The sequence below is a fragment of the Diadema antillarum genome, unplaced genomic scaffold (assembly GCF_040938485.1).
Source record: "Diadema antillarum isolate AM-2024a unplaced genomic scaffold, OU_Dant_1.0 scf00000135, whole genome shotgun sequence".
NCBI lineage: Eukaryota > Metazoa > Echinodermata > Echinoidea > Diadematoida > Diadematidae > Diadema > Diadema antillarum.
The window spans coordinates 2,275,572-2,347,660 of NW_027271024.1; the positions used below are offsets into that span (position 1 = coordinate 2,275,572).

The following is a 72,089-nucleotide window of genomic DNA, read 5'->3' on the forward strand; positions in this document are numbered from 1 at the left end:
ACTCTAAAAAGAATTAGTTTTTCCCATAAATTTAGTTAAGTCAGTATACTAGTCACTATGTCAACCAATTCCCATGCAATGAAAATGGTATCTGGGCAGGTTGGTGAGGAAAAGGTCTAATAGCTCTTTATCCATATTATTGTTTAAAAGTTTGATTTTGATTGTCTTCCAGATGTTCTATCAATGAATCACTCAATTTTAATTTCCTCAAAGATAAGGTGATGATAGATTGCAAGGGTAGTTTAACAGGAAGGAGAGAAAGTAAAGATAGTAAAACAAGCAATATGACAGGTGAGCCAAAATATTATATATATATATATATATATATAGATATATACATGTGTGTGTGTGTGTGTGTGTATGCAAATATATACATATTGAATAGAAACCAAGTTCATGTTGCCATTACCATCAAATTATTTCAGCACACAAACTTTCGAGCTATTCGCCCTTTCTCAAGTGCTCTTGATTCACAAGAACACCTGAGAAAGGGTAAATCGCTCGAAAATTTGTGTGCCGAAATAAACTTTTGGTATTGTGGATATATATATATATATATATATATATATATGAAGAACTTGCTTCGAAATGGCGCTAAATCCATCATTTTTCAATGGATTTAGCGCCTTTTGGTTGCAAGCTCTTCATATATATATAAATGTATATTTTCTTTTGTCTTAGAGTCATCATGGTAAGCAAGGTCCTCATCGCTTTCATGGCCCTCGTGGTCGTCGCTTCAGCCCTCGAGTTCGCCGAGGGAGATGAGTACGCCGCCGACATGGAGTTCATGAAGAGGGACCCGGTCATGCAGGAGTTCTACCTCGCCGAGAAGAGGGGCCAGAGCATGAGGAAGTACAAGCGTAAGTATCACTTGAATTTGTCTGCTTTTCTAAAACCTGCCTCTACATTTCTTTAAGATGTGATATTATTGTTATGCATATTGAAGAGTTTAAATAAAAAAAGATATATATATATATATATATATATATATATATATATATGTATTATATATCCATTTGATTAATTTGAGATATGTGATATTGAAACTGCTGAAAAGCAAACAAAATAATCAAAATGTATTCGAATGTTCTGGTAGATTACACGTCATATATTTTCAAAGAGTGCTTTTAATATGATCATATATAATTGGTTGATGAAAATCATTGTTGACCATCGTTAAGTAACTTCATAACGTAACCTTTTGTTTGGATATTCCCATTAGGACAGATTTCAATGTATGAATTTTGATTCTTCATTTATTTATTCATATGTGCGTAATAGTGTTCTCTTAAACACATTCGTACAGTACTTTTGCAATCTCTCCATGCAAGCTTTTTTTTTATGATACAAAGTTTTGTTTAAAAAAAGGTCAAAACTGACAGAATGACAGATTGTATGTATACATTGGAAAGAAAAAAAAATAAAAGTAAGATTAAAGAAATTAGTAACATGAGACGACCACATTATGACCATATCTTATGATATGGTGAGGTGTTTTTTTTTCGATCCTGGCTCACACTCATTTACTTTTTTTTCCCGTTAATTTGCTCGCAGCGTGTGCCACCCAGCTGAACGAGGACCAGACCTGCTGGTGCAGTCGACGAGGTGGCAAGTTCGCCTTCTGCTCAGGTAAGCTGTTGTTAGATAATAATTTCCTTGTCTGCCTGTCTGTGTACATGTGGATGTGTGTGTTATGGTTTAGCAGAATGGACGTCTGTTTCTTTTAGTTGCTTTTGAAACCGATTGTTCAGATAGGATTTTACTTAATAATTACGTAATGTTGATATATCTCTTTAAGCCTTTTCTTGTCACTAAACAAGCGTAAGCTATATTGTTCTTTTACTCATCGTTCTTTATTTTATCATCTGTTATCTTTATTTTTCATTTCAGGAGCTGCCGGAGGAGAGGGAATCTAAACCGGAACTCCGCCATGACCTCTTCAATGACCCCTGACCCGAGTCACTCTCGTAAAGAGCCAGGACAAGTTCAATGACCACGCGAATGTCTAGACTCTGAAGTATATAGACGCTGCGATCATCAAGTGTTAGATTTTTGTCCCCTTGATTTTCGCCCCAGATTATGCTATGAATTAGAAGCAATAAATCTTATATAAAACTAAAAGGCTAGGTTGCTCAGTGTCGTTTAGGCTTGGGTCTCGAGGTCTGTCGATGTTTTGCAATTATGAAAGAAGAGTGTAATATGAAGAAGGCGTTTTGATGTTTTGCAATAGTAGAAATGAAGAGTGGTAATAGGAGTATAAGAGAGATGAGAACGAACAAGCAGAGTTGTAATCATCTATCTGTCTTACTTTCTTAATCTCCATAAATACAAACACATGCACACACATACAATCGCACATAGTGTGTACATAAATATACATAATACATACAATATATATTTAATTATATTTGTATATATATATATATATATATATATATGCATACATAAATATATATCTCATACATACATACATTACACATATGCACATTTAAAACTTTTTCTCTAAATCACAAAGTTGCAAAAGCATGTTAGGATCAAACCTCTGTCGTGCAAACTTTAACGAACGGAATAATGATATATAATGAGGGACACCATTTCTGCATTATCATTGTACATGTACAAATTGTTGATAATATGCCCTATAACACATAGTTGTTGTTTTTTTACAATCTTCAACAAAAGTGTACACAAGGTACAATAGATAATACAGAAAGGCTATAGCTTTAGCGTAGCTTGATATGCTTGCAGCTCTTATACATAAATCATATAATAAACACAGAGAGAAAAAAAAATATACGGGAGTGTGACTTACGTAGAGAAATATATACGATAGAAGAAAGAAAAAGAGGACAAAAAATAGTTTGCCTGGTTCAGCAAAGGTTTGCCTATTGTTCACATAAAATGATAATCAGCTTACACAGTATTTATGAATATGTTATCAACAGGTTCATGGGAGTATAGGGGGTATGGTGCCCACACATCCAATGTGGAGGTAAAAAGTAAGGAGAAGGACGCTTTCATGATAATCATTGATTGGAGTATTAAAAAAGAAAACAAAAAAATGACACTCCTGATCATTTATTTTATAGAAATGGCGATACACACAAGCAATCCTCGATATTCTTTGAGAACATCGGTAAAATCAATTTGCCAGTCTCAGTGTCGTTTGTTTGTTTGTTTGTTTGTTTGTTTGTTTGTTTGTTTTTTTTTGGGGGGGGGGGGGCTAGGAATAAAATGTTATCGAGAATTCCCCCTTTTTTCGAATAGGCTATGATGACTTTATCCAAACCCCGAGAATTTATTCTTTTCCTTCTGGAGGAAAAATAACACGTATAGAATTGATTGTTAGATATATTTACATTATGTACATACAATTAAACATCATTAATCATTATTTAAAGATGGATTCATCTTTGTGAGGAAAGCAAACATGAAAGTAATGGACTCCGAGATACACCGAATATATACAACCTGAACCAATATTTATCATAATAACATGCATTTCACTCAAGCAAACTTAAACTATGGAATAAATCAGAAACGGTTTGGGTTTTTTTTTCAGAGGTGTGACGGTTTTGTCAAGGCCCCATGGAATCAAGGGAATAAACAGAAATGAGAAAAAAAAAAAGGAAGAGAAGATGAAAAAGTAGGTGAAATAAAAACAGACAAACCAAGCACAAATTCAAGACTCCTCCACTCCCAAAACACACGCACACACATACCAGGAAATAAAAATAGAAGGTCGCTTAATCGTGTTGATAATGATGACATTTTGCCACAGGTCTGTGAAGAATGTGCACATATATTAACGTTATGATTATGTGATGCTTGAAGGGCCTATGATTTCTATCATCAGTGGATGTATAACATGCCAAACACCAGCTACAATAACAACAAAGAGAATATCTTGGACATATCTAATGAAATTCATGACAAACAGAGCATGTAGCGTTGGAGCCCCCCAGTGGGAATGTGATGGAACATACTTCAGAACTTACTGTGATATCGATATTGTGTTTCGGATGTCTCCTGCTGGTCCATACACCTCACACACACATGAGGAAAACACATATTCACACCATGATGTCTCCCTTCAGATGACAGAACGAATCATAAAAGTTTTCAAGACAGAACCGTTTTTTCTTTATTACAGACTAAAAGTATAAAAAGGAGATCACAATACGGCATGACAACAGAACTCGAAAACACCTTTCAGCTTTACACATCCACTACTGGCTCACTCACCAACCACGTAAGTTCGATCATCACTCACGAGTGTTAAAACCCCGCTTGTAATAATTTGCAACCTAAAATACATACATATAGGCTTCTTAAATGTGCCTTAATTCATAATTCAATCGATCAGCTTGACCGGTTATTCACTATTCATAATATGTTCGCATAATGTGTTTTTCCTTCTTTCTTTGTAAATTAGGGCAGCAGTTTGTAAATTCTCTCTTTTCTTTAGATAAATTAAAAAAAAGATGCAGAAGGATGTTTGTGAAAGAAAATGCAATATCATGTCATTTCCGTTAATGCAAACTAAGACATAGTTATTTCATGTGATTTCTATACAATATTATATCCTCGGCAGTTACACTCAAACCAGCAGACCTCTCTTTCTCACTCTCAGTCTCTCTAGATATACATAACTTGATCATATTCGATATATTCGTGCCATCATTTACTTATTCGCATGAATATTCATAGACTCTGCAAGAGACAACTTTCATTTGTAGAACACTGTCTTATTTAAGTTTGCAGGTTAATCATTTGGATCGATTAGTGACGTCATTATATTGAACAGTAAGAGCAAAAAGATTTTTCCTCTCTTCACTATAATATGCATATTAAGACATTATCTTTAAGTCATTCACTTAGCTTCATTCAAGGTCATAGATATTTTCTAATGTTTAAAATATCATTTCTATACCTCTTAAACAACAATTTCCTTGTTTGTTTCAAATATATAAAACAGCTGTATCGAAACTTCTTTTTTTTTCAGAAAAGTAAGGCTTACTCCTTCATTCATTATACATTGCAGCCGTGTCATCATGGTGTCCAAGGTTGTGATGGTCTTTGCGACCCTCGTGGTCGTCGCGTCGGCTCTCAATTTCGCCGAGGAAGACAACTTCGCCGCCGACATGGAATTCATGAAGAGGGACCCGATCATGCAAGAGTTCTACCTCGCCGAGAAGAGGGGCGAGAACACGAAGAAGTACAAGCGTGAGTAGGAATTAGATGCGAAGAACGGTGCAGTGACTAGCAAATAACTGTCATTTTGCCATTCACCGTCAGTATTAGTGAGCCAGATAAGGTCCTATTCATTTTGTTATACAGGACATTGACGATGTTTAATCTAAGAAGGTACATACCACACTTCAATTTTAGTTACGGTTTTATTTGTAGTCAAACAATCAATAAGAAAATGATTATCAATGAGGGGAAGAGAAGGGGGAGAAATTCAGGCAGCATGTCCATGCTTGATTTAATATTTGAAGAGTTTTATCGCAAAATGACCCACGCGCCATTTTCAAGCATTTAATAGTAAGTCCATCATCAGATAGAACAATATTAAACCTTTCTTGTGTTGCGTCACTTGTGACGTAACAAGGAATATTCTATAAGTTATGACCAAAAATATTCTGATTTTTTAATCATTTTCTTTGTTTTTCTTTAGCAGCTTTAATCACAAATGTATCAACTTAATGAAAATGGATTTAGCTCGTTTTGCGATAAAACTCTTTATTTCATAAGCCGGGCTCTGAGTTTAATTTATTTATGTTCCCTTTATTTGAGGCATTTCATCATGTGTCACACATACCTTTGTCATTAGTAGTTATATGAAGAAAAAATGATAAGAAAATACTGAATACTTTTAATCATAACGTCTAGAATATCCCTTGTAATGTCACAAGTGAGGTATTACTGGAAAGGTTTGAGTTTGCTCTATCTGATGATGGACTTACTTTGAAAGGTTTAAAATTGGCGTTTAGCTCATTTTGCAATATTTTTTTTTCATTATATGAACTTTAAGTTAACTTCATTTGAATACTTTTCAATTTTTGTTGTTTCAAACAGTTATCTATCTGATTTTCTCGACAGCTTGTGCGACCCAAGTCAATGCAGACCAGACCTGCTGGTGCACCCGTCGAGGAAATAGATTCGTATTCTGCACAGGTGAGGGGGATAGCACGTTAACTCAACGAATTCAATAATTTTAGATTGATCTGGCATTATTATTATTTTTTGTTTTGGTGACGGAAATAACCTCGGCATTCAGATACATTTCAAATTTTATGATATTGGAAAATATTTTAGAAAATACGACTGTGGATACGCAGAAAACTTTCATTTCTTCATAATTGAGAGTCTATTTTTTGACCAGAAAGCAAAGATTTCGAAAAGTAACACGTTTGCACAATGAAGCATGACAAATTTGAAATAATAGGACTGTATCATTGAGAATCTGCTAAATTTTCTAGCTGAAGATATCACTGGCGGATTCACCGATTGTACTGTTATCTCAGTATTTACGGTTGACGTCTTGATTTCATTCTATTTTCATCTTTATTTCATTTTAATCGAGTACACGTAAGGTGTATATACCACAAGTTATTTTGTCTTGACCTTTGTGTGTGTGTGTGTGTGTGTGTTTGTGCGATACATTCTCTTGCATGAGATTCGGTTCTCAACTTTGTTATGATTGTGAAGGCCTTCATTTGAATCATCATTATACGTGCGCTTTTTTTTTTCTTAACGTTATTTTCTATTCTTTTTTTGTCCAATACTTCTTAATTTTCAAATAATTTGCAGAAGTTGGCACTGGAGAGGGAATATAAACAGAAATGTCGACGAATTCTCCAATCATCGAACCTCTGCTACCAGGATCACGATTTCGACAAAAGAAATGCATGCATAAAGACTACAGAAGTGACATGATGATATCACTTCACTTAACAGCAGCTGGCGTTGAGTATTTTTCTCTCTTATTCACATGATTATTACTGTGAGGTGAAACCAGTAAAAGAATACCTCGCGATAATAGCACAACTATTTACATGGTGACTGTATTCATTATTTTGATTGTCCGCGCTTTAACGGACATTGTAACGTAAGTACGAGAAGCAAACCAGAAAATGAGTGTAACATGCGTTGTCTCGGTGAGTTTGAGAGAGGAGAGTGAACTATCGATAGAAATATGCTGCTTGAAGGAAAGAATGGAGGCAAAAAAAAAAATCACACCTAACGAAGATCAAACCTTTTCATGTCTTGGAAGTCACATATCCAAATGGTCGACCTCTTGATAGGCGGAGATGGTAATTACTCTAAGAATACTCAGAGCCACATGCCGCTAGCAAGGTCTTCTGCTCACACGCCGATTCTCGCTTGATTCACTCAGCCGTAGGCACGGGGGAGTTTCTCAACTGATCTCTGCCATGAACGGCTGGGGATTCCGCTGGGCTAGCCAGCTATGTCGACAGCGCCTGTCTAGGGAGAGGCAGTCAAATGTTGAATCTCGAGAGGCCGGGTGTGATCGCCGCAATGCGGCCTAACGACACCGTCTCACCAGCCCCATTTGGCACGTGAGGTTTACTTGAATTTTGTTTGGTGTTCTCTTCAATAATTGTGCCATTCATTATCAGCGAGTAACATCTTTCTCCTTTACGTGGATACCCTTTTCTGTACATTGGAAATTAACACCTGCAGTTTGGTACGTGTTATGCACCAAGGCAGCTGCTGGTTTAAGTGTCCTTTCCTTTTAAAATGAGGACTGTATGGTGGAGGTAACGTTTACTTCACTGGCCTAGGTATGGGTGTGGCTCCTTTGCACCAAGGGTACATAGCAAGTCTAAAAGTTATGAATTGTTTAAGTTTCAGTGCCTCCATAACTTGATGAGAAGACTACAGCAGTTCGTGACGTTTTTCCATAGCAACGATATAACGAAAAAGAGAATTCAGAATTCAACATATTCATTTTCCAAACATAATGAAAGAGCACTCGGCCTATACCTCTTTCAGAAAGCAGGGGGAATAACATTACCTTTTAAATGTATCAGTTTCAAGTGAAGGAAAATTATACTTTTCACTAAAAAAGAAATTTTGTTTACTTTTCTTCTACTTTTTTTCTTCTAATCATTGTCCTGCAGAGACGTCACAAACTGTTATAGTCTTCTCATCCAGCCGATGCGATGGCGGCACTGAAACTTAATTCATAACTTTGCAACCCATTGTCCTATTGTCATCAAACTACACAGATGTATTCTATACTGATACTGCTGCATTCACTCAATCCACATTCGTATTTGGTACTATGTAGGTGTGTTCTTTCCTCCCCCCCCCCCCCCTCTCTCTCTTTCTCTCTCTCCCTCTCTTGTCGAAATGTTTGATACCGATCGTTGTCGTACATTAAAGGGTGGGTGTGTACAGTTCTGGTTGAGGTGAAGATTGAGTTTTTAACCTTTTGTGAGATATTCAGAAACCACTCTATGAGATGTCAAAGAGATCCAAATGAAAGGCGTGGCCTGTCGCCTTTTATTGTCATCACTTTTTTTATATTTTAGCCGTTTGTAAAAACCAATTTACATCAAATAAACGTTGAATCCTGATGAAAATTACATGTTCTTTCATATTTCATAAGAGGTTTCTCATTATCTTACTTAGGAATGTTCAAAACATGAATCCCAGCCTCAACCAATACTGGGTACAGTCCCTATAAAGGGAAATTTTGCACTGACTATTGCCTGATATATCGGTGTCTCGTGTTATTAAAGGGGAGTTGTTCCCAAATATATTTAGGTAACATTCTCCTTTAACGTAGGACACCGATACGTAACCAAAACATTTCGGCAAGAGAGAGAGAGAGAGGGATAGAAAGAAAACACACACACACACACACACACACACACACACACACCGAGAGAGAGAGAGAGAGAGAGAGAGAGAGAGAGAGAGAGGATGGGGTAAGGAATGAAACGCTGGAAGATGATCAGAGGATGTATTAATATGTTGATAGAGAACAGTGAGAATGACTGACGTAGTATTTTGTTTGAAATGCATTTACGGATATGGTTACAAGTTTGACAATATGAACTGTATGATGCAACATTTAAACAGCATCTTTAACACTCACGTGTTCATTGTTCGACCGTCATAAATGTTTTTTTTTTCCTTCTATCAGCGAACAATAGACATAAGATACTTTTCGCTATACCTGATTTCACTCCGAACGCAAAGCTATATCATATTCTGCCAAAACATCGTCGAAAAAAGGATCCGTAAAAACTGCCACATTGAAGATTTGGATATCTAGATGATGTCTGTTGGTACATGACTGTGTGGCATTTGTATTGATTTGTCTGTTTGTATGTCTCTCGCACTCTTTATCATTGGCGGTGCACTTAAATTGTTTGTTTGTTTGTTTGTTCATTTCCATCTGAGAGATGGTTGGATAGCCCATATTCAGGTACGTTAAGCTGGTCTTCCATGGGGTCCAGTTGGATGTGAGGTGGGACCTTTCACCAGGTTAAACACCCTACTCTTTGCTATGAATGAATAAAGAGAGATCTTTTACGTGAATGAGTTGTTACTGTCTCATACACGGGACCTCCATTTTACGTCCTAACCGAGGGACGAAAATTAATCTTCCTTGTCTCCCTCTCAATCCTGCGTTCCCTCTTTTCTCCTTCATCTTGAGCTAATCTCAATCTCACTTTATTACATTTTTCTCTTTATATAATATCTTCTCTCCCTCTCACTCTCTTTTTTTCTCCTGTTATGAATATGCATATATGCAAATTATTGCATTATGAGTAACCCACGTGGTAAGAATTTTCGAGAGATCGCATATATCACGTTCGAGGAATAGAGGTAGATCTTACCATTCCCTCCTAAAATGGTTGGTGGTGATGTGACATTTACAACTCTTCAGAGTTACAGTACTTATGCGTGTGTGGTTGATTGTCATAATGTCCTTCTTGAGGTCGCAACATTCTCTTGAACGCCTTATTTCTAAAGACCGATAGAACAAGCTCGACAAATCAAAAATTGGGCATCGTTCTACTCGAGACAGCAGTTTATTGATCTAAAATGCCGTAAGCGAATCATATTCGAGCAAAAACATAGAATTACAAGTGGCAGCTGCCGTCATTGCCTTTCCGTGTAATTCTTCAAGTCTGTGTTGCATAATGGTCTTTCACGTAATCGAGGTCTGGATGTGTGTTTGGTGGTCTGAAGTCGACTGCTTACATGCCCTGTCCACCGGCAGCTCCTAGATATTCAGAAGACACGTACAGGAAAAAAGAATATATAAAGCAAAACATAAAAAAAAGCTGCGCTGTGCCTCATCAACATACTTCACAACAACATGAGATTCCAATGCCTTTTTTTTTTGCAATAAAATGCCTTTTAACAAGCTAACAAAAACAAAGTAGAAGAACATCCAGCACAAATCTTCATATTCAATTTGAAATGAATTTCAGTCAATAAAAAGGATGAAACAAATAGATTTTCCAAAGTAGTCCAACATAAAGAAGAAATATGATATCTGTTGTCCAAAGGTCAAAATAATAAGGACATTATCATTGAAATATTGCCTTCCAAATAAATCTTAGCCCAGTTAGGATGAGATGATGAAGCAATATAGAAAGAAGGAGGAAGAGAAGGAAGAAAAAGAAATATAAGTAGAGGGAAAAGAAGAAACATAAGAAGAAGGTGAAGAAGAGATTACGGTCGTGTTCACTCGTATTATGTGACAACTAAGAATTCACATACATTTTGTATATACATTGCATACCAATGGTATTCGAGGAATTAATTATTGCGTCAGAGGGGGCTCATTGTTATTGCTAGTTTTTGCGGGGGTTGGATATTTTTTAGGATACATTCATTTAAATTGTTTCAATTGGTAAACTGAAATGTAATAGCATAATCAAATAAAAACTATCTTTATAAAGGCCTACTTGTCGCTCTTAGTCAACTGTCTTTGAAATTTTGTTGAGGTGACTGACTTGGTTTTGGCCTGAAGATTTAAAGGATGTTCGACGCAATCTCTTGTGAAAAGTTCTGAAACGAAGTGATGTAATTTATTGTATTTCAATTTGTACGCATGCTCACTAAGTATCAGAAGACGAACTAAATAAGTTAAGAAAAGAGTGAATAAGCAAAATTTGCTATGCACTAAGTTGTATTGGCTACTTCTATAGAAGTTTAAATCCAGTTCTTACTTTCTATTTACAGATTGTAATCTTAAGCCTCTTTTAAGGATCTTGAGAAATTTGAAGATCTCGTAACAAATTCTCAACAACTCTATCGTCATTGGTTGTGATATTCCTGTTGTGTCGATTTTTAAGGCATGTGGCCTTGGCGTAACCATCTAAGATGAGTTTAGTTTGAAAACACACCTTAATATTATGTAAACCAGCAGCTCTGTGTTTATAAAACTATAATAAAGAAACTGGAGAATGCGTCTATTTTAGTCATTTTGATAATGATAATGATTTGCTTATTAAATTCTGGAATCTCAGCTCACAGCAGGAGTCGAACGGAAACGAAATTCAGCCGCAAGGCTTCTAACTTGCAAAAGGCAATCGGATCACAAAACTCCTAACCTTTATATTCTTCATTGGATGCCGATAAAGGCCATTATGAAGATTTGACAATTGTATTCTTGATTGGAAATGCCCCACCTATAACATCTATCTACATATGCCTGCATGATGTCTTCGATTCCACCGTAATGATGAAATCTAAGGGATAATAATTTCAGTTTAGGCAGTTCGAAATTGTGTACAGCATACAAGAATACATACATTCAAATCATGAAGATCAAGAAGCCTTTAGAGTTTTTAGGCGATGGGATCAGTGTGAGCCCAAGGAAAAAAAAAAACTAAAACCAAAAAACCCAACATTCAAACCATAAAGGTCATCGCCCTTTCTAAACCTAGAATTGTCAGGTCTGGTGAGGTTAACCTATAATTGCCACACACGTCAAAAATGTGATCATCACTAAGTCTTCTTTACAGCCAAATCCTACCCTATCAAAACAACAAAATGGGGTCATAGCACTTTGAGGAGATGTGTCATCCTCTTTTAGCTAGAAATGGAAAAGAAAAAAAAAGTTTTAGGGAGGAGGGGGTTAAGCAAAAAGTCCAAGGATTTCAGATGGTTTCTTTACAGCCAAGCGTAAAAGTTACAAATGGAGCAGGACGGAAGGGCGTCACATAACTATGAGCGCATTCATTCCGGAAGACTTTTTATTCTCACTTCAACGTTACATTCCCCTAAGACTGCTTATTAAACATGGGCGTTCGTTGAAACATAAACAGTGACAGATTGTCCGACGAACATCATCATTTCTACTGAGGTTAGGATGAAATCCATGACCAATAGAGCCTTAAGAGTAGCTAAGCAACGCACAGCTTGGCCAGATGGAACTCTTAAATTTTGCAATGTTTTGTGGTTTTTTCTTAGAAAAAAAGAGTGCCGACAGGGAAAAGTTAATTTACTTTTTAGGGATTGGCGAGCAAATGCCTGGTATTAACAACGCATATGGTCTTTCTTCTTTCCTTCTTTCTCTTTATGTCACGTGACGTGGTTATGAGACATGTTCGTTACATCAAGTGGGATTACCTCTGATCGAGAAATATATAAAAGGCAATCGTTTGAAGGGTAGCGACCACCAGACGGCATCCAGAGATCCTCCATAGTCGACCTTTCTACACTTCACACTCAGGCAACTACCTAACGTGAGTATCACCATTTTATTGTCCGCTAGATGTAAACTTTGCCGTTATATCCCCCATAAATGTAACTACAACGTTAAATGTAATATAGACTTTAAATGTAGGCCTCGTTTATTGACCAAGTCAAACCTAAATTTAGTACATTTTATTTCAACCCTAAATGTGATAATCGGAGAAAAAACACTGATACGTTTTAACTCTAGATGCAATTACGATCCTATTATAATGTAAAGAATTAACCCTAAATGGAATTATTAGTTAGTATAGGGTCGACATTAGATTTAGAGGTGATGCAGCCATCACCAAATGTGCAATGCTAGTACGATCTTGTCATTTTTTTTAGGAGTGTCCCGTGGCTCTTTGTCCACACTGTTATCATTATTATTATTAATATTATTATCATTATTATTATTATTATTATAATTGATATAATTGTCATTATTATCATTATTATTATTACTATCATTATTATCATTATTGTTATTATTCACTCTGACAGCCTACCAAAGACTTGATCAACCAGTCTTTCCATTTAGGTGTTCTTAAGATAACATTAAAGGGACTGTACAGTTCTGGTTGAGGTGAGGATTTGGTTTTTAACGTTTTGCGAGATATTCAGAAACCACTCTATGAGATGTCAAAGAGCATGTAATTCTAAGGGGCATCAAAAGTTTATTTGATGAAAATCGGTTTTGAAATGGCTGAGATATCCAAAAACAAGGTGAAACAAAGAGATCCTAATAAAAGGCGTGGCCTGTCGCCTTTCATTATTATTACTTTGTTGGATATCTCAGCCATTTGAAAACCAACTCCATTAAATAAACGTTGAATCCTTCTTGAAACCACATGCTCTTTCATATTTCATGAGGTTTCTCATCATCTCACTTAATAGGAATGTTATAAACCTGAATCCCCACCTGAACCAGTACTGTACAGTCCCTTTAAGCCTAATTTACAGGAGTTGTAAGATTCAAGTAAAGAAAAAAAAATAATTTGAATCTTTACCCCAAGTATCGTTTCAAAAATCTTTTGTCGCAGAGTCAACATGGTCTGCAAGGTCCTCATCGCTTTCATGGCCCTCGTGGTCGTCGCTTTTGCCTTCGAGATGGAGGTCGATGACGAATTCGCCGCCGACATGGAGTTCATGAAGAGGGACCCAGTCATGCAGGACTTCTACCTCGCCGAGAAGAGGGGCAAGAGCATGAGGAAGTACAAGCGTAAGTAACATGAATCCTGCATGACTAGGGTTAGATGCGCCTGCAGCACTTTCATGAATAACAAATCCCCCCCCCCTCGCTCAGGCGGTCAATGATACACATAAAGTTATGCTCCAGGTTCTTTTTAGAATTTTGGGATTCCTTTCGGATGGGAACAGGCTTTGAAAGGGAGTCCAGCAAAAATTACCCTCTATCGAGGTATCTGGAAGGGAAGCCAGCAAAGCAGCATGACGTATGTACAGTGCATATGGCTAAATGTCCTGCGAAAAGAATCCCAGCCCGCTGTGCCTGGCAGCAAAACATACACATCAATCAGAGAGGTGCGTCTCCCTGCATCAATATATGAGGGAAATTCGGGACATCTGGCAGACACCAAGAAGTCCAACTATATTTCGGTGGTGTTTTTTTTTTTTCGAGGGTTTTCAAATTAATCCTATTCGGAACCCTATTTCAGGATAATTTGGGAAAGATTTGATAACTATGCATGGTTAAGGAATATTATTCATGGAAAAAATACTGAAACAGTCTTTTCGATTCCTCTGACTTTCAGGTCTTAAAGGTCGTGTTAACCTTTGGGAGCAGTGATTTAAATGTTCAAGATATCACTTTTGATGCATATGTGTAGGTCAGTTGTATCACAAAACATGGTACCATAAATTATAAAATGTTTGCAATAAAGCCTAAAATACAAGGAGATATCACTATATTTCTCATTAAATCATACTGTGGACGACTTAGCCAGGAAATATTTGTTATTATAACTGTTGTTCACATTTTGTATATTTAACAATACTTAACATTGATTATACTTGCTCAAATTTTTACATTTTTTGTTTCTATCCCTAACTCACATTTTAGAACTACTTTCAAGCGCTGATGCTGGGTTTTTTGTTTCATCTGCAAATGATAAATTGTGCCTTTAATATGATTAATATATAGAAAAAAGGGGAGAGATTAGCTATGACCTTGTCGAATATCGTACGGATTTGTCTGAAGCTATCTGTACATTGTTCATGAAAATACCAAATGTAAGATAGTTGCAATGAAGAAAATGAGTTGAATCCCCCTTTCCAGGTCTTATTCATTTATTTTGTTTCTTTATTCTTCATTTTATTTCTGGACGATGTGACAAAGTGGATAAGACTATTGACTCTCAATCGGAGGACCCGAGTTCGATTCCCTCAAAGTGCCTACGTCCTTGGACAAGTTAATTTTACCCGCCATGTCCCTCTCGACCCAGGTGCATGAATGGATACCTGGTAATGCTAGGGTAATAATAATGGCAGGGCCCTCTGGTAGAGCAGTGACAACACTGATGAGGCTACCCTGGATAAATAGGACCTTATAACACTACATATTATATTCCTCCACTCTGTTCGCAGCGTGTGCTACCCAGATAAACTCAGACCAGACTTGCTGGTGCACCCGACGAGGAGGCCAGTTCGCCTTCTGCACAGGTGAGCTTTTCTTATAGTTTGTTTGTCTGTCTGTTTCGGTGCGTCCGTGAGAGAAGAGAGAGAGAGAGAGATGGAGAGAGAGAGAGAGAGAGAGAGAGAGATCCCTCTCTCTCTCTCTCTCTCTGTGTGTGTGTATGTGTTTAGTGTAACTTTGCTCTTGTGTTTTGCTTAATGTCTGTATCAATCAATGTCTTTTTTTTTTTGGGCTTTAGCCTTTCCCACTTTGCATAAGTCAAGTAAGTAATACGTTGTATCGCTCTTTCCTTCAGCTTAAAGAAAAAGTTTCTTCATTTTTATTATATATATATCACTATATATTACATATTGTTTACTATAATTACATATTATATTGCGATTCTTCATTGCAGGAGCTGCCGGAGGAGAGGGCATCTAAAAAGGAACTCCGTCACGACCCCTTCAATGACCCCTGACCCGAATTACTCCCGGAAAAAGCCAGGACACGTTCAACGACCAAGAGAATGTCATGTAGATTCTGATGTAGCAGCTGCTATAATCACTTGTTAGTTTCTATGATTTTTGACCCAGATTTTGCCATGGCCTAGAATAAATACGAATATTTTAAAAAACGGTTGCGTCGCATAGCGTTGTTTAGACTTGGTCTTGTCGTCTGTCTATGTTGGCAAATAATTCTAAGAATGGTGAGAGAATTGTTGGTATGATGAAGGTGTTTTGCTGTACTAGAAATGGAAAATGTTAGTAGGAGTATAAGATAAACAAGAACGAACAAAAAGAGGTGTACATATCTATATCTCTCTCTTTAGATCCACAAGCACTCACTCACACATTGACAATATGATATATATATATACACACGTATATATAAATATACAGTATGATATGTGCATTTAGTGTCTGTAAAACACAGAGTAACAAAAGTAGTATCAGGAACTGGCAGGATTATGATGATAGATAGTGACACCAGTTACGCAGGACACTACGCATTATTGGAATAAGATTATTCGAAAAGAAAATTCATATACATTGTAGTAGGTGTCAAAAAACCCCACCATTTTCTACCTTTGATCTGTAATAGTTACGAAACTATACATACCACTGTCATTGATATGAGTTATAGCTGAATAGTGTATAATTTAGTTGAAGGTGATTCGAATATGAAAGCATGAATCATTTTTTATTAAATCCATGATTAATTCTAAAGTTAAGTTCCAGATTTTGGTCGAATTTGAACTCTCTGTACAAAATCAAACTTTACACAAGAACCAATGATGTGTATGAGAATGTGTGCTTACAATGACCCTTAACAATAGACATGAATACCACGAATACCACCTTTTCAGAGCTCTGCTGACTAGGCTTATGGTCTCTTGCTCAGACGCGCATGGATGCTTTATTAATAATTCATGATGGATTGCCCAGGGCATCTACTGCTAGTCTGAATTCATGGTAAGGGGTAAAATGCATGCACATGAAAAAAGTAAGCACATGTTTTCATGTGCTTTTAAACACTACATTTCAGGATTAATAAAAGACTAGCTGTGATAGTGTAATAGAGCATTCAAACCCTTGCCATTGTTTAAGACCATTGTCTGGGTGTTAACCACACACTCCCATACACACTAATTAACCCCTGTGCAAAGTGAAAGTTTTGTACAGAGGGTTGAAAATAGAGCAAAATCTGAAACCTTACTTCAATAAAAATAAATCTTGAGTTTATTGAAACTGATTTATGCTCCTTTTTAAAATTACCTTCGACAAAATTGTACACTTTATCAGTTATTGCTCATACCAATGCCAGTGTTTTTTGATATATAGCTTTTGACATATTAAGGATCAAAGTGGGAAATGTTTTAAGATATACATAATATGATATATGATATATAAACATGTGTTATGACATTCAATGTAGCAAACCACTCTTTAACTACAGGATCGGGTTTGATAAATCATCATGTTATATATCATGCTAAACACAAGGCAAGGCTTATGATATCAAAATACAAAGTTAAACTGATTTTAAATGACAGGTTTTTTTTAGCAACACCACAATTGGTACAGGTATTTTTTTCAATTTAATTTTCAATGAATTTATACTGTATCTCAAAACAATAGGTAATGCACTATACATTATTCTAATATGAAATATCATATTTTCATCACATTTAACATATCAATTCGTTTGATCGCTATCAATGGAAATTGTAGTGTAAATGAAATAAATAAACCAGGAAATACATAATGTATTACAAGTTGTACTGTTACTCGTACAGAAATGAAAAGTCTGTAAGGCAAAGGGCTGAGGGGTAAGAGTGATTTAATGATATAGTAACGTTGCTTGACGGCTAGGACAATGAAACTGCTTTATTAGTTTGATCAAGAACATGCTTTGTGTATCGATAGGTATCGTCGAGTGTAAAAGACAGTACAATATTAACAAATTTACTTTTGATTTACGATCCCCCACTTTGGTTCTTGCAACTGCAAGTGTTGCAAGTGATGTTATAGGTACATGTATTATTGTTCGGATTATTTTTGAACATAAAAATGGACAAACTATTATTATATAGCAATAGTTGTAATAATTATTGTAGCTCAGTTATGTTTGTTTCATACATTTTTGAACAGACAGTGGATATGAATTCAATTCAAATCAATCAATTAATCAATCAATCAATCAATCAATTAATCAAAATTACAAATCACTAATCCCAATCATTTATCAGTAATAACTAATTAGTAAAAAAGACAAACTCACAACAATAAGCTCTCGTCCTTACTTTTCCGTGACTTATTCACGGAACATTTCTAATTCCATTTCTACGTTTTTAGGTAGTTTTAATGCTTTATTCTCATAGTATAAACACACAGCAACATCCAAACGCCATTACTAGAGAAACCAATCATAGATAAATTCATAATTGGCATAAATAACATAAATAGATTAAAAAAAGGAGATGTGATACATTTTTGTAAATCTTTTAATATTTAGAATATAACAATCTTACCAACATCCAAAAAATGCTTAGAGATTCCATCGAGGTATAATATAATACTTTGAACATGAGGTGTTGAGCATGATTACGAATATAAATGTAAATGTAACATTTTGTGTGTGTGCATTTAATTATCTAACATTACACATTCCCATTTGACTAAATAAATTTATTGATTCCACTTTAATGTTGAGAACAATGGGGTGATAATTTCAATCTCTTACCGTTCAAAATTGTGTTCAGCATACAACAATAATACACACTGTCTGAAAACTATAAAGTCCTTGGTCTTTTAAAACCTAGAGTTGTCAAGGTGATGATTGCTAACTGTTTGCCGCACAAGCAACCGGACGTTCATCAATGTCAAAATGCCAAATTTAGGTCATGTCCCTTTGAGAAAGTAAGACTTTAGCTTTTAGTGGAATATGGAAACGGGAAAGATTTTCAGGAAGGAAGGGAAGGGGAATAGGTTAAAGCATAAACTCCAAAGGATTTTAAATGATGTATTTACCGAAAATCTGGAGGAGTGGAAGTTATAACTGGGGCATGACGGACGTTCAACACCTGTGAGTAGATTCTTGAAGACTGACTCTTTATTCTCACCTTAACGTAACAGATCGATGACTCAAACAAACAGGAACAGATTGCTCGTCAAAAGGACATCATCACTTCGATTACGTGGGATATGAAATACATGACCAACGGAGCCTCAAACGCATCTCGGCTAAGCGAGAATTGGCCAGATGGAAGGGTTCCATTTTGCTTTGAATATGTGACTTTGTTTGCTTCTACACATGAAGAAAAAAGAACAGGGAAAAGTTAATTTACTTAATAGGGAAGCAGGAAGAAACGTCACGTCAAATAACAACGTATGTAGTCTTTTCTGCCCCCTCCCTCCCCCCTCACACAAACACACAAAATCTCTCTTTTTCTATCGCTTGGTATCATTTTATGGGATTAACTCTGATCGAGAAATATATAAAAGGCAGTCGTTTGACGGGTAAAGATCATCAGACGCCAGCAAGAGATCCTCAACAGTCGACCTTCCAACACATCCATCACAACTACGTGAGTATCACCGTCGTATTGTCAGCACCCTAGCTTTAACTTTTCCGTTGTATAACTTCTACACGTAGTAACAGCATCACATTTAATATGATTCATTTTAAGCCTTAATGTGATATCAACCCTTAATAGAATTATTCTAACGCTATTATGTAAGCTCATAATAATCAATTCAAACGTAAATGTACGAAATTTTAACCCAGGCCTAAACAATTGCTGAATGTCATACCAAAACAAGAAACAATCCTGAATGTTGAACATTTCAACCATGGTTCATAATATTGACTCTAAAAAGAATGAGTTTTCCCATAAATTTAGTTAAGTCAGTATACTAGTCACTATGTCAACCAATTCACATGCAATGAAAATGGTATCTGGGCAGGTTGGTGAGGAAAAGGTCTAATAGCTCTTTATCCATATTATTGTTTGAAATTTTGATTTTGATTGTCTTCCAGATGTTTTATCAATGAATCACTCAATTTTAATTTCCTTGAAGATAAGGTGACGATAGATTGCAAGGGTAGTTTAACAGTAAGGATAGATAGTTAAGATAGTAAAACAAGCTATATGACAGGTGAGCCAAAATGAAATTGCATGTATATATATATATATATATATATATATATATATATATATTTATATATATATATATATATATATATATATATATATATATGGGTATGTGCGTGTGTGTGTGTGTACATGTGTATTACATACATATTGGATAGAAACCAAGTTCATGCTGTCATTACCATGAAATTATTTCGGCACACAAATTTTCGAGCTATTCGCCCTTTCTCAAGTGCTCTTGATTCACAAGAACACTTGAGAAAGGGTGAATCGCTCGAAAATTTGTGTGCAGAAATAAACTTTTGGTATTTTATATGATATATATATATATATATATATATACATATATATATATATATATGAAGAACTTGCTTCGAAAAGGCGCTAAATCCATCACTTTTCAATAGATCTAGCGCCTTTTGGTTGCAAGCTCTCTCTCTCTCTCTCTCTCTCTCTCTCTATATATATATATATATATATATATAACAATATATGATATATGTGTGTATGTGTGTTTTCTTTTGTCTTAGAGTCATCATGGTTAGCAAGGTCCTCATCGCTTTCATGGCCCTCGTGGTCGTCGCTTCAGCTCTCGAGTTCGCCGAGGGAGATGAGTACGCCGCCGACATGGAATTCATGAAGAGGGACCCGGTCATGCAGGAGTTCTACCTCGCCGAGAAGAGGGGTCAGAGCATGAGGAAGTACAAGCGTAAGTATCACTTGCATTTGTCTGCTTTTCTAAAACCTGCCTCTACATTTCTTTAAGATGTGATATCATTCTTATGCATATCGAAGAGTTTAAATAAAAATATATATATATATATCCATTTGATTAACTTCAGATATTTGATATTAAAACTGCTGAAAAGCAAAGAAAATAATCAAAATATATTCGAATGTCCTAGTAGATTACACGACATATATTTCCAAAGAGTGCGTTTGATATGATCATATATAATTGGTTGCTGAAAATTATTGTTTGCCATTGCTAAGTAACTTCATAACGTAACCTTTTGTTTGGATATTCCCACTAGGACAGATCTCAATGTATGAATTTTGATTCTTCATCTATGCATTCATATCAAAAGTGTTCTCTTAAACAAATTCGTACTGTACTTTTGCAAGCTCTCCATGCAAGCTTTTCTTTGTTTGTGATACAAAGTTTTATTTGAAAAAAAGTTCAAACCTAAGTCACATGTGTTTTTTGAATATCGTACAGGTTTGACAAAATCTATGTATACATTGGAAAGAAAAAAAATAAAAGTAAGGTTAAAGAAAGTAGTAACATGAGACGACCACATTATGACCATATCTTATGATATGGAGAGGTGTTTTTTTTTCGATCCTGGCTCACACTCATTTCCTTTTTTTCCCGCCAATTTGTTCGCAGCGTGTGCCACCCAGCTGAACGAGGACCAGACCTGCTGGTGCAGTCGACGAGGTGGGAAGTTCGCCTTCTGCTCAGGTAAGCTGTTGTTAGATAATAATTTCCTTGTCTGCCTGTCTGTGTACATGTGAGTGTGTGTGTTATGGTTTAACAGAATGGACGTCTGTTTCTTTTAGTTGCCTTTGAAACCGATTGTTCAGATAGGACTTTACTTGATAATTACGTAATGTTGTTATATCTCTTTAAGCCTTTTCTTGTCACTAAACAAGCGTAAACTATATTGTTCTTTTACTCATCGTTCTTTATTTTATCATCTGTTATCTTTATTTTTCATTTCAGGAGCCGCCGGAGGAGAGGGAATCTAAACCGGAACTCCGCCATGACCTCTTCAATGACCCCTGACCCGAGTCACTCTCGTAAAGAGCCAGGACAAGTTCAATGACCACGCGAATGTCTAGACTCTGAAGTATATAGACGCTGCGATCATCAAGTGTTAGATTTTTGTCCCCTTGATTTTCGCCCCAGATTATGCTATGAATTAGAAGCAATAAATCTTATATAAAACTAAAAGGCTAGGTTGCTCAGTGTCGTTTAGACTTGGGTCTCGAGGTCTGTCAATGTTTTGCAATTATGAAAGAAGAGTGTGATATGAAGAAGGCGTTTTGATGTTTTGCAATAGTAGAAATGAAGAGTGGTAATAGGAGTATAAGAGAGATGAGAACGAACAAGCAGAGTTGTAATCATCTATCTGTCTTACTTTCTTAATATCCATAAATACAAACACATGCACACACATACAATCGCACATAGTGTGTACATAGATTATATACATACGTAATACACACAATATATATTTAATTATATTTATAATATATATATATATATATTTATATATATATATATATATATATGCATACATAAATATATATCTCATACATACATACATTACACATATGCACATTTAAAACTTTGTCTCTAAATCACAAAGTTGCAAAAGCATGTTAGGATCAAACCTCTGTCGTGCAAACTTTAACGAACGGAATAATGATATATAATGAGGGACACCATTTCTGCATTATCATTGTACATGTACAAATTGTTGATAATATGCCCTATAATACATAGTTGTTGTTTTTTACAATCTTCAACAAAAGTGTACACAAGGTACAATAGATAATACAGAAAGGCTATAGCTTTAGCGTAGCTTGATATGATTGCAGCTTTTATACATAAATCATATAATAAACACAGAGAGAAAAAAATATACGGGAGTGTGACTTACGTAGAGAAATATATACGATAGAAGAAAGAAAAAAAAGGACAGGAATAGTTTGCCTACTTCAGAAAAGGTTTGCCTAATGTCACACAAAATGATACTCAGCTTAAACAGTACCTATGAATACGTTATCAACAGGTTCATGGGAGTATATGGGGTATTTTGCCCACACATCCAATGTTGAGGTAAAAAGTAAGGAGAAAGACCTTTTAAAGTGGAATATTTCTTAGAGTAAACAAAAACAGCAACAACAAAACTGCCAAACCCAGATCATTTATTTTATAGAATTGGCCATACAAACAAGCAATCCTCGATATTCTTTGAGAACATCGGTAAAACAGATAAAATCACTTTGCCAGTCTCAATATTTTTTTTTTTGTTGTTGCTAGGAATGTTAATGTGATCAAGAATTTCCCCATTTTTTTCGACTTAGCTATGATGACTTTCTCCAAACCACGAGAATTTCTTCTTTTCGTTCTGGAGGGAAAATAAAATGTATAGGATTAATTGTTGGATATGTTTACATTATGTACATAATTATATACATCATTAATCATTATTTAAAGATGGATTCATCTTTGTGAGGAAAGCAAACATGAAAGTAATGGGGGACTCCGAGATACGCCGAATATATACAAACCTGAACCAATATTTATCATGATCACATGCATTTCACTCAAGCAAACATAAAATATGGAATAAATCAGAAACGGTTTGGGTTGTTTTTTTTTTTTTTTTTGTTCAGAGGTGTGACGGTTTTGTCAAGGCCCCATGGAATCAATTAAGGGAATAAACAGAAATGAGAAAGAAAGGAAGAGAAGATGAAAAAGTAGGCGACATAAGAACAGACAAACCAAGGACAAATTCAAGACCCCTCCACTCCCAAAACACACACACACACACAGACACGCACACACATACAACTAATAAACAAAGAAGGTCGCTTAATGAGGAAATGTTGCCACAGGTCTGTGAAGAATGTGCACATTATTAACGTTATGATTATGTGATGCTTGAAGGGCCTATGATTTCTATCATCAGTGGATGTATAACATGCCAAACACCAGCTACAACAACAACAAATAGAATATCTCGGACATATCTAATGAAATTCATAACAAACAGAGCATGTAGCGATGGAGCCCCCCAGTGGGAATGTGATGGAACATACTTCAGAACTTACTGTGATATCGTTATTGTGTTTCGGATGTCTCCTGCTGGTTATCAATATGAGTCTATACACCTCACACACACATGAGGAAAACACATATTCACACCATGATGTCTCCCTTGAGATGATATAACGAATCATAAAAGTTTTCAAGACAGAACCGTTTTTTCTTAATTACAGACTAAAAGTATAAAAAGGAGATCACAATACGGCATGACAACAGAACTCGGAAACAACTTTCAGCATTTTACACATCCACTACTGGCTCACTCACCAACCACGTAAGTTCGATCATCGCTCACGAGTGTTAAAACCCTACTTGTAATAATTTTCAACCTAAAATGCATGTATATTTAGGCTTCTTAACTCTTTATGTGCCACGTTCGCACCTCCGACTCAGTCGACGGCGTGCCAACTTCGCATATTCTGCTCAACAAACAAAGCCGCCAAGACCGATCGATATTAACACCGTTAATTACTGCTAATCCCGCGGCACAATGAAAGCGTTTCTCGTGCTTTTGGTCCTCTCATATACGGCTTGCAGTCTATGTGGTGATCGACTATCAAGCGATGTTCCCAACTAGATTTACTCGTACATTCTATGTTTCTGTCACGGTTTAATGTGCAAAGGTCATGCCTTTATAGTAATGTAGCAACTGGTCATTAAAAGAAAAAAAATTGAAAATAGAGTCGGCATACAATTTATATCGAAACAAACCTTGGCATTCCTCTTTAACTTTGCGTACTATTACGCCCATCTTAAAAGAAATTTGTAGAAGTTATACAAATTGGAAAAACAGAATTCGTGCTCAAAGCATGACTACCTTCGTGTCTCAGAATAACGTGGCACACAGGGGGTTTCCACCATGGCACATAAAGAGTTAAATGTGTCTTAATTCATAATTCACTCGATAAGCTCGACCAGTTATTCACTGTTCATAATATATTCGCATAATCAAAGTCATATATTTTTCCTTCTTTCATTGTAAATTAGGGCAGCCGTTTGTAGATTCTGTTTTTTCTTTAGATAAAAAAAAAAGATGCAGAAGGATGTTTGTGATAGAAGATGTAATATCATGTCATTTCCGTTAATCTAAACTAAGACGTAACTATTTCATGTGATTTCTGTGCAATATTATATTCTCGGCAGTTACACACAAAGCAGAAGACCTCTCTTTCTAGCTCTCAGTCTCTCTAGATATACATAACTTGATCATATTCGATATATTCGTGCAATCATTTACTTATTTGTGTGAATACGCAAAGACTCTGCAAGACACAATTTTCATTTGTAGAACAATGTTTTATTTAAGTTTTGCAGCTTAATTATATGGATCAATTAGTAGTGTCATTATATTGAACAGTAAGAGCAAAAAGCTATTTCCTGAAGCTACTCTTCACTAATATGCATAGACATTATCTTTAACTCATTAACTTTGCTGCATTGAAGGTCGAAGTTTTTTTCTAATGTTTAAAATCTTGTCTTTACCTCTTAAAAAATAATTTCCTTTCTTGTTTCGAATATAGGAAAAAGCTGCATCCAATTCTTTTTTTTTCGGAAAAGTAAGGCTTACTCCTTCATTCATTGTATATCGCAGTCGTGTCAACATGGTGCCCAAGGTTGTGATAGTCTTTGCGACCCTCGTGGTCGTCGCGTCGGCTCTCGAGTTCGCCGAGGAGGACGACTTCAAAGCCGACATGGAGTTCATGAAGAGGGACCCGATCATGCAAGAGTTCTACCTCGCCGAGAAGAGGGGCCAGAACATGAAGAAATACAAGCGTGAGTAGGAATTGTTGCGAATAAACTGTACAGACACCAGCAAATAACTGTCATTTTCCTATTCATCGTCGGTGTAAGTGTGCCAGATAAGGAGTTCCTGTTCATTTTCTTATATAAGCCATTGGAAATGTTTAATCTAATAAGGTAGAGACCACACTTCAATTGCAGTTACGGTTTTATTTGTAGTCAAACAATCAATAAGAGAATGATTATCAATGAGACGAGAAGGGGGAGAAATTCAAGGTTTCATGCTTTAGTTTAAAATTTCATTCATCAAGCCGGGCTTTAAACTATATTAATTTATGTTTCCTTCATTTGAGGCATTTCGTCATGTGTCACACATACATTTGTCACTGTGTGTACTCTACGTTAATTTATTTGAATCCCTTTCGATTTTGTTGTCTCAATAAGTTATGTTTCCGACTTTCTCGACAGCTTGTACGGACCAAATAAATTCAGACCAGACTTGCTGGTGCACTCGTCGAGGAAATAGATTCGTATTCTGCACAGGTGAGGGGTATGGCACGTTAACTCATATCTAACCAATCGATTACACTACATTACAGAAGTCATAACCCCATACAAGTCTCCTAGATGTCTCCGATCCTCTGCTCGAAACTTACTTGTACCTACCATCAGAACAAAGTCCGATGGAGGAGAGGGCTTCTTCTTTTGCCGCACCTACTTTATAGAATTTTCTGCCAGACCCACTGAGAAGTCAAATGCCAATAGACAATTTCAAACCAAAACTCAAAACTTTTCTGTACAAAAGAGCATATGTTTGTTGAATTTGAACTTATCAATGCAGTTATAATGTCAGATGTATTGCCAACTCTGACCTTTCTGCCTTTCATGTACGTATAAGAAGTAGTTATTGTGGAGTAATGTATTGTGTTTGGTAAATTGCAATTCTTGTTGTTATATTTTGTACTATGGTAAAATTTGTTTGTAAAGCGCATTGAAATTCTTTTCAAGTCTGAAATGCACTATATCAGAATTTTCCTTCTATTATCATTATTATTTTCATTATTTGATGTAATTTAGATTGATCTGGCATTATCATTATTATGATCATTTCATTTTATTTACTTTTTTTGTAACAGATATTATGACAGAAATGACCTCGGCATTCAAACACATTTTGAATTTTATAATATTGGAAATATTTTAGAAAGAAAATACGACTATAAAGACACGTAGAAAACTTCCATTTCTTCATGATTGAGAGTCTATTTTTTCAAACAGAAAGTAAAGATTTTGTAAAGTAATACGTTCGCAGAATGAAGGATGACGAATTTGAAATAGTAGAAGTGTATCATTGAGAATCTGCTATTGTTTTTCTAGCTGAAGATTTCACTGACAGATTCATCGATTGTATTGTTTTTTCAATACTTACGGTTGACGTGTTGCTTTCATTTTCATCGAGTACACGGTCGGTGTAGATACTAAAAGTTATTTTGTCTTGATCTTTGTGTGTGTGTTTGTGTGTGTGTGTGTGTTGTTGTTGTTGTTGTTTTTGTTGTTGCTGTTCATATCAATTCCGTTGTTAACATGGACCTGATATTGAAGGAAATTCAAATAAAGAAATTTAAATCATAAACAAAAAAAAAAAATAATAATAATAAGTTGGCGATACATTCTCTTGCATGAGATTTGGTCTTAACTTTATTATGATTGTGAAGGCCTTCATTTGAATCATCATTATAAGTGTGCTTCCGGAATCGTTTTTTTTTTTCTTTTTGTTCTTAACTTTATTTGTCTATTTCATTTTTTTGTTCAATACTTTTTAACTTTCAAATAATTTGCAGAAGCTGGCATTGGAGAAGGAATCTAGACAGAGATGTCCACGCAATTTCCGATCACCGAATTAATCTCTCCTACCAGGATTACGATTTCGACAAAAGAAATGCATGCGTAAAGACTACAGAAGTGACATGATATCCCATTGATCAATTAAATTAGTAGCTGCCGTTGAATATTTTTCTCTCTCATTCACATGATTATTACTGTGGGGTGAAACCAATAAAAGCTTATCTCGCGATAATAGTCCAACTTTTCACATAGTGACTGTATTCATTATTGTGGTTTTCTTCACTGGAAATTGTAGCGTAAGAGAAGCAAACCAGAAAATGAGTGTAACACACGTTGTCTCGGTGAGTCTGAGAGAGGAGAGTGAACTATCGGTAGAAATGTGCCGCTTGAAGGAAAGAATGGAGGCAAAAGAAAAAGAAAATCACACCTAATAATAATAATAATAATAATAATAATAATAATAATAATAATTAGACAAATTTGTATAGCGCAGCTACTATGTAAATATACTCTACTGCGCTGTGATGTAACAGAGCTCCTGTCACTGATTAGACACACGAAAAATAAATAACAAATTAATCAAAGGCTTCTGAAAAAAGATATGTCTTCAATAAAGATTTGAAGACAACAAGTGATGATGCCTTCCTCAGTTTCTCAGGTAATTTATTCCAAAGTTTTGGAGCAGCACAGCTGAAGGCACAATCCCCTAAAGTTACTTTCGTTTTTAAGTGAGATTGCTTTAGAAGCAACTTATCCTGTGTACTTCGTAAATTATGAGAATATGAGTGTGATTTCATTGATATCAATTCGGATAAATAACCAGGTGCTTGACCATGCAATACTTTGAAAACGAGTATCAAAATTTTAAATACAATTCTCTGTCTTACTGGCAACCAATGTAACTTCTTCAAAACAGGTGTAATATGTGAAAATTTTGACGAACTGGACACAAGTCTCGCACATGCATTCTGGACACGCTGAAGCTTGGTTATTTGTAAATCTGGTAAACCAAACAATAGCCCATTGCAATAATCAAGCCTATTGCTGATGAATGCGTGAACAAGAGTTTCAGCGTCTTCCTGGCTCAAATATCTACGAAAGTGACGCAAGTTATGCAACATATAAAAAGCAGACTTGCATGTGGTTGATATAGGCTTCTCCATGTTTAAACGAGAATCAAGCCATACACACAGGTTTTTCACAGAGCTCGATGGTTTAACTTCCAAATCTCCAACTGATTTCATACTAATATCCAGCTTTGCTACTTGTCTTGGTGTCCCAACAACAGGAAACTCAGTCTTTCCATCATTAAAGGGTGTGTACAGTTCTGGTCGAGGTGAAGATTTAGCTATTAACGTTTTGCGAGATATTCAGAAACCACTCTATGAGATGTCAAAGAGCCTGCAGTTCTAAGGGGTATCAAAAGTTTATTCGATGAAAATTGGTTATGATATGGCTGAGATATCCAAAAACAAGGTGAAACAAAGAGATCCTAATAAAGTTGTGGCATGTCGCCTTTCATTATTAGCACTTTTTTGGATATCTCAGCCATTTGAAAACCAATTTTCATCAAATAAATGTTGAATCCTTCTTAAAATTACATGCTCTTCCATATTTCATAAGAGACTTTTCATTATCTCACTTAAAAATGTTCAAAACATGAATCCCTACCTCAACCAGTACTGTACAGTCCCTTTAAGCATTAACTTATGTTTGGACATCCAAGAACGGACATAACATATACCTAACTAATATAATCAAACCTGCTCCCGTCCTGGAAGTCACATATCCAAACCTCATGATTGGCGAAAAAATAATTATCTTCAAAGAGATGGTAATTACTCGGAGAATGCGCAGAGCCACATGCCGCAGCTAGCAAGGTCTTCTTTACGCACCCTGCGATTCTAGCTTGATTCACTCAACCGTAGGTACGGGGGAGTTTCTCAACTGATCTCTGCCATGAACGGCTGGGGATTCCGCTGACCTAGCCAGCTATGTCGACAGCGCCCTGTCTTGGGAGAGGCAGTCAAATGATGAGGCTCGAGAGGCCGGTGTGCTCGCCGCAATGCGGCCTAACGACACCGTCTCACCAGCCCCATTTGGCACGTGGGGTTTACTTGAATTCTGTTTGGTGTTCTCTTCAATAATTGTGCCATTCACTATCAGCGAGTAACATCCTCCTCCTTTACGTGGATACCCTTTTCTGTACATTGGAAATTAACACCTGCAGTTTGGTACGTGTTATGCACCAAGGCAGGCTGCTGGTTTAAGTGTCCTTTTCTGGTAAAATGAGGACTGTATGGTGGAGGCAACGTTTACTTCACTGGCCTAGGCATGTGGGTGTGGGTGGCTCCGTGCACAAAGTGTATATATCAAGTTTAAAAGTTATGAATTGTTTAAGTTTCAGTGCCGCCATAGTTGGATGAGAAGACTACAGCAGTTCGTGACGTCTTTCCATAGCAACGATATAAAGAAAAAGAGAATTCAACTTATTCATTTTCCAAACATAATGAAAGAGCACTCGGCCTATACCTCTTTCAGAAAGCAGGGGGAATAACATTACCTTTAAAATGTATCAGTTTCAAGTGAAGGAAAATTATATTTTTCACTTTAAAAAAAAAGATTTTTTTTTTAAAACTTTTCTTCTACTTTTTTTCTTCTTATCATTGCCCTGCAGAGACGTCACGAACTGTTGTAGTCTTCTCATCCAGCCGATTCAATTCAATTCAATTCGGTTTTATTTCAAATCAAAAGAAGCATAACAGTTAGTCCGCAGACTAATCGTGTCATGCGTACAGAATAAAAATACATGCATGATTACAGAACATTCACAATCCAAGAAAAAATCAAAAAGTTAAAAAACCTATTAAATTATTCAGTCATACCAATATCATACAAAGCGTATTCCTTACAGTCCTATAATTACACATTACATTTACACAAAATTACACATGTGGTGATATTGCTGTAAACATAGATGCAGACATTCAAAAACAGACAATATACATGTACTATGGCTAGAGCAGAATAAATTTCCAAATGCAACATAACGAATAAAAAAACAACAAAATTAAATCAGCGGATGTATAGTGCCATATATGAAAAAAACGAAAATACAACAGTTCATATCTTTGAAAAATAAAACAAACAGAGATTGCACTGATATCAAATCACCTTTCAGCACTATATATCATTAGTATCATATTACTATTGCACTGCACTTCAGAAAAAATATATATTTCACATGGTGGGAGTATGAAATTGGACATACCATGTAGGTAAACTGTACACATACACTTACAACAGGGAATACATGTGTGTATATCATAACAAATTTAAAAACCATGAGTCCAGAAAAAAAAATCAATGAAACATACCCCTTTTACTAAAATATTATCTTCATCAACATAACCATACACAGATATACGCTCATACCTATATATAATAAACAGATGTATCATGTACATACATATATACAGCGTAAAGATAGAAACGCCAGTTTCAATCTATTTGTTCATTATATCGTTATTACTAACAGATATAATTTCGACAATATATGATATTAAAATCAAATTTCATTCAAATATAAAAATTGCAATTCAAATTTCCAAAAATTTATTCTACGTAACTATTGATTTCTTGGTTTGTCAAATTACAAAATGCATTGGGCACAATGAGGCTATATCTGTTCAACTTACCAATGAGTAATGTTATTGCAAAATGTTCAAAAGTTTCACAATTACCGGAGTACTTGATTACCCAACTCTATAAAAAATATAAATCATGAGATTCCAAATGCAAATACATTATGAAATAACAAATTTCTCAAAAATTTCATAATTGTTTAAATACTTGATTGCACAAGTACTGAAACTTTGAAAATTCATAACTTTGCAACCCATTGTCCTATTGTCATCAAACTACACAGATGTATTCTATTGATACTGCTGCATTCACTCAGTCCACATTCGTATTTGGTACTATGCAGGTGTGTTCTTTCCCTCCCTCTCTCTCTCTCTCTCTCTCCCTCTCTTGTCGAAATGTTTGATACCGATCGTTGTCGTACGTTAAAGGGTGTGTACAATTCTGGTTGAGGTGAGGATTGAGCTTTTAACGTTTTTTGAGATATTCAGAAACCACTCTATGAGATGTCAAAGAGCATGCAATTGTAAGGGGTATCAAAAGTTTATTTGATGAAAATCGGTTTTGAAATGGCTGAGATATCTAAAAACAACGTGAAACAAAGAGATCCTAATAAAAGGCGTGGCCTGTCACCTTTTATTATTATCCCTTTTTAATATTCTATCCGTTTGTAAAAACAAATTTTCATCAAATAAACGTTGAATCCTTCTTAAAATTACATGTTCTTTCATATTTCATAGAGATTTCTCATTATCTCACTTAGGAATGTTCAAAACATGAATCCCAGCCTCAACCAATACTGGGTACAGTCCCTATAAAGGGAAATTTTGCCCTGACAATTGCCTGATATATCGGTGTCTCGCGTTAAAGGGGAGTTGTTCCCAAATATATTTAGGTAAAATTCTCCTTTAACATAGGACACCGATACGTAACCACAACATTTCGGCAAGAGAGAGAGAGAGAGAGAGAGAGGGGGATAGAAAGAACACACACACACACACACACACACCGAGAGAGAGAGAGAGAGAGAGAGAGAGAGAGGGAGAGAGGATGGGGTAAGGAATGAAACGCTGTAAGATGATCAGATGATGTATTAATATATTGATAGAGAACTGTGAGAATGACTGACGTAGTATTTTGTTTGAAATGCATTTACGGATATGGTTACAAGTTTGACAATATGAACTGAATGATGCAACATTTAAACAGCATCTTTAACACTCGCGTGTTCATTGTTCGACAGCCATAAATGTTTTTTTTTCCTTCTATCAGCGAACAATAAACATAAGATACTTTTCACTTTACCTGATTTCACTCCGAACGCAAAGCTATATCACATTCTGCCAAAACATCGTCGAAAAAAGGATCCGTAAAATCTGGCACTTTGACGATTTGGATGTCTAGATGATGTCTGTTGGTACATGACTGTGTAGCATTTGTATTGATTTGTCTGTTTGTGTGTCTCTCGCACTCTATCTTTCCCTATCATTGGCGGTACTCTTAAATCAATCTTCCGTTTCTCCCTCTCAATCCTGCGTTCCCTCTTTTCTCCTTCATCTCGAGCTCATCTCAGGCATCCTTAGTATACATTCTCTCATTATATCTTCTCTCCCTTTCACTTTCTTCGTTTCTCCTGTCATGAAAATGCACAATTGATGCAAATTCTTGCATTATGAGTAACCCACGTGGTAAGAAGTTTCGAGAGATCGCATATATCACGTTCGAGAAATAGAGGTAGATCTTACCATTCCCTCCTAAAAAAGCCGGTGGTGTTGTGACATTTATAACTCTTCAGAGTTACAGTAATTGTGCGTGTGCGGTTGATTGTCATAATGTCCTTCTCGAGTTCGCAACATTCTCTTGAACGCCTCAATTCTCAGACTGATAGAACAAGCTCGACAAATCAACATTTGGACATCATTCTGCTCGAGAGAGCAGTTTATTGATCTAAAATGCCGTAAGCAAATCATATTCAAGCAAAAATATAGAATTACAAGTAGCAGCTGCCGTCATTGCGTTTCCGGGTAATTCTTCAGGTCTATGTTGCATAATGGTCTTTCATGTGATCGAGGTCTGGGTGTGTGTCTGGTGGCCTGAAGTCGACTGCTTACATGCCCTCTCCGCCGGCAGCTCCTATATATTCAGAAGACACATACAGAAAAAGAAATGTAAGCGAAATATTACAAAACAGCCTCGTCATGCCTTATCAACATACTTCACTACAGCATTTGATTCCCATGTTGTTGTTTTGTTTTTGTTTTTTTTTTTGCAATAGAATGCATTTTAACAAGCCAACAAAACAAAGAAGAAGAACATCCAACACAAATCTTCATATCTGATTTCAAATGAACTTCAGTGAATAAAAAGGATAAAAAAAGATCTTCCAAAGTAGTTCAACATAAAGGAGAAGTATGATATCTGTTGTCCAAAAGTCAAAATGATAAGGACATGATCACTGAAATATTGCCTTCCAAATAAATCTTAGCCCAGCTAGGATGAGATGAAAAAGCAATATAGGCAGAAGAAGGAAGAGAAGGACGACCGGAAGAAAAGCACAAGTAGAGGGAAAAGAAGAAAAATAAGAAGAAGGTGAAGAAGAAGAAGAAGAGGAGGAGGAGGAAGAAGAAGAAGAACACTTACCTGAGCAGAAGGCGAACTTGCCTCCTCGTCGACTGCACCAGCAGGTCTGGTCCTCGTTCAGCTGGGTAGCACACGCTATCGAAATAATCCAATGTTCAAGATGACAGACTTTATAGTATCTTTGACTAGCCATAGTTAAATGTCCCTGCCTTTCGAAACCTTGCAGGAGCATCTCTAAGAGAATCTGGTAATAGTTTTCGTTGTGGTCTTTCTTGTACAAGTACGAAATCATAATCATATTCACTGTAAGGAATTTGCTACTTCTGGAAGTTTAAATCCAGTTCTTACTTTCTGTATACAGATTGTAATTTAAAAACTCTTTTTAAGGATTTCGAGAAAACCGGAGATTCCGTAACAAATATTCGACATCTTTATCGTCATTGGCTGTGATATTCCTGTTCTGTCAATTTCTAAGGCATGTGGTCTTGGCGTAACCATCTAAGATGATCTTAGTATGAAAACACACCTTAATATTACTATTGTTTAAATCAGCAGCCCTGTGTTTGAAAAACTATAATAGAGAAACAGGAGAATGTGTCTATTTAAGTCATTTGGGTAATGATAATGATTTGCTCATTAAATTGCGGAATCTCCGCTCACAGCAGGACTCGAACGGAAACGAAATTCAGCCGCAAGGCTTGTAACTTGCAAAAGGCAATCGGATTACAAAACTACTAACCTTTATATTTGTCATTGGATGCCGATAAAGGCCAGAATGAAGTTTAAGATTTGACGATTGTATTCTTGATTGGAAATGCCTATGCCCGCCTATTTCAGTGAACTCATCAAACTATATCATCCATTTCATCTACGTTCAATGTTCAAGAATCTCCCCACTGAAATAAGTCTGACATTCAAAACATTTGATGAATGAAATATGAATTTTTGAAAACGGCATTATCACTATGAAAAACTCTCCAGAACAGATGAATCGAAATTTCGATAAATTACATTCATGCTGAAATTAATAACTTCGATGATATTGTTGATTATGTTATTTTCCAAATGTTGAGCTGAATTTGTGTTCACGCATTAAGACTATCTAATGTTACTTTGCGTTTCTGTAAGAACTGAAATCAATATTATAACTATTATTATTTGTATATTATTTTATCTCCTATGGCGACCAGGGATGACACCTCATATAGCGCTTTGTATCCAGTGGAAGAGACGCTTTCAAAATGTTAACTATTATTGTTATTATCATTGTTATTCTATGAGATTTCTGCAAAGCATTCGAATTATAAGCCGGATTATAGATGAAGGAAGGAGAAAGCAGTGTTGGCATACAAACTCACGCTTGTACTTCCTCATGCTTTGTCCCCTCTTCGATGAGAGGAAGTAATCCTGGAGGACCGCGTCTCTCTTGATGAAGGCGAGGTCGGCTTGGAGCTCCTCCTCCGTCTCGAAGGCCATGGCGACCACGCAGAGAGCCATGAGGACAAAGAAGGTCTTCATCTTGGATGAGATGTTCTGAGGGGAAAAGAGTATACATTGCATTAACGTTATAACGAACACAGTTATAGCGGAATTCTAATTATAACGAAGTAACCATTCAGTCGCAAAGCTATCATTCATAATATACTTTACTGTTCGGCTATAGCAACATATCCTCGTTAAAACCAAGTAAATCTTCCGAATTATAACCTGTATATCTTTAACCTTATCTTATTTGTTCGGTTATGACCAAATTTCAATACAACAAAATCTTTACATATACATTCCTTACTATTACGTTATAACAAAATCCTTGTTACAACGAAGTAAATAATCCGATCCCAAAAATATAATCTATATATCTTTATAACTTTAGTTGTTCGGTTACGACTGAATTTCGAAATAAAGAAATCTTCACATACTGTAACGCTAGATTGTAATAAAATCCTCGTTACAACGAAGTTGCCATTCCGATCCTGAAATCATAATCTAGATATCATCTCTATATACTATATTTTGTTCGGTTATAACCAAGTTTCGTTATAACGAAAGATACAGACCGTTCCTAGGACTTCGTTTAATGGGAGTCGCCTATTTATGCAACAAATGCTGCCTGCACTATTTATCCTCGGCATATTGATTATTGGTGATGTTCGTATATTTCGGTAACCTCATCTCAATTTTCACACGAAAACGTTATGAAAAGAACAAAGCAAAAATGTAAAAATAGGTATTTTTTCTGATAAAATGCCCTTCCGTCTTCGTCAATCGTTGAATGATATCCCTTATTTTAACTAATTTTAAAACAGCTCTTTCCAGTCAACTTTCTCCTTTTCATAATTGCAAAGATTATAGACATGACTTCTATACAGGCTGCAGTGATAGACGAATAAATTCACTAGTCAGTCTATCCATAAACACTCAGAGTGGCCGTGCTATTCTTTCCTAGGTTTGAAAACAGGTGTAACCCTAAGTGGTCCATTCATTTTGCCGCTACAATAAACCTGGAGAGTATATTATGACCAATGCACTTACGATTTGTGGAGAGGCAGAAAACTTTGGTGACTTGGTGGCTGTGTAGATCGGTTGTATTGCAATGACAGACATGCTTTCAGCCGCTTTTATAGAATCGGGGAAGTAGGATAAAACTCTGCCATGGAAATCAACCACTGACATTGACTGACGTCATCTAATTTGTTTCCACTGCCATGGTTTTGGAAGTCGTTTAAGTGTCATTTGATTTGATGACGATATGGTAATATCTTCACGGCTTTGATTTTGGTTTTCTGGTCTCCCATTAAGTAGCAATCAACGCCCCCTCGAAAGAAGGTCACCATTTTCACTATCACATCTGACATATAAACTACTCTCATCATTATCATCATCATCATCTTCATCATCATCATTGGTATTTTGTTCATATTGTAACGAATGTGAGGCTCTGACCATCTGCTAGTTTATTGGCAAATACTTCTCGTTAACGCACATGATCGACATGAGTTGTTACAGGACTTGTCTAAATGCATGACACGAAGTCTCGTCCTAAGATTCAAGAAGCCTTAGATGCAAGAATGAAGTTCCTTGATTTGTCAGAGCAATCGCTACTTATACCTCAATGCTTAATGTATTTCTTTAAACTTACAAAGGTATTCGGGCGATTCAAATTATGTGGAAGCTATGAGAAACATAGAATATTTGGGTGCATAGCTTGATATAGGTTAAAACATAGAATTCTTCAGTGGACTATACACAACACAGAATTCTAAACAATGTGAATCGAGGAATAATCAGAATTTACGGAATATGCAAGGAATGTGTACTTAATCAGAGATTCAGGCTATAGCGGAAATCCACTTGTTTTGGAATGTGCCTTGCTCGGTACTTTATGAGGTAGAGTTATGAAAAAAATCTTAAAATTTTTGGGACGAAGGCCGGAAAGAGGAGAACCCCTGGCAAAGTGTCAACATGGAGGGGTGTGCTTGGCACGTGTGGAATGTAAACATGGACCCCACGAGAATTCGCTGCGGAAGGCAAGTGGTTTTCATATACAGCAAGGCACAGTTGTTCTGTGTAGTCATTGTGGTTTTCTGCTTATCCACATTCGTTACAATATTATGTTGAAATCCCCAAATCAAAATGATACGATATGAGGAAGAAGAAGAAGAAAGGTGAAAGAAAGATTTTATTCAGAGGGGTGAAGGTTCAGGTGCGAGTTTCTTCACTTTGTCTCCCTCTACAAATTAAATTTGTTAAGATTGCAACTTTTTCTCCCTCTACAAATTGAATTTGTTAAAGTGAAGAAACTCGCACCTGAACCTTCACCCCTCTGAATAATATCTATTTGCACTTGATATGCCTTGTCCGCCTTGGACTACTTAACATAACAATGTCGGAATTTCGGAGGTTTGGTATTTGTTCCATGTTCATCGTGTCACTGCCGGCAAACCAGGGACAGCCTGGTGGCAGTGTCGCTGCCCGGAAAGCAGGAGATGACAGGTTCGAGTCCCACTGGTTCCTTTTTTTCCCGATATGTTTGTTAATTTACAGATCAGCAGTTGCGATCTTAACAAATTTGATTTGTAGAGGGAGACAAAGTGAAGAAACTCGCACCTGAAGAAGAAAGGTTAAGCCAAAATAGTCTCAGTTTCTCCTTCTTATTTCTTGCTGGAGGTTTTTCTTATTGGTTGTTACTACAGTCAGATAGTTGGATACATGAACACAATAAATTGTAATACATTTACATACAATGAATTATATCTCAAGAGTTGTAATAAATTACATAAAAAACGTACAGGAATACATACTTACGAGAATCATATGGACTGAAATGCTTTAAATGATGGAAATTGAACCACAAATCAAAGCAGACAGTGATAACAATAACGAAGAAGTCGTTCCTTCGGTGTGAAATTTAGCAGTAGTATATTTACATATTGTCCGCCCGCGTTATCATATACGAGAGATTCATCTCATTCATCTCATTCTTTTATTGTACAAACCGATCATTTAACCACACTTTGATTATTGTTCCATCACGTGGATGAATGGGAACGGGCTCTACCTGCAAAGACTCCAGACTCTACAGAATACAGCTTTAGGCATCGTGCTGGGCGTTATAGATGCTCGGTTTAATAGGGAGACACTGTATAACTTTCTAATAATACACCGTTAAAAGGAACGCTGGGAAAAAAAAGCACGCAGTAACTTAAATACATAAAGCCATGCACAATTTATGACCTGAGAGTTTATGTTTTCGTATTGCATTGAGACAGCATTATTGCAACGTTCATAGCAATAATGGAATTGCATGCATCTTTACCCAAACAAAGGACATATTGTTTGAAGCGTAGTCCGATCTACATCGCGTCTAGGCTACTAAATGATTTCCTTCAAAACATGTACAACTTAAGCTCTTTTGCAAAAGCAGTTCAGAAAGTAAATTTCCAGTCATTATATTAATCTTCTCTTGCCACTCATTTTTAACAATTAATTGTATTGTATCTTTACGCATATGATTTTTCTGCCTTAGTTTAATTTTGCTGATATCGGAATATACTCCATGTCATTCCAACCATTTTATGTTACAAAAACATCTGTTTATTCGTATGCCAAAATAATATGTTGTGTTTAATTGTTTATCATCGGTATTCTTGTACCTGTTATTTTTTTTTTTGATTATTAAGTTATGTAAATTTTTACGCACGGTCTTGCTGAAAAGCAACTTTTAAAGCTGATAGGCTTTTTACAGTGTTGAAGAAAATAAAATAAGATAAAACGCAACGCAGACTCTTCTGTTATTTTCTTTCTCTTTTTTATTCTTATATAAAGTCAACGCGTCATCACCCTTGTTTAAAGCAAGATATGTATGTAAATTGAGTAACAAGTTGTGATAGACAAAGAATACGCCCATTTTTACTCATGCCACCTGCCTGTCTGAGACAAGCTCTCTTAAGGTTCTGTCTTTCAAGGCGATGCAATAGGCATTTAATCGTCATTTCCAATAAAATTGTCATCATCGGAACGAGATAATCCTGATGACATATTATATGTGATATAAATGACGTCACTTGCTAATACACATACGTACAGAGACTTAACATATATAAGTAACAGGAGATGTCTGTCTATAAAATCTCAATCATAATATTGTCCCATAAATGGTTGTATTTCCTTGAGAATATCATTTATTATTCAGCATTTATTAGTTTATGTTTGTGTCAGGTGCTACTCCCTTTTATCCTATAAAGGATAAAAGTGATTGATCAAAAAAAGAAATATTGCAAAAGGGAGATTGACGGTAGCGGTCATGCTTTGCTTTAGCTTGGCTTATTATTAGGTCTGTTCTCCTCGTCATTTGCTTGAGATGACTTTGAGGTCAATGTCGCAATCAAATCAAAAAGATGTCTAGGGTCAAAGTTCACCGGAAGATAACAAGCCTGATTGGGCATGCGTATGTTCTACCTTACGGTTAGCGAGGGATGAGAAGGGCAACTCTTTCCGAGGATATCGTGGTATGATGACGTGTAGAACTTGTACATGGTGTCGTGTACACTGCTTTCTTTGTCTATTTGTCAATCCTCACTGCAGTTTTAGTTGTTTTTTACACTAAATCCATAAGAAAAAGAATGTCATACATGTCAAAATAAAGGATAATGTGTTATAGCTGATGTCGATGGTTATGATTAATGACATAAGTCTGGATAATGCATTTTGTACAGTATGTGATATTTGCTGTCATCTGTAGCTTGGAATTTTGTTTGTTTGTATGTGTGTGATATGTGTGTGTGTGTGTGTGTGTGTGTGTGTGTATTTCGTTTTACTCTTACTTATACTTAGAAATCATGTTAAACTACAGATGTCCTCCTTCTTAAAGGACGCAAAAGAAGAGCCGCTTTTTCTTTGTTTTTTTTTTTTTTGGTAATTTGTTACCCATATTATGTTACGATTATCGTATCATCCAATGATCAGGTAAGTGCAATGACAGGAAAGATGGAACGAGATTTAGGGTCTCAACTATAGTCTATTTTGTTCCCACCCCAACCTTTTACTAACCCCTTTGCGCATGTAAATGAATTTATATTTATACATAATACAAGAAAATACACACGCACGCACACACACACACACACACACACACACCCACATAATACACATATATACAATCTATACAACATCCTACATACACGTGTACATACATACATGTTTGTCTATTAAGTATTACTTTTCAATGCATTTCGGCCTGTGAACGATTGTGTGTGTGTGTGTGTATGTTTGCTTGTGTTTTTTCCTCCTACACAACGCTCAATTATGTGATCTTTAGATGCAAAGTTGAAACTTTTTCATTGAATGAAACTTGATGGGACCCTTAAACCAGGGATCAGTCACGTGACCTCCAGTAAACATACTTATACACACACACATACAAACACACACACATACACACACACACACATGTAAGTGTATGTTCAAAGTTCTCAAAATGAAAAATCGTCTTCCAGTGATATTGCTCTGTTACATGCAAATTTATTGCAGCAAATCAAACAGTGCGATTAGCAAGATACCAATTAATAAGAAATATATTCAAACAACACAAATAACGACAGTGATAAAAACAAACAATTGCATGAAGCATTTAAAACGGAGCAAGATTCGTTTAAACGAAATAGGCCTATTACTGAAAGATTTCGTTGATGATATCTATCGGAGGAATTAGCGAACGTCGGGCGAGTACCATGTCAACTCATCAGCCGGCCCATTACGGCGAGGCGCTGGGCCGACATCTGGCGTCATCGCGTCACTTTCACGTCTTCTATATTTCTCCAAGCGCTTGCCCTGATAAAAAGATAAAGGAACGGATGGTGCGTGAGATATTAGCTCTCATAATGTTGCAGGTGAAGGGCAACCCTGATCTACGCGATGATATCCGTTGAGAGTGAACGACGAAGATCTAGAGCAATATTAACTTTAACACAACCTTTACATACAAGAACACTCTCTATGTTCAATTTTGAAATACAGAGGTTGTAGCGCATGAATTTATCGCCTGATAAACGAGTTTAGGCAATGATCGCTGTTTCAAGCGGCAGGAAGAGGATAGAAACAACAGAGATAATTGTCATACTGCTTTTCACAAGACGGCTATAAGTTCACACATTAAAGGGGAAGGCTAGTAACTGATCATTGGGAATCAGTGGAAATGCTGGGAGATGATTGTTCCAATCCTTGTGGGATTCATTTAAGAGTACATTATATATCTATTGTTGTGTGAAAATTATTTGCTTCAGAATGGTCTCATATTCAAGTAATGTGCAGATTAATGCCCCGTCACTGACCAAGCACGCTAACCTGGAAACATTAAACTGCACATTACTTGAATATGAGACCATTCTGAAGCAAATAATTTTCACATAACAATAGATATATAATGTACTCTTAAATGAATCCCGCAAGGATAGGAACAATCATCCCCCAGCATTGGCACTGATTCCCACTGATCAGTTACTAGCCTTCCCCTTTAAGCGCATGATTTACCATTTGCAGATGAAGCAAGACCAAACGTCAGTGTTTCAAAATAGTTCTAAAATGTGAGTTAAGGATAGAAATAACCACTGTAAAAACTGAATCCGTATAATCGATGTTAAGTGTTGTTAAATATACAAAATCTGAACAATAGTTATAATAGAAATGCTTCCAGACTAAACTGTTTACAGTTACGGTTTATTTAGAAAAACACTGATAACTATGGAGAAAATTGTATCTGGTAAGATGTTTTGTGATATAACAGACCTACACATATGCATCAAATGCATTTTGAAAATTTTTGAAATCACTACTCCCAAAGGTAAAGTTGGGAGATTATATTAAAGACGCGTGATATGGAGGTGAACCAAAAAGCCCAGAAGATATTTAGTCCGTGAAAAAAGGAAAGGATTGGAGAAGGACTAAGGGGAAGAAGAAATGGAAAGAGAGAAGAGAGAGAGAGAGAGAGAGAGAGAGAGAGAGAGAGACTCACGAGTACTAGAACAGAAGTGTGAGGAAGATCAAGATAAGAAGAGAAAACAATGCTCTAGAGAAGCTTGAGAAGGAAATAAAGGAGAAGGTTTAAAATGAGGAATATTAGGAATAGGAGAATATCTAGGAATCTGTCATGTTACAGGACACCCACCTGTGCAGAAGATGAATTTACCGCTCCGTCTAGAACACCAGCATTCTTGATCCGCATTGGCCTGAACTGGACATACTGAGGGGATAGAATCAAATATTCACATGCTATATTAGTGCAAATTAATGATGAAAGACATTTCCGTTTATTACTTCGGAGATTAAAACGCGTAATATATCTATTTCATGAATGGATTGATTTATCCTCCACAAAGATGTCGGCATTCTCAAAAATTTTTACATGTATGATGCTTTCATGCAGAAACAGAATGCAGAAATTATCTTTTGCTTTTGAGGTTTCAACAGATGTAACAAACTATTCAAAACCAGACAGGAGAAATAATGCACTGGTTTATAAAGGAAAACAGTTTATAAAAACGACAAGAAAAATGTTAACCCTACAGTGGCATTCGCTTTGCTTAATGTTTGTTCTATTATGTGCAGTGGGTGCAAAAATGAGTGGGGGATGTGCGTGTGTTTACGTGTTCCAAGACGGTGCTCCAAGTTGCGCCCTGTGGCTGACGAGACACTACAGGTACATTAAGAACGGAGAGAAAACAGCTGCGATAAAACTGGCGATTTGCCATAGGCAGAAAAAAAAAAATCAACAACCGTAATGTCATGAAGTAGCATAATGCGTGGAAAATTTTCTTCACAAGGTGACAGGCATAATCAATGTGCCTATCTTATGGAAAGTAATGCCTACGGAGACATACTATTATCAGTTACTCTGTGTGCACACTCTCTTTCTTCTGCATACACATTTAAATTCGTTTCGCACTAATGTCCGAACGATTTCTAATGTCATACCATGTAATTTACAGTCTTCCTCAAATACGTATGAGATCAACAGTACCAGGAAAAACGTTAAAGCGAACTTCTTATTTTCAAGGATTAATGAGTTTTTACCGCGTGTAACTGTCACCGTTACCACTCTCTTATGTATATATTGCACTCACGTTTGTATTTCCTCATTCTTCTCCCCCTCTTCTCGGCGAGAAAGAAATCTTGCATCACCGGGTCCCTCTTGATAAACTCCATGTCGGCAGCAACCTCGCCCTCGTCGAAGTTCTCGTCGAGATCGACTGCCGACGCGACGACGACGAAGAGAGCCACGAAAGCAATCAGGATCTTTGATGCCATTCTGTGTGTTCTGAAATGAAGGAGGTAATAAAGTCAATGAACTCTGGTTAAACATTGAAAACACAAAGACAGGATAACTCCTTAAATGAGGATTAAAGACCCTGTTTACCTTTGGTAGCAGTAATGTTTAAGTTCCAGATATCACATTTGATGCATATTATTGTGTAAGTCTGATGTATCACAAAACATCCTACCATTATTATTATTATTATTATTTTTGCAATTTAGCCTAAAATATGAGAAGATAATCTCTGTTTTTCTCAATAAACCATAACTGTAGACGGTTTAGTCTGGGAACATTTTTATTATAACTATTGTTCTCATTTTGTGTATTTAACAATACTTAACATCGATTTTATGGGCTCAGATCCTTACAGTGGTTGTTTCTATCTCTAACTCACATTTTAGAATATTTCAAAGCACTGATGCCGGGTTTTTGTTTCATCTGCAAATAATATATAATGCCTTTAACGTCAGACACTTCTATGAACATACATTATGTTGATATTGTTGATAATAATGCTAAAATAATATAGTTTTCTTGAGCAAGGTTAGTTTCTTAACTTTTGACACTGTTCTACCAGAGGGTAATGCCATTACTTTCCGACTGAAAGTCAGGGGTGCAATTCAACATCAAACTATTACGTAATGCCACAGTGCCCTTGATTTATAAATGATTGAAAGACTTGTGAAAATCACGGTTTTTTAAGGTTGCTATCAGGCTGCAAAATTGAGAACTGTTTTGAGGCGAACCTTAAACGCTTCTTTCTTTACAAATGTTATAAAAAATATAATCTTATAAAGTATTAAAGACAAAGGAATGAGAGAAAACAGACGATTTCATATCTATCCAAATCAAAGCTAAATGTTTTTCCATTTGTTTATATCCTACACCTACTTCTATTTAAGACATACTTCAAACTTAATATAAGTTGAAATTTTTAGGTTTTTTGTGCTAACTATACACGTATAACTTGCTTACTGCTTAATTTACTCACAAAAATCATGCCTTTCAGCAAAAAGACAACTTACCGTTTGATGTCGTACAACAAAGACTGAGTATAGTTGATCCAATACGTCAAACTTTACTGAAGTGTTGACTTGAAAATCATCTACCTTCCATTTATATACGATTTTTATTGTTATATTCTCTTTAGATTTAGATTTTTTTTTCAAATCATGACAGGTTAGATTATATGAAATTAAAGAGATGAATAAGGGTCTCTTTCCCCGAAATCAAAAAGGAAGATGAACTCGACTGTCGACGTGTAATACGAGAGTATCGAATGACGACTAGATTTGGAGAACTCGGTGGTCGTAGATCAAATCAGTAAAGCGGTCATCTGTAACTGGGCTATGAATCTTCGCCATATTACATGTCTTTGGCAATAATTAGGTTCAATCACCTTTACAGTGGTCAAGCATCTGGTCAGACATAGTCAATGGTCAACACTACAATGCTCCCTTAATTAGGCACCCTGTTTAGACACCATAGTGATTTTTTTTTGACTCTGCTATCGCTTCTGATTAATGGTTTGTATATTGTAAGAAATGATCCATGACCCAAATGTCATGGGAGTTTGTATGTCAGTTAAAGACAAAAACACACATAATTCCCAGTAGACTAATTGGTAACCAAAATAGCCCACAGATATATTTCATTAAATTCCCGCGAGATTTCATGTCACTCTCTCACAGGGAGCTATTTCATTAAGAGATTTGCAATTGCCACAAGCTGAACTAATAATGGGCACTAATAAAGTGCAAGTTTGTCAACAGAAATGAAACAACGAATGTGTAACGAACAAAACGTTTTGGTCGAGACGAATTTTCTGCTTTCGTTGCAACCTCCGGTAGTAGCTAGCATTTTTTTGTGTTTGTTTTCTTTTATTCACAACAACAGTAAAATGTATCTTTTACAGTATCAAAATGAGTACTTGTATTTCTCTCGTGTCAACAATATACTTTGGTTTGAGCTTTTAAAGATACAACTTGTTTGAAAACGAATGCTGGTGAAACACCTAGTATGTTGCTGAAGTATACATTAATGTATATATATATATATATATATATATATATATATATATAGTATATATATATATATATATATATATATATATATATATTATATAATTAGGAGGAACAATACATGTATACTTCGTGGGCGTGCGGAAAATAGATTCGATTATGGAAAATAGTGATCCACTAAAAAGCAAAGCTTGTGGGACGTGGATCGCTAGATAAATAATGAGTAAATAATATATTATTCGAGGGTTTTTTATAGCTACTATATTTGATATAGATTATTTAAGTCATTTGTAAAGATACACATGTGTTATATTGAGATACGCAGGTCGGGAAAAAAAATAAGAATAGAATATCAATGCTAATGCCCGGACACTGTTCACTGAACCACGTGTACCGGGAAAATATGACAAGGACAACACACTCGTACACAAAATACCCACACACATATAAGACGCGAGACAGTACCGAAGAGGAGAGAAGACGGTAACAATACAAGTCTACTAAGAACAAAAGACAGGAAAGGAAGATGAGAGAAGAAAGAAGACAGGTCTGCACACAGAATACGCCAAGTGCTGCGACATCAGGACAGGTGAAAGCTCAAGCATGAATTAAAACAATTTGAATTATGCTGAATTATAAGTAGAGAGTAGGTGTTTTCTGAATTTGTATTTAAATGTGACGAATTTGGGGGAATCTTTTAAACTATTATCTAGATTATTCCAAAGTTTGGGTCCGGTATAGAGAAATGCACTTTGAGCATGTGCGGTTCTCATTAATGGAAGATGAAATTCATCGGATCGTCGCGTGGGATAGTTATGTACATGACTGTTTCGATGAAATGAGTCGTGAAATATTTTAGGTAAAAAAATACTGTTATAATTAAACATAAACCGGCCAATTTGAAACACATACAAATCTTTTAGTTTTAGTATTTTATGGTAAAAAAACAAAGCATTTTATGTTCTCGGGTATGCATATTAAAACAATTCTGAGCGCTTTCTTTTGCAATTAAAAAAAAAAAAGTTTATCAAGTAATATCTGATATGTATTACCCCAAGCAAGAATCCCGTAGTTTAAATAAGGTAATATCAAACTAGAATAAAGAGTTAATAATGCAGATGAGGGAAGATAATATTTTAATCTGTTCATGACGCCAATATTACGTGAGATAAGTTTACATATTTTATATATATATATATATATATATATATATATATATACAAATATATATATATATATATATATATATATATATATATATATTAATATTATTAATATGATTTCTCCATGAAAGCTTGTTATCAACACAAACACCAAGAAATTTAAAGGAAGAAACTTCTTCTAGGGGAGTAGTATCAAATGTTATATTGCCTGGGAGGCTATCTAAAGAGTTACTAAAAAGCATAAATTTTGTTTTTTGAATATTTAGTGACAATTTATTTGCGTATATCCATTGTATAACCTTTTTCAATTCTTCATTTACTGTTCTTGTTAAGATATTTGGGTCAGGGTGGGAAAAGAAAAGGTTAGAGTCATCCGCGACTAATATGAGTGATAGTTTCTCCGAGGATCTATGAAAATCATTGATATAAATAATGAATAACAGTGGGCCTAATAAACTCCCTTGTGGAACACCTTGTGGAATATGGTTGAATAATCTATATTTCTCCCATGTACACTTTCCCAAATGATGCAAAGTGCCAGTACAGATTTTTTTTCACCGAGAAGAGGTATGGCATGGATGAATTCGAAAGGGAAAGCCCCCATCGATATTGGGGTGGAGACTGATGGTATCATACCATGTTCACTTGATAGGAAAGAAAGAGAGAGAGAAACTCAGGTATGAAATTGAGATTTTATCAGCAGCACTATCTTCATTTTCTGCTTATTCTGATCAAATCTGTATAGCAGCAATGATATACCCTGTAATAGTTAATTTTCAATGCTTTAGGGGTGTTTTTTTCTTGCTTTCTTTTATGCAAGAGAATAAAGTAGCAATATGAATTCAAGATATACATGCACTATGTGTGTGTATGTGTGTGTGTGTGTGCGTGTGCGCGCGCGCACGTGAGTGTGTGTGTGTGTGTGTATCTATGAATATCGTGATGATAAGTAAAAACAGAAGGGAAAACCTCATATATACAAACACAAACATGCACATACAAAGAAACAAAACTGAAATTCATAACACAAATCTAATTCTATTTCCCCTTTCGGTGATGCCGTTAATGATGAAATGAGAAAATAGACACAGAATGACGATAATAATATTAAGTACGTGGTGCCTTTCATAGGGACACATTTTTACTTTCATTCTGAAAAGCAAGAAGATTATTAATACAAAAAAGAGGCTTACTATATTTTGAGTCGTTTTCTCTTCTTTCTTGATTATCAGCCTAAAATGCAGTGTATAACTTACAATGATACAGATCGAAACGGGCCAAAAATTAAAAGAAAAGAGACAAAATCATTGACAAAACTGCGTGAATCATTTTTAGCTATTCATATTTGGAGGACGTGGCAGTCATTTTTTTTTTGAGGCGGTAGACATTATAATTCTTCAGGGACACCACGTCCAGTTAAGATGTCGAAGCAGTCAAACGTAGGTCGGGAAAGTTAGAGAACTTTTTTTCTCTACTTCGTGTCGCACAAGGTGTACGCACACTCCATCATCTTTCATCTCCTGCTAAGCTAATATTGGCACGTGGGCAATGATCCATTGCACATGAGCATAGTACCTGAGATTTCCCCAGTGATTGATGACGATTCCTGGGTGGTAAGACGCATGACTAGTTTCATCCTTGAAGCAAAACAGACTCATACAGATCAGAACGAGGGCGAAAGTTCATCGAAATTTCCGGTCTTGATCTCTTAACAGAACAATCATCTTTGATGTCTACATGTTCCCCTATCATCATGGATAGCTTTCATGTATAGTGCACATGATGCAAAAACCATATGCGGTTCGGAAACACAAGAGAGCACTACATCCCATTGGCTAAGACTTAGATTACGTCACGAATATACTGTCCAATTACAAATCATTATCATCTTCGTATGCGCTGGTCACCACTGAACATCCACAGTAACATGAGATGCGCTGTATGAGATGAACCTGCTTTTATTTCTCATCATTGATACAGGCCTGAGGATAGTTGATAGCACCTGACAAAAAACAACCTAAATCTCTATCATGGAAAGCACGGCTAGCATCTGGTAGTTATGAGGTTCTTTCCCCTATACGTCTCTGCTATGTAATCTAGGAGGAAATGTATCTGTGAGCACAATGGGTGTGAAAGGTGTGCTACCTTGATTCTTATTTGCATTTCTATAGCTTTGTCATTGCATCTTTTGAAGCCTCGTGCGATCTTCTCGCATGCATTTGCTCCTTGAATTATGAGTCGAATAAAAAAAAACACCAACCTTGACTCTTCAATTGCATTACCTTACTTTATATATATATATATATATATATATATATATATATATATGAGATTAAAACCTAAAATGGCATTAAAACGCTTTATCCTGGCGAGGAAATTAAGCGCATGTTTTACAGACAAGACACCAAACAGGTTAGTCATCGCATTCTTCATCAGCGACCAGGATGCAGTCCCATGTAGAAAACTCTTCAGAGAAGTTAGATTCATGTGAGAAAGTTAATGGGGGAAAACAGGCGATGAAAATCACGTCTTATCAAAATCAAAATTACTAAATCCAGCAGATGGCCTACATATCACTTGCTTATTGGTTGTGAAATCATTAATTTCTCTTTTCTTTACGCAAATTCTTTGGAGAGATGGAGGAAACAGGATGATAATAATTGTTAAGAGATTACAAATCATCCTTGAAAAATATAAGAGTCACAAAAATTTATGACTATTAACAACACCTCCGCACTCGGTTGAACGTCACCGTGCTAAGCTTTTTTTTTTCTCTCTCTCTCACCGAAAGGTGCTACGTCCTTGCACTGTCATATCAACGCACGCACACGCGCGCTCACACACACACACTCACGCACACACATATACACACACCCAATTCATCATCATCATCGTCTTCTTCTTCTTCTTCTTCTTCTGATGATGATTTAGTCTGCCTCCTTCAATAGGCTGAAGATTCTTGTGGACTGTGCTATTTACATTATAATACAGTTTATTTACAGATATTTACAAGTATAACAAATTTGAAGGAAATAACTAGCCACTGTGATCAACCGTTAGTCGGTTACGGAATGATCCCACAGATGGCGATGAAACAATTTCTGACGACAGGGAATTCCAGCTCCTTACAATTCTTGAAATGATTGAATGACGATGCGATTCAGTTCCCTCGAATATGGTACCTGACAGGAGTGTGGTTGCGCGGCTCTCGTCAACTGAGTAACTTGTTTGATGCAATAGCTATAGTCCTGTGCTGAGAGATGAGTAAGATTATTATGCATTTTGTACATCAACATTAGCCTGTCGTTTTCAATTAGTCATTTTCTCTGCGCTGTTCCAGAGTGGTCCAATCAAGCTCTTGCAAATCTTCTTTGAATATCAGTGTAGACAAGGAGATTTGTACGAGGCAGATTCTTGTTATTTTATCATAGGGAATTATGAGAAGCCCTTGCACGGAAACACGTAGAAGCATGCGAATTAGATATCGAATATTCGGTTCTGAAGTGTTCATAAAGACGCATTGCCTCCCATGAACTTGCGTCCCATAAAATCGCATAAAACAACCAAATCAAATAAAGATCAAATCAAATATCAGCGGCATACTGTAGAGGTTACACAGGGGAGACAACAAATGGAGCATTACACATAATGTAACATTATGTAATACCATTCTCTACCATCACTATGACAATCAGTGTTTATCTGATTTTGCTGTAATAATAATGCTCTGTTCGCCGCCTACTACATAACTTTTGCGTAAAAGATATTATTTTTATCATTATTTTTTTTTTTTGTTCCTGGTGAAGTCTCCTTTTTTCTTTTTTTTTTCCGAACCAAGCGCTACCATCACAGGATGACTTACATACTAACAGTAACCAACAGTCCGGAGACATTCAGGGGATTCGGTACGGGGGTTTCTGTTCTCCCCACTTGGAAACTAGGTGAAAAATGGAGTGAATGGGTGTGGAGAAATAGGCATTTTCCTATGCAATAGCAATAGCTGGCGCTCTTGTACTTGTACTTTTTATTTGCCTTGTCACGTCACAAACTGAACATGCTGAATACAGATGTACGTTAATACGATTCAAACAATAAACCGGAAACTGCCAGTCTCTTTTTCAAGAAACTTAAAGGACAAGTTCACCTTCATATACATGTGGATTAAGTGAATGCAGCAATATTAGTAGAACACATCAGTAAAAGTTTGGGGAAAATCGGACAATCCGTTCAAAAGTTATGAATTTTTAAAGTATCCACGTAGTCACTGCTGGATGAGAAGACTACTACAGTGTATGATGTCATATGCGTACAACCATAGAAAGAAAATGAAAAGAGAATTTAACAAAACTTTACTTTTTGAATAAAGTGCACATTTCCTCGACTTGTTACTGACATATGTTAAGGGTAATATTATTTCCCCTGCCTTCTGAAAGACAGAAGTCAAGTGTTCCTTTGTTATGCGAGGAAAGTGAAAATATGTTGAATTTTCTTTATTCTTTCTTTATATCGTTGTACTCATATGACATCACAAGCTATAGTAGTCTTCTCATCCAGCCCTGAGTGAGCAGAAACTTTACAAATTCATAACTTTTGAACGGATTGTCCAATTTTCCTCAAACTCTTAATGATGTGCTCTACTAATATTGCTGCATTCACTCAACCCACATGTCTATGAAGGTGAACTTGTCCTTTAATAAGCTTTTTCGTCTTTTCGCTTTATTCCTCTCCCTACCATGATCTAATAACGACAGTGTTGGATTACCCTACTTTGTATAACATAAAAAAACTGATTTCTTACCTGCAGCTCCCAATTGAACTAATTTCCTTATTCTTGTGCATGATTTTGTGCCGTTTTCCACTCTGTTACTTCTCAGACATTACGTAATGTGAAACTATTATCAAAACTTAAGATGTGATCTGTACAGTGTAAGGACTTTTTTTTTGAGTTTACATTACACTTGTTTGTTATGTCGCTCTTAATAATAAGAAACGGTTTATGGAAGTTCGTCGCACGATAACACCAACTATGCTCAAAATTGCGTGAAGGGCCAAAGAAAGAAATAACACCATGATATAATTGTACTATACACAGGCAGGTTTATCAATCAATGAATAGATATTTTCTCATTTATCAATTTTCTTTCATGGTAATTATAAAAACAAGGTGTGCCTTTGCGAAATAGGATAAACATGTTCTTTTTTTTCATCAAGATGTGTCATAAAAGAGTTCAATCGCCAGACAAGTTAACCTTTTTTTTGCCGTTAATTTGAGATTTGTCCTTTCTTTTTTGCGATTAAAGATGCTATAAGAAAGAAAAATGATAAGAAAATATGGGATGCCTTTTGTCAGAGTTTGAAAAACATTGCTTCTAATCAACGAGTGAAGCGTCAAGGCTTATTTTTTGTTTTCTATTTGATAAATGGCGTCTAACCTGTTTTTTCAATAACACTCTTTAGATGTTGGTATATTATGACGAGGTTTTGCCAAAGTTGAATGCCCATGTGGAAAAAAGAAAGAAAGAAAATATTTATTTGTTCTTGTTCGAAAATGAAATATAACAAAATCAATTGTGATAGAGATGGGAATATTTCACTGGGATCCTATTTTAAGAAGCACAAAAAATATTTACATGCTCATATTTATTGATTTATTGACTTATTGGTTACAATTATAATCATAATACTTCACTTCTTTTCGAGGTTTTGTCGTTATTAAGAATATTATAACTGATCGAAATATTAACATGGATTTTTCCCTTTATTTGCATACGCTTATAACAAGATATCTAATCAAATGAAGTAGAGCAAGGAAATGTAGGATCGACGGTTCGTTGAACAGAAAGTTCTATAATGAAATACCTTGAGTTTTCCTGGTAGAAAGAGAGAAATTAAACACATGCTGTTTATAATAACTGTTCGCGACACCCCCTTCTCTGTTTGTGTGCTCGTGTGTAGAGTTTTTCACGCATCAGTATTTATGCTACTGTTACAAGACTATTGCCTATATTGCATCACAGCAGGGCACTAACAGTATACAACACTAATTGCGTCTTGACTTCTTTATGCAAATATTGCCTAGAATGAGTATATACCCCCTGCGGGGTGAGTTCCTGGCAGATGACCGACCAAAACGAATAAAAAGGATCCAGTTTTCCAAAAAGGTGTACATCGGCCTAGGTAAACACCAACGAATGCTTAGTCTCTCCTACACTGCGTGTCTTTAATTGGTGAGTATTTTCCTTCTTTCAGAATAATCTTTGTACGCAGTTTCCATCTAAGTCGGCAAGAACATTATTCCAAACATCGGATAGCTGAGGTTTTTTTTTTTTTTTTTTTTTTTTTTTTTTTTTTTTTTTTAAGGTGCCCATAAGAAGAACGTATTTTTTTTTTTGTGTGTGTGGATTTAATTTTGTAGAAGCATTTACCGAGGAATTGAAACACTTTGAAATTAAAGCTTTCTAAAAAAAAACAAAAAAAAAAACCAAGAACAAAAACCTGAAAGCGATTCGTTTGATGAGGACAACAGTATACAGTTCTAGGCCTATAACATTCAAGCATGTTCAATATATATAATATTTCAGAAACTAAAGGAAATTGAATAACTGCACTTTGAAAATGTGTTGTGCTGTCTTTGTTAGAGGTTATCACTTTCTTTATTAGAAGTTGTTCTTATATTTTGCTCTATGAGTGAAGAGGTTAGTAAGTATCAATAGATGTAATTCTGTCCCTCTATAATCTATTCCGAAAACGATCTCTTCTTTAATAAAAAAAAAAACCCGACTTAGTAACTTCGCTTTTATGTGAATTCGTTTGTTCGTCGTCCCCTTCTTTCAAGCCTAGTTTGGTGTGAAAACAAAAGATGGCATCTCAGCATTGTCTCCTTCTCATCGCGTCGCTATGCGTCCTCGTCTCCGCCATTTCGGCGTCGCCTTTCGAAGTCTTCGACGATGAGGAAGTCGCCGCCGACATGGAGTTCATCAAACGCGACCGGTCATGCAGGATCTCATGGTCGCGGAGAAGAGAGGGAAGAACATGAACCGCTACAAACGTGAGTAGGATATTAGTGTGGTATATTAATCATAGTCTGGAGCGATATGATAATGCCTTTTGTTTTGCTTCCAATTTTGAGAGTATTAACGCCCTCTAACGACGACAGAAGAAGCAGTCGGTGTGAGCTGGAGAGTACTGAGTACTGGTTGGGTCCTCGTATTGGTTAAAGGCAATTATTATCGACTTTGTCTCTCACGGATACATCGTCGCCGTGTGTGTGTGTGTGCGTGTGTGTGTGTGTGTGTGTGTGTGAATACAGCTGCTTTTCTGTTGTTGTTCATATTAATTTCATTGTCAACATGGACCTGATATTGAATGAAACTCAAATAAAGAGTATCATAAAGCAAACAAAAGGTGTGTGTGCTGTGTGTGTGTGTGTGTGTGTGTGTGTGTGTGTGTGTGTGTGTGTGTGTGTGTATGTGTGTGTGTGTGTGTATCTATTACTTTATTACTGGTAGTGATACGGACCACGGTCTGGAGTAAGGAATTGAGCGTTTTATTATTTTTTTTTTTCATCATTCGAAGACATCATCATTTTTTTTTTTCAGTTATTAGCTCTACAATGAATGACCAGATAATTTCATTGTTAGCAGTGTTTTGTACATTCTACTATTATGGTTTTATATGGGCGTGTGTTGATAGTCAAGGAATCCTATAATGTAGACAACAAAGTGGGACTCTAATTATGATCCCTCATAGGCTGAAAATGTTGGTGGGATTGAGCTGTTTGTTGCATCTTTAATTATTTTCGCGATAACACACAAACACACATACGCACACTCACACATGTATATTAATTAAGTTACAGTAAACATCAAATAGATTTTCAACAGTCTGCAAAGTCCTCTTTATTCATAATTTTTTTTTTGGTCACTATTTTGATTCCCGTATTAATGTTTCATATTTTTAGCATTTCATTAAAAGTATGATACAAGATGTGTTTAACATAACTATCAAAGAGAACTCCCTGTATCTCATTTTCCTCTGCATTAGAGCTATTATCTAGGTACTGGTAGATTTGGTTGCTGTTGTTTTTGTTGTCTTTTATTGATAGCTTGCCCTACTGGTGCGCAGGAATGCTGGTGCTTTAGAAGAAGCGGAGCCACCGCCTATTGTACTGGTACGTTTTTGTCATGTCACGTACGTGAGTAAACATACAACGATTAAAAAAAACAAATCGATCACTGCGCTGTAACAGACTTTTTTTCCCCAGGTGACATCTTCTTTATTTCAAGATTTCTACTGCTGATCTAGAATTTCAACAAAATATATCCGAACAATGAAAACAATGAACGTAATATCTATCAAAATGGCGTTAAGTTGCCACTAAAGTGTTCGAGGCAACTCAACGCCCTTCTCATTCTCAACCGAGGTATGTCGTGCCGATTACGTGGACCCAGGTGCATGGTAATGTAGCTGCCCCAAAAGTGACAGAGGACAAGTAAGAATCCACCTTTTTTTTCTGTTTTCCGGCATGTTTGTTAAACTTGGAAATGAACAGTGGAGATCTATGAAATTCAGAGGAAGTCATTTGTGAAAAAGAAAAATCTTGCAACCCACCATTTTCCCTCTTCGTTAATGATCTCTCTTTGTCAAGATAGAAACAAAAATCAATATCACCCCAAATTTACAAGTGTAATATCAAAATTTGTCTAATTTTCGGCAAAGGCTGTCAAATTACTGAGTATTTTTTTTTTTTTACAGTGAGTGTTACGCCATTATGTTGTTTACTTCAGCAGTACTAAAATGGTTGCAGTTTTAATTATTATCAGCTATCAAAGATACCATGTGTTCAGTTAATGCCTTAAAAAGAAAATCTGCTTGAATGCCCACCTTCAATAGGCAAAAAAGCATAAGCTAATTGGCCTCCACAAACTTTCCCTGTCGACAACGACAGTATCTTATTAAAACATCAACTCCTCCCCCCTCCCCCCCCCCCCTTACCGGAGGAAAACATTCAATTATTTTACCTTATCTGCAGTACATTTTGTGAAACATGCTGATTGAATTCTCATGGTAGCGCAGTATATACCTGCTCATATATTTACACATAATTGAATGTACAAAGCTCGATGTCAAATTTGTCCTGTGGTGCACCGTTAGGCACCCGAATCATTAAATCTGTAATGTTGAAGATCCGTAAAAGAAGTATAATGACACCAATTATATGATAAGGAAAGAGAGGAATTTATTATGAATATAAACCGCAAGGTTGAGGAACAAAAACATTAAGGTGCGATCACACATCGTCGATTTAGATGGCGGTTCATGGCGGTTCGGCAAATAGCCGTGCTCCGCAAAAGACCATGTTCACACCGTACACAAGCCCTGGTTATCCGTCACTCATCCGCCATAAACCCCGAGAACCGCTGGGAAACCGGAGGAAAAAATTTAACATGTTTAATTTTTCGTGGCGGTCTTGGCAGTTTGAAATGGATCGTGTTCAAAACGCCGTCCGACGTGTAAAGAACGGCTCCTCCGTGTTTGCACCGCAAGATCGTGATAATATACCGTGTCAACACCGCCATAACTTTTCATGCAAAAACAAATGTTTAACTTAAAAGAGAATAATGCGTCCGGCGACACTTCGTGGCGGAGCAATAAATAAATGGGGAAAAGAGCAAAGATGAACCCATAATACTAGATCGGGTAAATAGTGTTTTGAATGTTAAAGTTTCATTACTTTTTTATTTTAACACATAGAGTAAAACAGAAAATCTAATATTCAAAAAGTTGGTAGGTTTGAATAGTACATCAGTTACTTTAAAAGAAGTGTGCATGATTTTGTTAAAGCTTGATAGCTTAAAAGATGACAATTTACGTGAACCTGTAAGTTATACACAGGGGACTTATGTAAAAATATTGGGTTCTGCTTTCGTGATTATGTATGCCTCTTTGTAAGAGTACATGTTGATACAGACATGTTGAAACTTCAGAGAGTAGAGGGAAAAGCGATGTTGAAACTTAAAAAAAAAAAACGTACACAAAAAACATAAATTTGTTATGTTACGTGGACCTGTAAATAAACAGGAAGCTATGAAGATTATTCTTCTTTGATATGTATGTCTTTTTATTGACTGTTGTTAGAGATATGTGAAAACTTAATTAAGAAAGGGAAAAAACAAAGCTGAGGTTAAAGAGATGTTGAAACAAGCAAATACTTCTACATTACTTGATATATATATAACCTGCAAATGAACAGGAAATTTGTAAACTATGTTGAATTCTGCTTTGACATGTATGTCTTTTTGATAACAGTTAATACAGATATTCCAAAAGTTAGAAGAGAGAGAAACAACGTTTTTCTTTTGAAATTCTCTTTTTCTACCTAACAAAGCAATATCTCCTTGTTGTAACCCATTGAAGACGAGTGAAAGGGCTCTGATTGCATCCAACTACAACGGCTTGGTATGGACTCCTCCATCTTTCGGGGAGATCCGTGTTACTTCCGCGCTAATCCGTGTTAGCGGCGTGTTCAAAACGTGTTGAGAACGTAGTTACAGCGCGTTTATAAAGTGCTTTCCGCCATCGTTGGGACACGGTTCACGGCGGTTTGAGAACCGCCATGTACCCCCATCTAAACCGGTGATGTGTGATCGCCCCTTAAGCTTTTCGAAGGTCTAGTGGCCCCTGGTCATTGTCCCTCCAGACCAACGCCAATGTCGAGCATTGCTATACGCATCATGATAAGTGTTTATCCATTTTGTTTTCTGTTTCTGTCCTTTTTCAGGTGCTGGCGGTAAAAACGGAATATGAACAATTCCCCGAACACAATCCTCAACGATATAATGGAAATTTGACTGTTTATCGAGAAATTACTGTCGATATCTGCAGCTGCTTGGGAAATATTAGATAGTAGAAAAATAATAAATCACACTTAATTACAACAAGCTCTGCAATGTGTAGCTATTATGGATTTTTTTTTTCTACAATGCCGCGTCTACGAGATTTTTTAAAATTACGCTGTTTGAGAAAGAATGATGTTGATAACTTAGAAGCAGATGTGCTGATATATGTGACATATACATGTGCATATGTATTTATTAATAATTCATATACATATACGTACACACACACACAGACACACACACATACATATATCTGTGTATTATCAGAGCGTCAGGCGAGGAATGTAACAAACGAGGAAATAGATGACAACTACATTCATTATTGCCTACATAACTGTCACTTTCAATAGATGAAAAAAAAAAAGAACTGTTATACCGTAATAGGCTCTCCAATTCTCATTATTTTTGTTCCAAATTTAAAATGTGTCTGTACCATCCTCTTCCTTTTGTCATTCCCAAACCATGATATTAAAAAAAAAATTCACCTATTCGAAGTATTTGTATTCATTTTAGGTATAAAGAAATTAGAGAAATCAAAGTTGTAATTGATAACAATGAAGAAAAACAAAAATGAATCATTTTGCTAATTTTAGTGGGAGTTTGGTGTTTGATTTCAATGGACAGCACACATGCAATGTACTATGAAAGAAAGAAATCTCGAAAACATGATATGAGTATAAAATACAGCTCCTTATAGAAAGCAGAAACACAATTTGGAAAAGACATTAGTATTGTGGAGTTCTTACGATACAAAAATAGGACAATTTGTCGAAGGATTATGTGTTCTTGAAAATTCGGGCTATAGGACTTGCAGATCTTACGTAGTCTTCCTAATTTCGCGCGACGTGCAACATGTTTCATTTGTCGAGCAGATTACTTTACAGTAATAAGAGTGCCCGTGCCAATGTTTAAAATTGCCGAAAATATTTTCTAGGAGTAAGCATCAGACTTTGAATGACCATAGAAAACACCAAACAATGCGACACAAAGCTAAAGAAATCTTTCATGGTTTACTTAATCTTATAATCTCTATCAATGACAATACACCTGATATACACAGTATCTGTTCAATCTACACTGGACAAAAGAATGCATAATGGAACAAAAATTAAATCAATAAAATTAATATGATCGTAGCTCCCATCATTCCCTGAAGAAAACTGCACACTATATGACTTTCGGTCGCACGGCTGACCGACTTAAAGGGGAAGGCTAGGAACTGATCAGTGGGAATCAGTGGAAATGCTGGGAGATGATTGTTCCAATCCTTATGGGATTCATTCAAGAGTTCATTTTATATCTATTGTTGTGTGAAAATGAGTTGCTTCAGAACGGTCTCATATTCAAGTAATGTGCAGATTAATGCTCCGTCACTGACCAGGGACGCTAACCTGGAAGCATTAAACTGCACATTGCTTGAATATGAGACCATTCTGAAGCAAATCATTTTCACACAACAATAGATATACAATGAACTCTTGAATGAATCCCATAAGGATTGGAACAATCATCTCCCAGCATTTCCACTGATTTCCACTGATCAGTTACTAGCCTTCCCCTTTAAGATCTAAAATAAGCACGCGTGTTTATTCTGAGGTTATTGTGATTTATTTCGGATCCAAAGTCAGTCAGTGGTACGACCGAAAGTCGAATAGTGTGCGGGGGCCTTTACCTTAATATCCCTTCTAGATCACCGCTGTCGCCACGTTCATGTATGGAATGGTTACATCCAAGTAAAATATATTGCAACCAACCACTCAAACACATTGCTGTCGTGTAATACTGTTGATCTAGTCTCCTTGCATATCATTTCCTTCATCTTGAAGTCAAAAGATTACGTTCGCAGTCATACTCAAGACATATTACAACCTCCCAAAATCAGCTATAATTATGCAATCAGAATCGCCCATCTACCATGTCTACCTAATGTCTAATCATCCTGTGAAATACAGGAAGTAAATTGTATGCTTATCTCATGCATTTCCCGAATTCTATCCCTAGCTTTTCCATTTCAATCAGTCTAAATACCGTATAGTGTTATTTTGGACGATTTATCTGGCAGGGGGCGTGAAATCCATGTTAGAAATAACCAAACGGCTTCACATCCGCGTAGGTTTTTTTTTTTTTTCAGGCACTGGAAGGCATGGTACAGTCTTTCACATGGCAAGCAATTATATGCATGAAGACCTTGCCAAGGTTCAGTTTCGCGTTGAATTCGTGTGTCCATTTGTGCTCTTTATTCGTAAGAAAATTGTACTCTCAGTACGACGTCTTGCAACCATTGTGTGGCCTTGGGCTGTCCTTCGGATAATCTTCTCCATAAGAATTTACATCACCTTGTAGTAGTTCCGGTGCCATCCTGTGAACTTCTGTAGGCACAGTATTATTGATTTATTGATTGATTGTTTGTTTGATTTTCTTCAACATAATTTCATACATGAATCAGAATTCTTTTCAGTAATACCTAAGTAAACATCAATATAATATAGATTACAATGTACATGATTCAAAGGAGAGAAAAAAGTGTACATTGATCCAATTACGAAATTCGCAAATAATTACCAAAGAAATTATGCAGAAGAAGGACTGCTACTGCCACTATTAGCCGATGCTTGAACACTTGGCATCCCAAGAAACCTAGCTATATTTACTTATACATAACTTAGTTTAGCAGAATGGAGAAAAAACATTCTGAACCAGTGCATAGATACAAAAAATATGAACAAAATATATGGGGAATTATGATTATGCTGAAAGGATTATGATGATATAATGTGATCATGAAGATGAAGGTGATGGTGATAAAATGGTGATAAAATGATAAAAGGCACAGAATCATTGCATATATCAATACTTTTTACTGTAGTTTTAACTCTACTTCACAGGTAAAAATCAGATTTAAACAAACCAAAATCGATGTTCACTGATTGTAATTCGACAGAAACATAATTTTCAATCTTGCCTTAAAAGAATATAACGTTTTACAAGATTTAACATAATCTGGAAGAATGTTCCAAAGGTCTGGTCCATTATGTCTGATGGATTTTTGAGCAATTAATAACTTTGGATTTATCATATAAAAATTCTGAGAATTAGGAGAGGGATAAGAATCAAAAGTACTATTCAATTTAAGAAAAACTCATGAAAACAAGCTGGGAGTAAATTATCTAAACAAATCATAAAAAGCGAAGACTGAATTGATTCCGATGTTGAGTCGTTCGGACCAACTGTGGCCGTGCACCTCAAAACGAACATAAAGTCGCACACACTGATTTTGCGTGAGGACTGAAAATAAGTGAAATGGATCAATCTAGCCGAACTTGACTTTTTCATATTTTCTGAAAGAGTGTGTCTTCTTCTACATTATGCTAAAATTTGGTATCATAAAACGGGCAGGAAAGTGTGTTTTTTAGCAGTTTATCTCGAACATTTTTGGCAGAATAGTGTGATTAGGTGCGTCTTTCGAATCCCTTTTTCATTTCTGAAAAACCTTGTCCACACTCTTCACTTTCAACTCTAATAACTTTAAAAAAAAATAGTGCCACTGCTTTAAAAGTTGGCATTAATTATGAACAGAATGTGTTAATGAGGCATGTTGAATGTCAGTTTAATCTGATAATCCCTTCATTGTTGTTACTCTGGTGGTTTACTTCCTGTTTTTTGTCCCATTCATCGCACAGCCAGCACGGTTTGGTAAAGATTAAGCGCTTGAATAGACACTGTACTTCAGAGCCTCTTTTCTCAGTTCACACTTTTCCTGAGTTTGTGCTTTCTTTCCAATATTTAGATAGGTTAGGAGAGTCCATTTGATTTGAGTTATACATCATTTAAAGCTTAAAGTCTGATCTTTCAGAATATGGTCTTAACTAAAAATTCATATCTGGCGACTTTTTGTTTGTTTTGAGGTGCACTGTCACAACTTCGCACAAACTGACAGTTCCATATTCGTAAGGCCACCTTGCATCAATTTCCGGGCAGTGTGACGCCAGCGTAATGCATGCGTAAAAAGGGAAAGAAAAACAAATCCCCGAAGACTATTTAGTATTGGAATTCGTGTGTCTGTTTTTGCCCTTCGTGGAGAACCATCGTATCCTAAATGCGATGTCATGTAGCCATCGTGTAGCCTTTGTGTGTCCTTCGGGTGAACATAAAACAAAAAAAAATCACATCTACGTATAGGGCCTATACCATAGTCTGCGGTCCAGTCGTCATGGTAAGACATTTTGTATACGCATCGTACTTGCTTCGGCAGATGATTAGATGTTGACAAAGTTCGGGTCCAACTTCGCGTGAAGTTGAAAATTCCATAATCATTCGTGTCTTCTTCTTGCGTCCATTTCTGGACAGTCTGTGTGACGCCAGCACGAGGCAAGGTGAGGTGTCTATCTTAACTGATCTACACAAGTTATTCAATTCAATATCTACTCAAACCGTCTATCCTGAGCTACTAATAATGAATGACTCCCTCACCGGTAGGGAGTAAGACGTTTGCTACCTCTTCGTCGGGCAAGCATACGACAATATCTGACTGACGAAATTGGCAATGACCGTCTCGTGTGGGTGTACGTCATAGGGGAACAACATCGCGCGTGTCATTCCCCATGCGTCAATGAGGGCAATCCTCGGATCACTGGCAATGATCTTGCGCATACTCTGATCGAGGCGCCACATCCACCACTCACTGTTGACCTCGATGTGCGTCACGTCGCTAAACTCGCGGGGCGTCATGGATTTCATAATGACCAGCACGTTGGGAATCCTGACGAAGAGACGGTCTAGCGCCGCCTTGACAATGCGCAGTCTGTTCTCGTACAGATCCAGGTTGTGGTAAGTGAAATGCGCGCCAATGGTCATGACGATAATCGTGCGGTTCCTGCTCGGCTGCATCCTGTCGAGCCGCCGAGCGGCGTCCATGATATTCGAGCGGTTGAACCAGTTCGATCCTCCGATGGGGAAACCGTGGAAGTTGAATCGGATCTCGATGCCGTTGTTGCCGTCGATGTCCCACAACGGTCCGCTCCGCTCCTCAGACTCGTGCAGAAAGTCATGTCGGCTGCTCGTGAATTGTTCCTGCAGCATGCTCTGCATCATGTGGTAAATCTGGCGAGCGGACGAGTCCCCGATGATCTGCAGTGTTGTATTCCGCAGGCAGTTCGTTACGTTCTCGGCTGTCCACCTCCGCCGTATCTTGCAGTGCAATGAGTACCACGTGTCATGGTAGTAGTAACCCGTCATAGGCGACTTGCCGATGAGCTGACCCGGGCGGCACGGGGGAAGACTGTTGTTCTGCCATGGAAATTCCGTAACGTGGAGGGCGTTGTTGACATCCTCTGCCGAGAAAGGGATATTTTGAAAGTGTCGAAGGCGTAAATAGACCGAACCAACTATTCCAAGTTGCAGCGAAAGAAATCATGGAAATATTTTTGAGAAATGGTACTTTACGTTGTATGTTCACGTTTTCATTTCACAACTGGTATATTCTGCTTTAAGCATTTTATCCGAAAAGCGTCTCTGCTATTCATATCTAGGTAGCTATTGTTTTATTTTATGTTACAAACTTGTTTGTTTCAAGGAATGACATATAAGATTTTTTTTTTCTTTTCGACGTACCATATATTCTCCTTTGTTTCAACACATTCAGCAAAGCATTTGATTTTGGTGTTACGTTTACCTGTCTACGAAATGCAGGCGATGGAACGTACATTACGAGCGCAGTGCACTCCCGCCGTAACGAACACGGTTATAACGAAATTCTCGTTACAATCAAGTAAAAATTCAGGTGGCAAAACTACCATTTTTATATCTCTCTACTTGTTTCACTGTTCAGCTATAACAAAATTTGAATAAACGAAAGAAATTGTTATCAGTATAAAGGCAGGCGCTTGTATGCACCTGGTATTATTCAGTGTGTAGGAAACCGCAAGAAATCACCTTTGGAGTTTGGTGCCACTACACTGATTGTTGTCTCTACGTTTTGGTTATTCAGTCTCTGTCTGTACCTGCAACAGGAATGACAGAAAATAGGTTCATGGTGAAATATTTGAAGAGTTTGTTTGCAAAAACCGATAAGTCAATTTTTGAAGATTTTGAATTACGGTCTCTGTCATAAAGTACAAAGTAATACCTATTAAATGATATATTGGTCATTACATATAAAGGTACATTTTTGAAGTTATGGTAAAAAGAAGCAAAATTTTTCTTATTATTCTCTTTATTTTTCTTGACCTTTAATCGCAAATATCTCCATTTGACAAATATGGACTTATCGGTTTTTGCAAACAAACTCTTCATTTATACACATGATAATATAATATATTACATTATAATATATGTGCTGTAACATCTATTTGTGTGTGTATGATTATATATGTATATATATATATATATATATATATATGTATATTTATATGACCATGCATCACAAAACGAACAAAAAGTCGCACCCCTTGATTTTACGGGAGGACACCAGAAAGTTGAAATGGGTCAACAAAGTCAATCTTGAGTTTTTCATATTTTCCGAAAGAGCTGTCCTACATTATTTGTAAGTTTGGGATCATAACATGAATGGGAAAGTGTGTTTTCAGCAGTTTTCCTACAACCCATTTTTTGGGGGGAGAATAGAATGATCAGATATGTTTTAGAGTCCCCTTTTCATTTCGTGAAACCCTTTACATACTGTCAGGAAAGGACTATATTTGCCTCGAGTGTTTATATATATCAATTGATTTTTTTTTTTACAAAAGTTAGTTAGGTCAATGACGCCTCTGTTGGTTAGGATACCCCAGACAATATATATATATATATATATATATATATATATATATATATATAAGAAAATTAGTTAATTGGATTCAGTTATGCCGTATTACATCATTGTGTTAGGTTCAGGCGAGCTCATCCGGCTGTGAAGTTAGGTTAATGATATTCAGGAATATGATTAGGTGCTAAATAGCTGTGATCAGACGGAGGCAGTTTTGGTCGGAGTAACTTCGGAGGAAACGTCGGAGGAAGCTTGGTCGGAGTAACTTCGGAGGATAGGTCGGAGTAGTGCCCGTCTGAACAAGGTCGTGGTAACTTCCTCCGATCGGAGGAACTTACCATGACCTCTTCCTCCAAACGAGATACTCCTGAGTTTTCTCAGGAGTATCTCGCTACAACGACTAGCCGGTCGGAGTAAATTGCCCGTGCGGACAAGCGCTCGGAGTATCTATGAACTTACATACCTTGCGACCTAGGTAAAACTTCCTGGGTCAAATCGCAATGTTGACATTTTGCGAGTACACATGTGCGTGTAGTGCAATTCTAACCTAGTCGATCGCGACGAAGAAGCTAGCGCTCATACAGATATTTCCATCGACAAGAATGGAGAAGACAAATGCCACTAGTAAACAACAATCGCATGGTCGACGTGCGCCGCGCTACCACTTCCGGAAGTTACACCGACCCTCGCACATAAATTGGTCGGAGTTTCTTCCCACGACCGTCATGTGGACACAAGGGTCGTGGTAAGATATGCACTAATTTGAATTTTTATTGCCGTGCCATAAATTTTTACTCCACCTGGAAATACGTCTGAACATGGCTAATTTACAGGGAAGTCTTAATTTAGTAAGTAGAGATAGTTTTCTTTGTGAGGAAGATTTTTAATACATACTTCAGTCTGAGCCATGTTAATTGATTTTAGCAGTTTGTGTATAAGTACGGACGTTAGGGAATAGTAGGCAGAGAAACATTTTTGTTAGCACACAGAACACGTCGGTACGGGGTTTGAATCAGCGTCGGCGAGCAGGACTGTTATGCTGGGGCGACTACTGGTACGAGGGACGAGCGTCGCTAGCTGAGCCACACCTGCTGAGCGATACCTGCTAGGCCACACCTATTGAGCCACACCAGCTGACGACCAGTCCTGCGGTCTACCGGGCACGACGCCTGGCGCAGTACCAACTACTAAAGGGAGGGGGGGGGGGGGGGGCATGAACCCTGAACCCAGAGCAGTATAACCAAAATTTACGTGTTTATTTATACTTTGTTTTGAATTTGATATTTTGATATCAAATCTTCAACTTGGTACCAAAACCAAGAACTTGATTATTATTGAAAACATTGATTTAACTGTACTTAATTTGTTTCTTCTTGAATGCTTATGTGTCAAAGTAGCGGAGTAAATAACCAAAAAAAAAAAAAAAAAAAGGTTGCTTATGTGTCACATACTCTTCATTTTCATGTCCAACAATTTCTGACAGAGTAACTCTACTGCTTTGAAAGTTGGCATTAATCATGGGCAGAATGTGTTGATAGAACATGTTCAATTTCAGCTTTAATAATCTGATAATACCTTCATTGTTGTTGCTCCAGTGGTCTACTTCCTGTGTTTTGTCCCTTTCATTGCACAGCTAGCACCGCTTGGTAAAGATCAAGCGCTTGAATAGACATTGTACTTCAAAGCCTCTTTTCTCAGTTCACACTTTTCCAGAGTGTGTGCGTTTTTTCTATCATATTTTAGATAGGTTAGGAGAGTCCATTTGAGTTGAGTTATACATCATTTAAAAGCTTAGAGTATGCTCTTTAAGAATCTGCTCTCAACTTAAAATCCATATCTCGCGACTTTTTGTTAGTTTTGTGATGCAGGGTCATATATATATATATATATATATATATTGAAAAAAATGTACACATGATCGTATACAAATATTGATATTTCTGCATTCTTTTTTTCTTATTGTGTGTATTGGTAGATCATACAAACGCAGAAATTTTTGACAGGAGCACAACAATAAAATCACCCACTGCACGATACATACACATATATGCATAATATGCAGAGAGAGAGAGAGAGAGAGAGGGGGGGGGGGGTGGAGAAAATTATGGACAATAATCGTATCTGTAAAATTAATGTTGGTCAATAGAATCATGAATGTCTTACCTGAGAATACATGTTGCTCTGTTCTGATTTCCCAATAGCGCCCTCTTTAGTGCAGCTGTGGCCGTTTCGTCGCTCTGCGACCATCTCCAATCGCCGCACGACAGGCCAGGATGTACAGGCTTTTGGCAATACCAAGGAACTCCGCTTACTGGGTTGGTAAAGTTGCAGAATTCCCCGTACTTTCGTAGAGAAGGTGATATATAAACAAAACAGAAGAGAGAGAGAGAGAGAGAGAGAGAGAGAAGGGAAGGTGGGTTGGATATACCATCATTGTGACGTTTGTATTACCTATGTATATTGTTTGGAAATAACATAAAAAAAGCATGAATGAATGAAAAAAAATACGTGGGAAAGAAGGAGAGAATGAGAGCTTGTGTACACAGGAACGTCGTGTGGGCGTATGGTTTACACTTTCCTTTATATTACAATGGCTTTTATTAGTATTATCATTATCAATATTATCATTGCTGCTATTAAGATTATGACCATGATCACAATCATAATTATCTTTTTCTAATCATTATGATCCTAATCGTTATCCTGTATTATCTGGTTTGTAACTGTCCTCCGGACTCGTTAGTTTCAAACTGCTTTCCAGTATGTACTTTCTAATTTCTCATTATCATTGTTTTATTCTTTTACGTATTTCTATGTACATGGCATGTGTGTGCGTGTAATTATTTTTGTATGTCATTATTTATTCTTGAGTAATAGGCGCAGCATAAGTACCCTGTATAATTTTTTTATTATCATTAATATTGCTATTATCATTATTAATATTATCATTTTTGTTAATACTACTATGTATTATAAATATGGTTATTATCGTTGCTATCGCTATCATTAGTATAATACTCATTATTATCATTATCATCATTATTATTACTACTATCATTCTTCTTCTTCTTCTTCTTCTTCTTCTTCTTCTTCTTCTTATCATTATTATTATTAGTAGTAGTAGTAGCAGTAGTATAGCAACAGAATAGTAGTAGTAGTATCACTATCATCATCATCATCATCATCTCTAAAGAAAGCATACCTCTGGTGGGAAAACGTTGCATCGACGCGTTTCTGCGTTCTTTGAGTTCCCAAATCGGGCAATGTAAACCATCTTTGTCGGGAAACTGGAAGCGATGTCCTTGATCACCGCCAGCCCCTCGGCGGCGTGAACGAGGGAGACGTCGATCTTGGCCTCGCCAGGCCATCGCGTGGTAAATGTCGCCTCGTAGCGGCCGTCGCCGAGATCGAGCAGTTCGTCCGTTCCCTGGCAGGCCGTCGCCTCCCGGCTGAGCATCCTGGCCCGGAAGAGATCTCCGCCCACCGTCTTGGGTCGGTTGAGGTCGTCTCTGGCCTCGATGACGACGTTGACCTCCTCACCAATGGAGTAGAATGGCTTCGGATTGGTGATGTAAAAGCGCGAGTAATGCGCACTTGTCATCAGCTTCGGGTTGACAGACTGTTTAGATTAGATATGACAACGATGATATGAATAATGGTAATGAAAATGGAAGCATAAATAGCTACAGTAATGATAGTAATACTCAGGGTAGTTTTATTAATATCAATAATAATGATAATAATAATGATAATGATAATATCAATAATAATGACATGTATAAAAGTAATTATGTCAATATGTTAATATTACAATTAGACAATAATAATAATAATAATAATAATAATAATAGTAATAATAATAGTAATAATAATGGTAATAATAATGATAATAATGCTAATATTACAACCAATAATGATGGTAATACCAAATAATAAGGCCGTAGTAATTTGAGCATTAGGAATCTCAACTTTTAAAATCCGATACTCCCTGCATTGTTGCTGCGGAAATTTACAACATGTTTTTTTTTTTTTTAGTCCAATTCATTGTACAGCTAGCAAGGCCTGGTAAGATTAAGCGTTTGAATAGACCCCATGCTTTAGAGCCTCTTCTCTTAGTAAACACTTTTCCAGATTATGTGTTTAAGTTAAGCGAGTCCATTTGAATTGAGTAATACATAATTTTAAAGCACAGAGTCTGGTCTCTCAGAATCTGCCCCTAACTAAAAACTTATATCCGGCGACTTTTTGTTGGTTTTGTGAAGCAGGGTCACAAGATGATCTCTCTATTCGGAACTGTATTTGAATTATCATAATATAGGAGCCTCCTTCAAAGTGTTTAATAATGTACATTCACTGGGTAACCCTCAGTCTCAAAGTCATATAATTATAATTATGTACTTTATAAAGGTTCCTCTCTGACCGCCCCCCTCTCTCTCCATCTAACACTGTCTAATGATCCACTATAGCACAACGTGTGACCTGTATTATTCAATTACCATCGTAGATTGCTGTTTTCCCAACAAGGTATCACTAGCATGGTGCTGCTGCTGGGCTGGTAGCGGTAGTGCCCCCTCTTTCGGCGGTCCGACAGTCTGATAGATAGGGTAGGAGCTGCTTCCCGCCGTGTTTGAATCCTCACGGGAACGGGCCGGGGCGAAGCGGAAGGGAAGTCTCCGGCCCGCGTTCGTTTCTGCCATCAAAATCACCTGTAAAAGGAGTATAAAATGAAGTAGGGTTTTGAAAGAACAACATCATCAAAAAGAACAAGAACAAGACCACCACCACCACCAACAACAACAACAACGTAAACACAAAGAGAACAATTACACCCCGCTGAAATGCAGAACTGCAGAACTTTCTTTCTTTATTTTCTGATTATTTCGCCTGACTTCGGGATATCAAAATTTTCATACATGGAGTCCATGACGGATGTTGAGATGCCCTCAACTTCTAGAGTAATTCACACATTTTACAAGCTATGCTTTCTTGTGAATTTTTCTTTTCCATGTAGAGTTACAAATTAGGATCGTAATGTTTACTTTTTTATTTAAAGTTGACATCATTATGATATTGTATTCATGTTTTGTTGAAACTTATTCAAAGTTCCTTTAAATATTTTGTACTCGTGTAAGCGTTACGTATATTACTTTGTATTACTTTATATGGAAATAAAACCATTTGAGTTGAATTGAAATGACACAGGACAATCATCTTTAATATTATAAACATCTCAGAATCAAATCACAAAGTTCCATTATATTGTTTGCTTCGCCTTTGTATTTTCTTTATTGTTATTTCAAGTATTAGTGCACACTCGATAATGGACACAATGGAATAGAGTGATTTTATGGATTCGACTATAAGGAATTTCATTTGGCAAAAGAACACAAAACAGCGGGAAATAAGTCGTGTTATGAAGCGATCGTAAGAATTCTAAAGAACATACACTGTAGTGCAAATACATGTTGAAGTAATATAAGATGTATTATTTTTCCTCAGTTAGGCGGAATGAGCCTTCCAATATCTTTTGCAGTTATTCATATCCTAGATCCTAGTAGATCCTAGCAGATCCTAGTAATCTGAAGAAAAATAGAAGAACTGTTATTCAAAAATGCATTATATAAGTTTAGATATTTCTCTTTAGGTTACATGATGATCAGAGTTTCATAAATCAGCACAAGTCTAAATTGAAATGCATAGGTCGATAAAAGGTTGTGGTGTCAACAATAAGGTATGGTCTCGACAACGAGACGTCATTATAAAAAAAAAATGAAAGTGATTTTTATTCTTACAAAACAGATAGAAACGGAGAACAGTACACGCTTGTAAATGGTCAAAATGATCATGTAATATTAACATTGACAGTTACACTTATGATATGTCATACAAGAACTACCAGAACAATGCTAGTGATAATAAAGAGAAGAACATAATAAAGTACATAGTTTCGCTGTGGTAACTGGATATGAAATCAAGTGCCGTCTGAGCTGCGGCTCCTGGTGCACGTCATGAGTTCGACACCCACAAATCACATACAGGCCATAGATTATACAGCCCATTAGTAATACAGCCCACGAGTAATGCAGCCCATTAATTTCGACACTGAACAAAAAAGGCCCACGAGACCACCCCGTGTTGTAATTCGAAACCGTGGGCTGTTTTGTTTTGTTTTTGTTTTTGTTTGTCCGTGGTTGGTCAATGGTTTGTCTGTCTGTTTGTTTGTTTGTTTGTTTGTTTGTTTGTTTGTTTGTTTAGTGTCAAACTAATGAGCTGCAGACAGCTATTATTCGTGGGCTGTGTGACCAGGGCCTTTTTTCCACTATCGAACTCGTGGGCTGTATGACTCGTGGGTATCGGTTTCGTGAGGAGCTCCAAGACGCCTTAATCATGACTATACCTTGCTGGTGAAATGGCTGACGTACTGTGGGATGCCCATACTACTACCGGTTTCGGAAACGAGTGCAAAGATGCAAAACGTCACAAGACACACTAGCAGAAGAAGTAGCCACCAACGCTTTGAATTTCCTAATCCACCTACAGAGAGAAGTAAACAAATGTAAAGAGAATGCAACAGTGACTGGCAGCTAAGATAGATTGTAAAAACAAAAACAAAAAACATAAAACCCCTAGAAAATAGTATATTGATGTGTAATACCGTCATTCAAAATGTTGGAGTGCAGATAGCAGCAGCTGAAACTCGACAATTCAAACATGTCATCCTCATATTAACGGAAACTATACTGCAATCCCATGATAACAGCTGGTATATGAAAAAGATAAGGCGGGTACTTTTCTGATAATTTAAAGGGAACGAGTAGTTTTGGATGATATAGGGATTCAGATTTTAACTTTTTTGTAAGATATTTAGAAGCCATGCAGTTATGAAATATCAAAGAACATACAATTCTAAGAGGAATTCAACGTTTATTGATTTCGATGAAAATGGGTTTTGAAATGGCAGAGATAACTCCCAAAAGGGTAAAACACTGTGGTCCTAATAAAAAGTGGGTCCAACCTTTACACTAAGGACACCTTTGCTTTTGGTTTGCTTTGCTTTCTCTTGACTTTATCTAACTGAAAAGTTGGAAACCTGAAGCCCCGTATCAACCAAAACTATACCATCCCTTTAAAGCCATTCTTTATATTTAAAGACATGATTATTTCCCCAATAATTTCAAGGAACACAATCGCGATAATAGTTATCGCGATGTTATTACAATCCCTTTTATCTTTTACAAATGCTTAAAAATATGACAATTATAAAACAACACATTGACGAAGAGCAATCAAATGAAGAAAATCAACGATGTTGTCAGGAAATTAACAATCTCTGACAGTTCTCATAAACAAAATGGCAACGAGAAAGATGAAAATCATGATAGTGCTGATAATGGAATTTGTTAACAACAATTATGATAAAAAATACAATACGTGGCTTTCACTCAAAAGAAACCAGATTATACGCGTAACAATAAAAGCCGTTATCAGACCTCACTTATCAATATAGCGTGTATAGTAGAAAATCACACACAAGGAACAGAAACATCATGGAGGCACATAAAAGCGACCTGGTTTTGGTGGTGTGTCACAAAAAACAAAACAACAACAGCAACAACAACAAAAACAACAACAACAACAACAAAACACCAGTCAATTAGAAGAAAAAATGTTCATTATCGTTTGAGTTTGAAAATCTATAAAATATTAATCAGACTTTGTAATGGAAGTAAGGAGTTGATGAGTTTAATAGTCTGAACATAATATTTT

At 36.4% G+C, this 72,089-nt stretch overlaps 4 protein-coding genes across 4 annotated transcripts in view; 2 read left to right on the forward strand and 2 right to left on the reverse strand.

The window, feature by feature from the left end:
* The window catches only part of LOC139720963 (uncharacterized), a 2,322-nt gene extending 334 nt beyond the window's left edge, over positions 1–1,988 (forward strand). The window contains exons 2-4 of the mRNA XM_071632293.1: positions 682–860; positions 1,555–1,629; positions 1,891–1,988. Coding sequence (XP_071488394.1) covers positions 689–860; positions 1,555–1,629; positions 1,891–1,916 — 273 coding nt within the window. The 5' untranslated portion in view covers positions 682–688 and the 3' untranslated portion in view covers positions 1,917–1,988. The remainder of the gene's footprint in view (positions 1–681; positions 861–1,554; positions 1,630–1,890) is intronic.
* A 17,409-nt stretch (positions 1,989–19,397) lies between these two features.
* Positions 19,398–21,843, forward strand: LOC139720964 (uncharacterized). Its single transcript, XM_071632294.1, has 4 exons — positions 19,398–19,457; positions 20,555–20,733; positions 21,415–21,489; positions 21,751–21,843. Exons 2-4 carry the CDS (start codon positions 20,562–20,564, stop codon positions 21,774–21,776), a joined length of 273 nt encoding a protein of 90 aa, XP_071488395.1. The 5' UTR covers positions 19,398–19,457; positions 20,555–20,561; the 3' UTR covers positions 21,777–21,843.
* An 11,159-nt stretch (positions 21,844–33,002) lies between these two features.
* Positions 33,003–36,276, reverse strand: LOC139720947 (uncharacterized). Its single transcript, XM_071632277.1, has 4 exons — positions 36,205–36,276; positions 35,031–35,205; positions 33,733–33,807; positions 33,003–33,225 (listed from the first exon to the last, which is right to left on the reverse strand). The coding sequence occupies exons 1-4, from the start codon at positions 36,274–36,276 to the stop codon at positions 33,200–33,202; spliced, it is 348 nt and encodes a 115-aa protein (XP_071488378.1). The 3' UTR covers positions 33,003–33,199.
* A 25,777-nt stretch (positions 36,277–62,053) lies between these two features.
* On the reverse strand, positions 62,054–70,758 carry LOC139720948 (NXPE family member 3-like). Its single transcript, XM_071632278.1, has 6 exons — positions 70,720–70,758; positions 68,819–69,028; positions 67,525–67,941; positions 66,486–66,664; positions 63,513–63,561; positions 62,054–62,890 (listed from the first exon to the last, which is right to left on the reverse strand). Exons 1-6 carry the CDS (start codon positions 70,756–70,758, stop codon positions 62,054–62,056), a joined length of 1,731 nt encoding a protein of 576 aa, XP_071488379.1.
* Positions 70,759–72,089: the final 1,331 nt, after the last annotated feature.

What these genes read in the sequence shown, in the direction of transcription:
- LOC139720964 (XM_071632294.1), top strand. Translation starts at nt 20,562, where the DNA reads ATGGTTAGCAAGGTCCTCATCGCTTTCATGGCCCTCGTGGTCGTCGCT. An exon ending in GAGCATGAGGAAGTACAAGC is followed by an intron (nt 20,734 to 21,414) that starts GTAAGTATCACT and finishes ATTTGTTCGCAG; the next exon opens with CGTGTGCCACCCAGCTGAAC. An exon ending in GAAGTTCGCCTTCTGCTCAG is followed by an intron (nt 21,490 to 21,750) that starts GTAAGCTGTTGT and finishes TTTTCATTTCAG; the next exon opens with GAGCCGCCGGAGGAGAGGGA.
- LOC139720947 (XM_071632277.1), bottom strand. Translation starts at nt 36,276, where the DNA reads ATGTCTGTCATTGCAATACAACCGATCTACACAGCCACCAAGTCACCA. An exon ending in AAGCATGAGGAAGTACAAGC is followed by an intron (nt 33,808 to 35,030) that starts GTGAGTTTGTAT and finishes TTATTTCGATAG; the next exon opens with CGTGTGCTACCCAGCTGAAC. An exon ending in CAAGTTCGCCTTCTGCTCAG is followed by an intron (nt 33,226 to 33,732) that starts GTAAGTGTTCTT and finishes CTGAATATATAG; the next exon opens with GAGCTGCCGGCGGAGAGGGC.
- LOC139720948 (XM_071632278.1), bottom strand. Translation starts at nt 70,758, where the DNA reads ATGGGCATCCCACAGTACGTCAGCCATTTCACCAGCAAG. An exon ending in TCAGCCATTTCACCAGCAAG is followed by an intron (nt 69,029 to 70,719) that starts GTATAGTCATGA and finishes CTCCTTTTACAG; the next exon opens with GTGATTTTGATGGCAGAAAC. An exon ending in AGAGCAACATGTATTCTCAG is followed by an intron (nt 63,562 to 66,485) that starts GTAAGACATTCA and finishes TTCCTGTTGCAG; the next exon opens with GTACAGACAGAGACTGAATA.